At 34.3% G+C, this 72,089-nt stretch overlaps 1 protein-coding gene and 1 pseudogene across 1 annotated transcript; one reads left to right on the top strand and one right to left on the bottom strand.

Annotated features, from left to right (window-relative positions):
- Nucleotides 1-23,168: 23,168 nt before the first annotated feature.
- LOC107856929 lies at nucleotides 23,169-27,666 on the bottom strand. Its single transcript, XM_016701896.2, has 2 exons — nucleotides 27,447-27,666; nucleotides 23,169-23,896 (listed from the first exon to the last, which is right to left on the bottom strand). Exons 1-2 carry the CDS (start codon nucleotides 27,544-27,546, stop codon nucleotides 23,439-23,441), a joined length of 558 nt encoding a protein of 185 aa, XP_016557382.2. The 5' UTR covers nucleotides 27,547-27,666; the 3' UTR covers nucleotides 23,169-23,438.
- A 4,569-nt stretch (nucleotides 27,667-32,235) lies between these two features.
- Nucleotides 32,236-60,543, top strand: LOC124885222 (annotated as a pseudogene).
- The last annotated feature ends 11,546 nt before the right edge of the window (nucleotides 60,544-72,089 follow it).

Genomic DNA, 72,089 nt, shown 5'->3' with positions numbered 1-72,089 from the left:
ATCAGCTATTATGGACTGAATTGTCAATCGGAAGAACTCATCATCAGCTATATGCACAACTTTTTTAAAAATCAGAGGGTACTACCTTTCAAGACAACTGATCAGGTTCGGTTGCGTGCTTATCTTAGTGATTCAATCCAAGCTGGTGTTAAGGGTGTACATAGTTGAAAAGATGAGAGTAAATGAGAACCAGAATATAGAAGAAGAAGAACAACAAGACATCTTTAATGATAGGTTGGATGATCTAGACATGAGTATTTTAGATGATGATCAAACACTTATGCCTGTTAATGCGAACAATACGATGGGCAGTTCTTCTCGATCGACTCAGTCCAATAATCTTCAAGACAATGGGACCGGCTTTTTCAATGGAATGTCATTCAAGGACAAGAAAGAACTATCTACTACTTTGTTTATTTCTTGGTTGAAACAAGATTTTAGAATAAAGAAGGTGATTAATTCGAGCAATGTCTTTTGCTACAAATGTGCTAATCCAAACTGTAAGTGGTGGTTGAGAGTGGTGAACTACTGAAGTTCTGATAGATTCGTCACTCATAAACATGAAAAGTATCACTCGTGGTTCAGAGCATATCTTGGGCCAAAATCCTCACGCCACGTCAAAGGTCCTCAGTGAATATTTCAAGAATAGTTTCTCCGATGGTAAAGGCCCTTATACAAGTGTTATGTCCAATCAACTCCTTACGTAATTGGGTGTCCTGATCAATTTTTGGAAGATATATATGGCCATAGAGATTACCAAGGACTTTGTTAGGGGGACACACAAGCATGGGTATGCAATCCTAGATGCCCAACATTAAATACTTGAGTCCATGAATCTCGAAAGTAAGACGGCATTGCATGTTGATGAAAATGGAAGGTTCAAGTAATTTTTTGTATCCTATGGTGCTTGGATTCAAGGTTCTTGGCGTTTGAGAAAAGGAATAACCATCGATGGTACCTTCTTGAGGAGCAGGTATAATGGAGTTCTGCTAGCAGCGGTGGCGTAGGATGAGGAGAGTATAATTTTTCCTATCGCTTTTTGTGTAGCGGACAAGGAATGTGATACCTCTTATGAATTTTTTTTGAAAAACTGCGAAGCTGCATCAAAAATACCGAAGAGTTGTGTTTTTTTCGAATAGGTATCCAAGTATTCCAAAGATGGGTTTAATTTTCTTCACTTCAGCTTACTTTGGTTGTTACATCAGGCATCTTGGAGAGAACATTCGGACAACTTTTATAACGAAAGGGCCGTGACCCTTTTTTATAGAGCAGCTAATGCATATAGTAGAGAGGAGTTCGTAGAAAATTTCAATCAAATAGCGGATATGCATCCCAAGGCAGCAGAACATCTCATACATGTCGTTTTTGAGAGATGGAGTCAGGCATTCTATCCGCCAGATAGGTACATTCTTATAAATTTAATGTCGTGTTTGAGTTACAAGTTTAGTATGATGTCGTACTAAGTGATTCTTTTGTATGATATGATATTACGACATCAAACATAGATGAATCGGTGAATTTATTGTTTGGCGATAAAAGAGAATTTCCCATCAAGGCTCTATTTGAAATAATAAGCAAGAAATATGGCCAATTTTTTAACGAAAGACGTGTGCAGTTCGAGGACGCAGGAACCCTATTTTTTCTAGAATGGAAAAAATAATATCAATGAACATTAGCCTGGGAATTAGGTTATTATCTCATCAAATAGTAAATTACAAATTCAGTATCATCGGTCGTGGTGATGTTTCCACGGTCGATCTTCAAACAAGATTTGTACGTGTAGAGTTTTTGACTTAGACAAAATATCGTATCGACATGCTATGGCAGCGCTTTGAGCTCAATACAATGCAAAATATGGACCTAAACTTTATGAGCACTCCTCTCTATATTATTCAATGGAAAAATATACACTGGCATATAGTTGGCATATTACTCCGGTGCCTCTCAAAGAATCTTAGATTGTTCCTACAGAGCTTTTGGAGAGATTAATACCTCCTCCATCTATTGATCCAAGCACTATCAAATTGGAAAGAAAGCCATATCAGAGGAGGCATGTAGTTAGAGAATTATTTCCTTCAAGAAAAAACAAGTGCTCCGTATGTAAGCGCGCTGGCCACAAAAAAACTACATGCCCGAATTATAATCCACCATGATCGTTGTAATTGCAAAAAACTTGTGTTGTTGTTTGTTGTGGACTTTTATAATTTAACTCATTATTGTGGATGTAATTTTATCATTTATTATATATAAAATATCCTTTTTAATAGCTTGTACATCAATAAAAAGAGGAAAAACATGAACTAAATACAACAAACCACAATTATTTTCAACAGATTACCCATCTGTTGCAACAGATGGACATTAGCTAGAAGAACACAATACAGTTCATCAAACTGGAATATTTTTCTCCAACAGATGATGAATCTGTCATAACATGTGGATCATCTGTTGACAGAAACCCAACCGATGATCAATTTGTTCCAACACACGGTCCATCTGTTGAAAGAACTCAAAAGTCAAAATTGCTATTGCTACTGGATTCAAAATTGCTCCTTATCTCCAACCGTCGATATGTTAACATGTATTTTTAGAAAAATAAATAGACAAAATGAAAATTGAATAAGAATTAAAAAGCCAAAGTCGATTAAAAAAAATTTTCATTAAACAAAAATAAAATACATTAGGTATAGATCCGATATAGAAAAATTAAAATACATACGCTAAAAAAACACATTCTATTTATTATTATCATCATCATCATTATTATTGCCAGTTGGCCAATCAAACTACAGTAGTAGGGACCTCATCAGCCTCCGTATCTCTCTGAACATCCTTGATCTCATGGTGACCAACTCCCTCTATAGGTCATTAACCTATCTCTAAAGTTCCCGCACGATGTCGCGTAGAATAGCAATGTCCTAAACAGGATCAACCATATCTAGAACACGCATGAATTGACAAAAAACGTAAAAAAAGATTCTAAATGTAATACAACGTATACTACCAACTGGTATATTTACACAGAAAAAACTTACCTCAACGAAAAAGAAATATGCTCTTTGAATAGAAGTGGTTGAAAATATAATACGAAAAGAGAAAATACAAAAAATAAATAAAAGTGGAGTAGAATAAAGATTAAGGAGGGACCTATTTATAGAGGATTGAATCTGAATTTGTTAGCCAAAAAGGCATGACTGTTCAGCTCTATTGTATTAATTACATTCAAACTGCTGGCTTTTTGTTTTTTTGTGAAAAGTCAGGACTTTTTATTTTACATTCAAACTTCTCACCTTTTCAAAATGGTTTAAGACTTAATAACAGCCGTTATTATTGAGTTATTGCAACAGATCATCCATTTATCATAATAGATAACCCATTGTTGCAATAGATTTATCATCTGTTACAATAGATGGTCTGTATGTACAACAAATGAGACATCTATTGCAACATATGGATTATCTGTTACGACAAATAAACCATCTGTTAGAGGAGATATTTTGATTTCTTCTAATAGGTGATTCATCAGTTGCAACAAATGAGGAATTTGATTCATTAGCTATTTTAAATGATTTACCATCTGCTGCAATAGATGGTCTGTATGTGTAATAGATGAGATATCTGTTGCAACATATGGATTATCTATCGCAATAGATGGACTATCTGTTGGAGGAGATGTTTTGATTTCTTCTAATAGCCGATTCATCAGTTGAAATAGACAAGGAATTTGATTCATCAACTATTTTGAATGTGTTAGAAAAGAATTCACCACTGTTTACCTCTTTTTTAATAGCCATCACATGCGTGCAGATGAATAAACATTGTCTGACATTGATGGATAGGAAGAATAAGGTACGTGCAGATGAATGGATCCACTTTTATGCATAAGAGTTATGTATTGTTGATCAGGCTATCATGTTAGACACACATAAAGTACAATGATCTTCTAAATATAGTTTTTTATCGATTAGACATTGATCCTTCTAACAAGATCCTGTATTTTACAGTTTAGTTTGACAGGTGCAAACTGATAAAGCCAAAGGGTTCTAAGACGGTGGTATCGATACCCTGTTACAATTTAATGATGATTTTGCTCATTTTTATATGTCAAGTTTGGAGAAGGGTTTATGTTTTTAGAAGCAGTATAAATATCCAATAGTGAGTAAACCGACTTTAATAGTGCAATGGACTTTTAAAAGGCCTCCTAAGCCTCGCACAGCTGCAAACAAGAATGGAAAACCAATAGAAATTCTCCTGGTTCAAATTTATATGGATGGGTTGCTCGAGGAGACTATTATATAACAAATGGTGCTTGGGAGAATACCTGTGTGGGAAGGAGGAGGAGGAGAAGATCATATATCATCTTAGACCTTGTTTAAGAGGAAACACAGGGAAGCAAGTAAGGAACTTCTAGCAAATTTGGCCAATGAAATTGACTTGATAGATGAAAAAAATGAATGAGCTTTAAACATGGAAGTTCATCCAAATATTAAAATCCGTCAATCGTTCTTGAAAAAGAAAAATGCCCAAGAAGACTGGAGCTGGACACTTTGCTAGGGACTTTGACTAGCGAGCGTGGCCTGACTAAAGACCCACAAAGTGCAGGACCAGAACTCTAGGGAAGCAGTTTGATGAGCATAAAGAATTGGTAAGATTTTTAGTCAAGAATGAAACCTAAACCAACAACTCCAGAAGTAAAAATAAGGGAAGCCAATGCGTCTATTTCTGATGTCTAACTTGCATCCCCTTCTTTCTATTTGTGGTTTTGATAAGATCAATGGTAGTAGAAATAAAAAGGTTTGAAGTTAGGAAGAAATCCCATACCTTATTGTTTCCACTGCCTTTAACCTGAACAGAGCCATAAATAGGTAGCATGGGATGCAAGTTTAACTTCAGAAATTGCCACCTTGGATTGATCCCTTATTTTTACTTCAGGAGTTATTGGTTTAGGTTTCAATACTAACTGACAATCTTACCACTATTGGTGCTCATAAAGCTGTAAACTTAGAGTTCTGGTCCTGTATTTTGTAGGTCTTCATTCAGGCCATGCTAGCTAGCTGCAGTCCCCTAACAAAGTGCACAACTCCAGTCCACTTCAGCATTTTCTTTTCAAAATGAAGGATTTTCATTTTTGGATGCACTTCCACATTTGCAGCTCCTTCGATTTTTTCATTTTTCATGTCAATTTCATCATTCAGTTTGCTACACTTTCCTTCCTACCTTGTGTTTTTCATTAAATAACGTCTAAGTGAATATATAGTCTTCTCCACCCCCTCCTTCCCGCACAGGTATTCTTCCAATAACCTTTTGCTGTATAATAGTCTTCTCAAGCAACCCATCTATAACAATTTGGACCAGAGCAATAACTATATTCATTTCCATTCTTGTTTGCAGCAGTGCGAGGCTTTAGAGGCCTTTCAAAAGTCCATTGAACCCTTAAAATCAGTCCAATCACTATTTGAATATTTATACTGCCACCAAAAACTTGAACCCTTCCCCAAACTTGACACATAAACATTAGCAAAATCTTTATTAAATTGTAATAGGGTATCGACACCACCAACTTGGTCCCTCAGCCTTACCAGTTTGAACCTAACAATATTAAATTTAAAATGTTATGTCTTGTTTGAAAGATTAATGCCTAATAGGTAAAGAACCAATATTCACAAAATTAGTGTACTGCATGTGTGTTTTTATGATAGGTTGATCAGTAATACATACCTTCCACATATGAAGTGGTTCCATCGGTAAGTAGCTTATTACTCCAAACCCATCTTTACTCTAGCCTTTAATGCTGGTCGAGAAAATATTTATCTAGTTTCACTTCCTTTTATCTGCAAACAAGAGAAAAACATTTGAGGTCAAATAAGAGAAGAACAAAATGAACATTACAAAAGGGTAACACAAAATTGAATGATTCAATAGATGACTCATCTAATACAACAGATTCCCCATTTGTTAAATAGATGAGTCATTCATTGCAATAGGCAATGCATCTGTGGCAATATATGAATGTCATGTTGCAATATATGAGTAATCTATTGGAATAAATCAAACCAGCCTTGCTACTGGTTTGATTTTTTTCAACAGTTGTTCCGTCTGTTCCAACAGCTGATTAATTAGTTACAACAGTTGACGAAACTATTGCAACACCACCACCAACATCAATAACAACATCAACATCAAAGAAACAACACCATTTGTTCCAACACCATCAACAACACAAACACCATATGTTCCAACAACACCAACACCCATTTCTCAATAAATAGAAAACTTGTAATGGGTAAATCAATAATAACAACATATGTAAATATCAAATTTAAATAACATACAAAGAAGAAGACGAGAAGGAAAGAGCAATAATGAACCATACCTACAATGTTAAAAAAGCAAAGGGATTAGAACATCCATTTCAGTTGATCAAAGATATTGAAGGAATCAGTTGAGATCTGAATGGATCCTCATACGAAAGAGGAGAGAAAAGAGAGAAAAAATGGAGATGGTTTTGATTACACTAAACAGGAGAGAAAGAGAATTTTGAATCTGAATAAAGAAGAGAGATAAGTTGAGTTAATTTATAGATGAAGGAGAGAGAATTCTAGAGATGAGTTTTAAATATTCATTAATAAATTTTGAGGATCACGAGGAGATGGTGACATTGAAATAACAAGATAAGACTACCCAATGAAGAGATTTTTGAGTTATCCAAGTAGTATTTTTTACCGCCTTAGTATTTTATCTATTTAATCTCAAACAACAAATTAGGAAATTGCTTTAAAATTAAAAAAAGATCTTAAAACATATAAGTCATCTATTATAATATATGACAATTTATGTTTGAAAATTTCCAATGGCTCAGTCATCTGTTGCAACAGATGACAATTTATGTTTGAAAATTTCCAACGACTCAGTCATCTGTTACAATAGATGCCAACACCTATTTGATAATTTACAATAGATAGTTAATCCATTGCAACAAATAACTTAAGCTGTTTGATAAATTCCAATAGATAAGTCATCTGTCGCAACAGATGGCGACACCTATTTGATAATTTACAATAGATAGTTAATTTATTGCAACAGATGACTTAATATATTTGATAAATTTCAACAGATAAGTCATCTGTTGCAACAGGTTGAACATTTATTTTTAAATAATTTCAATTGAGTTCAATGTTCAACTACTACATCAATTGATTAAGCTACAACTAAGGATGAGTAGATAGGGTTAACTACAACTTCAATTGAGTCTTTGCAATTGCATGATATTGGTATTGCGTTCCTCCCAATCTGAGCCATTAATCGATCACACCGAATTAAAACAATTCTTATAAAATCATTATCAAAGTAATACCTAAATTTATTTAGCTAGGGGTGAGTTATGGGGTCAACTACAACTTCAATTAAGTCTTTGGAAATTGCATGATGTTGGTATTGTGCTTCTCCCTACCTGAGTCATCGATCGATCACTCTGAGTTAAAATGATTCTTATAAAATTATTATCAAGCTAATACCTAAATTGATTTAGCTAGAATTAGGGGGTGAGTTCATGGGGTCAACTACAACTTCAATTAAGTCTTTGGCAACTGCATGATGTTGGGATTGCATTCTTCCTGACCTGAGTTGTCGATCGATCACTTTAAGTTGAAACAATTCTTATAAAAGCATTATTAATCTAATACCTAAATTGATTTAGCTAGATATAGGGGTGAGTTCATGGTGTCAACTACAACTTCGATTGAGTCTTTGGCAATTGTATAATGTTGGTATTGTGTTCCTCCTGACCTGAGTCATCAATCAATCACTCTGAGTTGAAATAATTCTTATTAACTTAATTAATTATTAAGGTAATACCTAAATTAATTTAGCTAGAACTAGGGGCGAGATGATAGGGTCAACTATATCTCTAATTGAGTCTTTTTCAATTACATGATATTGGTATTGCAATCCTCCCGACCTGAGTCATCGATCGATCACTCCAAGTTAAAATGATTCTTATTAAATAATTATAAAGGTAATATCTAAATTGATTTAGCTAGAACAAGGGGTGAGATGATAGGGTCAATTACAACTTCAATTGAGTCTTTGACAATTACAGGAATTGGTATTTCGTTCCTCCCGACCTGAGTCATCGATCAATCACTCTGAGTTAAAATGATTATTATTAACTTAATTGATTATCAAGGTAATATCTAAATTGACTTAGCTAGAACTAGGGGTGCTATTATAGGGTCAGCTACATTTTCAATTGAGTCTTTGGCAATTGCATGATGTTGGTATTATGTTCCTCCCGACTTGAGTCATCGATCGTTCACTTTGAGTTGAAACAATTCTTATTAACTCATTATCAAGTTAATACCTCAAATTCATCAGTGTTCGAGTTGAATTTAATACACTTTATTATGATGAGACGGCTAAAAATTCCATATATCTTTTAACATTTTAAAAAGTAATTAAGATCAATTCGGACCAAATTAATATTTTTCAAACTTGTCATTCTTTTCCAAAATACAAATCAACCCATACAAATCATCCATTTGCGGGAAAAATATTTCATCATTTTAAATTTGAGTTCCCGCTCTATTCTTTCTCTCAATAATACAGACAACAACTACTCAACAAATTGCTTACCTTTCACAACAGATTGATTTTCTTCCCATTTCCGACCACATAGGTGTTATTTTTGACTTTATTCTTGCTCCTATCCATCATTTTATAGGTAACAGTGTTTGAGAGAGTTCCATATTTGTTCTTTTTTCTAAAAATAAGGACTTTTAAGTTAATGATGAATAAGAAGACTTTTAGTTGTATTATCTTCGAGAATGGGCTTACAATTTTGAATTTTGATGGTAAAATCATAGAAAACCCGAGAAAATCCTAGTTTTTATTGTAGAGTTTCATTGAATGTAGTGGCATTAATGATGGTGGTTGTTGGTGTTGGTGGTACTAGTGGTGTTTTTGTGTTGGCTGTTGGTAGTGGTGGTGGTGGCATTGATTGGTGGTGTTTGTGGTGGCTGTTGGTGGTGTCGGTATTGGTGGTATTTATAATGTATTTTTTAAAATTTATGCATACATCAATTGTAATGTAATTTTTGTTTTTTCTATTATTTGTAGGTAAAACATGTCTCCCGAAAGAAAAGAAAGTAAAAGTGGATCAACTTCTGACCACCTAACCAAAAAGGCTACAGTACAGAGGGATTCGAAGGAGCTTCCTAAACAATCTCATCCAGGGAATAGTAAAGTTGAGGAAATATATGAAAACAACATTAAGGGAGATGGACAAGGTTCTGTAGATGGTGATGATTAAATGAACATAAGGAGAAAGAAGAAGAAGAAAAACAAGAAGATGAGGAAGTAGAAAGTAAGAAAGAGGATAATCATCAACATGATGATAATACATCACCAATGGGGCGTGAATTAAGATCAAAATCCAGAATAAGGCTATCAAAAGTATTAGTATTGATAGGTTTCAAGTTGTGATGTGGATAGATGACCCTTTAGAAATAACTGGTGATCTTGTACTTAAATGTCAGTTGGGGAAACCTTTTGATGAATTTAGGAATATTATGAAGAATGAAAACACAGACGGACTTTGTAAGAAGAGCTGCTTTGGATACTTTCTTGAGCTTCCTGAGAACCACACTGTCTGTTTCCAAAAGAGCATGGTATATGGTCTTCTCGAGCGCAGGATCAAGTACGTGGGGGATGATAAAGATTCGAAGGAGGGTAAAAAAAAGATGGATGAAATCTAGATCAACTGCTATGGCATGGTAGTTTATTTTTGGCTTGAAAGAGTTTGACATAGTGACGGGCTTGATATGCGATCATCCAAAAGAACCTCTCATCAAGGAAACACTGCACAAAAGGTCCAAGGCAAGAAGGACAGCAAAACCAACACTATCAAATAAAGGGAAGGCATTTTCCCAGCGACCACCCACCAAAACTAATAATTGCAAGGAAAAAATAGGTTAGTTATTGGACATTACTGGATGTCGGTACGAAGCCAATAAGTTGATAGCACATCTCAAGGATAAAACCATATTAAAGAAGTCCAAGGAGCAATTGTGCTTAGTTTGGTTTGCCCATTCCGTTATATTGGCAAGAGATGTCTACAAAGTCATACAAGATGATTTGTTGAAGCTTGCTGAGGATTTTGATAAATTCAGCTATTATCCCTGGAGATATGACAACCACTACTTGACTGTCAAATATTTACTAACAAAGCTATCCCCAAAGACGATCACATTATATGACTTTCCTTGGGCTTTCATGGTAAATTTAATCACTATTTGTTTACTCATCCATTAATTTATATTGAAAAATTATTTGCTTTCTCATGTTTGCATTTTTTAGGCTTGGGCATCTAAAGCCATTCCTCACCTCTGAAAGCAGGTCAAGGATTACCCAAAGGAGGTTTCTCATCCAAGGATCCTTAGGTGGTTGGCGGAAAAGAACAACAATAAATTAAGGAGGATGATCTCTTTAACCCGTCGGATGATGCAGTATGTTTTCTTTCAAGTAAAATAATTTGATTCAAAGAAAGATATCGAAATAGATGTGCCATCTATTATGACAGATGGGTTATCTGTTACAACAGATTACCCATCCACCACAACTGGTACACTAGATGGGTAATCTGTTGCGACAAATGATTTATATTTTGCATTAGATTACCCATCTACTACTTTGGTTCTCTGAACTCGGCTCAACAGATTACCCATATATTGCAAATTATACAATAGATGGATAATCTGATGCAACATATTATTAATTTATTGTGATAGATTGATCATCTATTATGATAGAAAGATCATCTGTTGCATGAGTAATCTGATGCAACATATTGTTAATCTGTTGCAATAGACAGATCAGCTATTACAACAAAAAGATCATCTGTTGCATAATTTATCAATGTTAACATGTAACCCAATTGACTGCAAATTATTATATGATTTATATGTATCTGTCTTTTTTAATAGGTTGTGCATCTATGGATCGTGCGTACAGAGCAGGAGTTGGGAATGACTTATTTTATTACTCTAGGTCTTATTGATACAATAGCAGACCCAACAGTGGAGTTAATAAAGAAGAAATTGGCTGGAGCAACAACCATAAGAAGAGCAGTTTGGCAAGGTGAGCATAATGATGAGGCTCTTTATGGCCAACCTACTACAACAGATCCGGGTGCTTCTTCTGGAGGTGTTACTGGTGGAGTTATTAATTTTGATAGAAGTCATGTTAATGCTACTGCTAGTCGTGATGATGAGCATGTTGATTCTCAAGAAAAAATAAATATTTGAAAATACCCTTTTTACAAGTCCTTCTCACCCTTACACCGGTCCCTCTCATCCCTCTTAATCCTCATATTCTCGTTGCAAATGCAAAGAGTGCAGGGACAGCCAAGATAAACTCTTTGAACTAGTAGAGGTTATCGCTAAAGCTATTGAGGAATTGAAATCCAATAGGGTTTCATACCATCCAAGAAGGTGAGGAAGCCATAAACTCCTACAGTGGTTATTGGGAGGAATAAAATATCAATTAACCAAGTATTCTCCAATAAAAAGTCCAAAAAAAAATTGCAAATCCTCTTTCTCTAAAAGTTGTTGAAGTTTAGAGGCCATTGAAGAAGATGGACATATATGCAGAACTTGGCACCAAAGAGAAGAGGGATCTGTGATGGGCTAACAATTCCAAGCAAACCGCACAAAATTACCCCATCCATGCCTTTTCATCCCAAGACTTCAAGAATATGACAGATATACATACGCATTATGTGGATAGGGTAAGTTTACTTTTCCTAACCTAGCCTTCTAATCTACTCTATGAAGAAAAAGATACATAACAGATGTGTCATCTGTTGTAACAGCTATGTATTCTGGTGCAATTTGTGATGGTTCTATTGCAACATATTACCTATCTCTTGAATAAGTTGCATTAGATGGGTAATCTGTGAACAAATTCAAATGGACCATCTGTTGCATCTTTCTACTATGTTTTCCTTCCTTATTTATAATTACTAACCCATTTATAAATTAACTTCTTATATTACAGTATGTTGAAGAAATTCTCTACCTCATGAGGGGTAGGCAATCAGCATACCCGGAGGCGTATGATGATGCCGATAGGATAGTAGACCTTGACTTCTACAAGAATTTAAAGGATAGGTACGATGATCTCAGTATGCTAGCGTCGACTCCCGGTGTCACGGGATTTTATTCGTTACTTCTTGGAGTCATGGACATGGATGGCATACGTTATCAGGTTGTTGAGACACTACTCGAGGAGGGAAAGATCAAGGTTTATGACTATAACTTACCTGCCTTGAACAAGGCCAATTTTGTTACCCACATGCAGCAACTGGTAGAGTTGTTCCCCATCTTATTGAGGTAGACTGAGCTGATGTATTATTTTCCAGCGAAAGTGTTGATGAAGAAACCATGGGATTTTAAAGGTTGAAACAAGGACATAAACCTTCCAAAAAATAAAACCGGTGCCCCGTGTGGGGCGCCTGCACTTGTACACATCGAATATTTGCTGACCGACACAGAAATGGATAAGACAACAACCTTTCTGTGCGACATCGCCGTGGCAAACATGCAAAAGGTCAGAGCTTATGGGATACTAACTGGACGCTTGGAGCCTGTATATAAAAAAGATCCTGTAAATAATAATTTTTTATTTCGTCACTTCACTTTACATATGTAACTTTACATGTAGTGGAATTTTTTTGATATTTTACAACAATTACTCTTGAATATCCATGTGCTTAACTACACCAAACTAGTAACAAATACAAATACACCACCGTGAAAATTTTAGCAATTAGGCTTGAATATCCATGTGCCCAACAACACTAAACCAGTAGCAATAACGCCAACAATTCAGTATCTTCTTGGTCGATTTTGTTTCTCTACAAAAGCCTTGGGTTTCTTCAACAAACTCCATATTACACGATTTGCTTGTAAAGAGTGCCATTATTCATACCAATCAAAGTAATCACATTCACCCAACTTCTATAAAAACAAGATCACAATTACAAGTCAATAATTAATCAACTAATTAAATAAAAAAAATATTACCTTTGAAATCTTACAAGTAAAAACCTACGACCTGAATTTTGTTGAGTCCAAAAAGTCTTCAATAGAGTTTCATGACTACATTTACAATATCAAAAATCTTTATTAAGAAAAATAGTGGAATATGAGCTCAATAATGTCAAGCTCAATTGGAGAAAATGAAAAAAATATGCAGAAAAATCAAATACAAATAATTTAAAGAATTCAGATAGGGAAAAAAGATGAAGAAGAAGAGGATTTGGGAATTTATGGTTAAATTTTAGGAAGAAGATGAATATATAAGAAGGAAAAATAATTGTGGGGGCCAAATCAGACGCCAAGTTAGCAAAAATGGGGTTCAATAAGCCTTGGTTGCGTGAATTACACACGAGCTGCCAAAGTGAAAGATAAGTGCCTGTCAATGGATTCTGCCTTTTTTTTTATTTCAAGTCACTTCACTTTACATGTAGTGGCAATTTTTATGTCTAAAGAAACTTAAATTTTTTTATAATGCAACAGATTGTCCATATGTTGTAACAAATATTCCACCTGTTCTGACAGATAGCCTATTTGTTATAGTAGGTTGGTCATCTTTTGCATTATGTCGATGTTTCCATCTAAGTCTATCTATTGCAATAGTTGAAAGACCTATTTGATAATTTCTAACAGATTACCAACATGTTGCAATATATGTCTAAATCTATTTGATATTTTTCAATAGATACGTCGTCTGTGGCAACAAATACTTTATCTATTGCAATATTTGAATATTTTATTCCATTTCAATTAATATGTTCAAATATAAGGATAAAATAAAATAAATTGAAGCCTTCAAAAATTAAATGAAATAAATCAACAAATAAATGAAATGCAAAAAAATTGTTATGGGTACAGATTATCAACAAATAAATCAACAATGTAAGTTTTGATGCCAACAAATCCTAAGGAAGGGTGAGCTTATTAATTTTATAGACTCAAGCTATAAATATCTACTCAATATGGACAAGTTGTTCTTCATCCGGTGCTATGGACTTTGGCTTTGGTCGTCGTGGATCTTTAATGTCACTTGCGTATGACTTTTACGCTTTCTCTTCTCCATATTTTCATAAAAATAGTAGCATATTATCAATGCTGTGAAAAGCCAGAAATGGTCAATGCTAATCATAGATACAAAAAAATGGAAAAGAATAACTCAAGATCTGTTTTAGAAAATCCACTAAGTCTTCCACCTGTTTTAAATTGTCCCAAATAGGTTATATTTCTGTTGCTATAGATGGATCAACTGTTGGGATAAATTATAACATGAGGAAGACCTGTATGATAATTTCCAATGGATGAACCATCTATTGCAACATATGACTCATCTGTTTGGAAAAAACTAAAATGATAGGAAGTCTTGATTCAATTTGTACCAACAGATGAGACATATGTTGCAATAGATATTATATCTAATGCAATAGGTTAGTTAACTGTTGCAACAGATGTATATATCTGTTTGATAATTTTTATCAAATGTGTCATCTGTTGAAAAAAATATGTGTCTATTTTTTAGTTGGAACTAATGATATATATCCATATTCTTCAACTCGTGCTGCTCTCCTGTGGTCCTTGTACATCGCTCAATAGTGCAACACACGAACAGAGGAGTTGCAATTTTGCCTTTTTGGATGCTTGATAATGCCTTGGAAATTACTTTCCTTCTCTTCTTAGCCTTAATCTCTAATGGAGTGGATGGATATAAAATACTCTTTGATGGAATGACACCCCTCTTAGATGTCAATTCCTTTACAACTACAGTTAATGCATTAATAGCATTGATCACTACATCATGTTTCGCCTTATAGTCTAACACTTGCATGCAGAACATTCACTAGCAGAGGCAAAAACTGTATAACCAGCATGATCATACTTATAATGGTTTATTTTAAAAACTATAAGAGGAGTATCATTAGCACCAACAACTGCACCACTACCACCACCACCAGTTCCATCACTACTAAAACCATTAACAACAACAAGCCCACCCTCCAAAATTATTTTTCTTGTGATGGTTGTTGCTCCAAACAATTCTATTTTTATCCTGTGAATGACCTTAGGGTTCGATACAGTTTGCATAGACCGTAAAGTAAGAAAAAAATGACATCTTCAACTCGAAACAAGCGATGGTGCACAATCTAACATAAATTATTACATATTATATTAGAATGATGATTAGATCATTCAAGAAAATTATTAATTAAAATAAAAACTTAATTATAATTAGACTTACTGCTTCCTTCAGGGAGTTGAAGAGATCAAAAAATTTTGCATTTTATCAGTTTTGGCCAAAAACCATCTCAGGACTCTTGGATACGAAACTTCTTCATGGTAATTCACTTGTTGTCTCAAATAAGGAATGACTTCAAATACCCAAGCCTATAAAATAACACCAATAAATCAAAAACATTATTGAATTAAAAAAATAAATCATGTCATGATAAAAGAAATATTTACCATGGAAAGTCATATAAGTTGACTGTCCTTGGCGTTAATGGAGTCAATAAATATTTGACAGTTATTTTGAAGCTTTTATAACCCTAAGGATAGCTGTTAAATGCCTCAAGATCCTCGGAGAGCTTTATCAAACTAAGTGGTATGTTGTTGTCAACGTCTCTCGCCTAAAGAACATTATGCACAAACCAAACCAAGTACAATAATTGCTTGTATTTCTTTGAAAGTCTTTTACCTTTCAACGCTTTTATCAAATTTATGTTTTTGAAGATTGGACCAACAAGGGACACCAAGTCATCATTATCACTCGGCTTGACTTTGACTTTTTTGGGTGCGCGGGGAGCTTTTTTGGGTTAGAATATGTATGACTTGAGAAGGAGAGAGGGGATAACATTTTAATCTAATGATTATTGCAAACTAATTTCAACCAAAACAAACAGGCATGCCACAGTAATTTAATCACACCTCATCCATCTTATCTTTGTTTTCATACATGAACCTCACTTGAGAAGATCATATACTATTTTCATTTGGAAACGAGCATTGTTGTCCTCCGGCAAATCAAGATATTTTTCAAAGCAGTTGTCCCTGAAATAAGCATCCGATTTTTATTCTTGAAGTATTTTTCTGAAGGTATCGAAAGATTTTCTCATGGCCGACTTAACCACGAAATCACCCATTAAATCTGTGGCACTATCACACTGTATTCTGATAGGATAATGATCAATGTTGAAGGTTTTGACCAACTCTTTGGTGGAAGGGCTATTAGCATTTGGATCATCTCCTTTGAAACATTCCTCCTCCCCATGTTCATCATTTTCTGCTTCTGATTGAGATAACGCTTGTAAACCAAGCTCATAGAGTGGTGGATGTAGCCTAGTTGCTTCACTTGTTCCTATACTTGGACTTTATTCGGTTTATTTTCTTTTGGGAGACATATTATCTACAATAAACATGAACATAAAATAAATTATAATTGATTAATGCATCTTTAAAAATGATAACCGTTAATCAAACATGTACAATAGTAAAATAACAGTTCCAACAGACCATATATCTGTTGGACCAGGCAGTATATCTGTTGCAGTATTAACCAACCTGTTGTAGCGGATGAGCAATCTGTTGGAAACAATAAAAATAGGCCACATATCTGTTGTAGCATATAACCAACCTGTTGTAATATATGAGTAATCTATTGAAAATAATAAAAATAGATCACTCATCTGTTGCACCAGTTATGTTATCTGTTGCAGCATATAACCAACTTATTGCAGCGGATGAGTAATCCATTAAAAATAATAAAAATATATTACTTATCCGTTGCATCAGGTAGGTTATCTGTTGTGGCCTATAACCAACCTGTTACAGCGGATGAGTAATCCATTGGAAATAATAAAAATAGATCACTCATCTATTGCATCAGGTAGGTTACTTATTGCAATCTATAACCAAATTATTGCAGCGAATGAGTAAATCACTGGAAATAATAAAAATAGATCACCCATCTGTTGAAATAGATCACTTATCTATTGCCAAATGAGTTATCTATATGATCAATATTGTTTAGATTTCTTCCAAACAGAAAAGTAATATGTCGTAATAGATGAATGATGTGTTAGATTGCCCATCTGTTGCATCAGATTTTCATTGTTTGCGTTAGATTTCCATTTGTTGCATCATATGCTTAATCTGTTGCATCAGATATTTCATCTATTACATCAAATGGTTCATCTGTTGCGTCAGATGTTTAATCAGTTGTATCAGATGTTTCATCTATTATATCAAATGGTTCATTTGTTGCGTTAGATATTTAATTTGTTGCATCAGATGGTTCACCTGTTGCAACACCATTTTTACCAAGAAAAACAACAAATCAACCTAGCAACACTAATACAACACACATACACACCAAGAACATCAATGGTGATAAAAAATCACCAACAAATCAAATCAACAGTTCGACAACAAGAACTACAATAACAACAAAAAATTATATTTCACACCAAAAAGAGTAGAGAAGAAATTCTAGAAATTAGGGTTTTATTTAGTCCACATTTCAAATTTAAGCAAGAAATATTGAAATTATTAATCAATACTAGAAAAGAAGTTGACTCAAGTTTCCCTGTTTCTTCGTAACTAAAAAGAAATAATTTTTTACCTGTGAAAGAAGAAATGGAACGACGAAGAACTAAAAGTTTTTGTCGCCAGAGAGCACTGCTTGTCACGTTGATTGACGGTTGAAAGTCGAAAAGGAACTGGCCCAACTATTTTTCGCCGGAGCTTGAAGTCGCTGATGATTGATGGGAGAAATTTTGCAGATCTATTGGTTGGAAGAGAGTTGAGAGAGATTGTCTCTCTCGAGAGAAGAGAGAGACGGTTGATTTAGAAAGGAGAGGGTGTCAGTTGATTTGTATTTCTGAAAAGATTAGAAAGTTTTGAAAATATTAATTAAGTTCAATTAATTTAATCAAGTTTTCTAATTATGTTTGACCCTTTAAGTTGGTCAATGTCTCCAATCCATCATTCAACACTTAAAAGACAGCTTTCTTTCAATTTTCTCTAGAAACTCATAATCAAAACATGATATATTTTATTGCTCAAATTGAAAAAGTTACAAAATCAGCATCATAAACAATATAAATAACTTTTAAATACTTATAATTGAAAAAATCAAAAGAATGATTCAGGAATACCAATCTTGAAAATTGTAAATATACTATTATTGTTAGTAAATTTTAAAGAAGAGATGCTGTAACATGTATTTTAAAAATTCAGAACTGACATTTACGTGTATGAATAATGTAATAGATAAAGCTAATTTCAAATTCTATCATTAAGAAAATAATCAATTCATGAAGTTCTTTCATTTCATGCCTTAGACCAAAAGAAATTCATTTCTTAAAAGAAATATCAATATGAATGATTATTTAAATCGAAAAGTGCAACAAAAGTTCAAATGCACAAAACTGAAGCTATAATTTTAATTTTGTGGGTTCTGAATTTTAAAATAACATCTTTAATTATGAATAGTTTGATAGTAAATTTAATACATCTGTATAATTAGTGAATTTCTTAACCCAAATATATTATATCTGATTTTAGAAGATGCATGATATCTTTATCATTAAATATTTCTTGAAACACTCAAAACCCAAAATATCTAAAGCAAAGTTTTTTAGCATAGACTAAATTATTGACAACATCATATATTGGAGCTTTGGTTACATAAACTAAATGCAGGATCTTATTTTCAGACTTCGAGAATTAAAAAAAAAAAAAAAATGTGAATCCTACAGAATTAAAAAATGAAAAAAATTCTCAATAATCTAAAATTCATCATTCAACTTACTAAAAAACACTATCAAATTATTATAAGAAATAACCCAAAAAGAGAGAAATAAGAAACATAACGTCGAAGGAGAAAAGAGTTGAATGTGAAGATATAATATAATACATGTCTTCACATTCCACTTTTCTATCATTCTAGACATTGTGTTTCTTTTCTCTCTCTTTCTATCTAGTTCGTATGCCTACGTTTTTCAATTTTGAATCCCTTTGTGTAAATTCTGATTCCGCCACTATATATATATATATGAGAATTTACCAATAAGCACAAAAATTTATTATTCAAATTCATTTAAAAAGCACTATAAATTATTATAAGGAAATACATGAAAAGATAATAAAAGACAAGAAATTAAAGTAATGCCTAAAAGGGTAGAAGAATTGAATATGAAGAAATAAACATGCATATCTAACTTTAAAATGATAAATTTTTACATTTAGTGATAATTTATCTCTAAAATATCTATTTACTCATAAGAAAATAATTTATCGCCACACAAATATCTATATATGTCTTTTAGGCTGCATTTATTTTTTTTAAGATTCAGAGGTCTGAATCTGAATCCACATCTGAATGATTAAGATGCTATCTCTGGATCTGAAAACTGAATGATTAAGACTGTTTGTTTTTCAATATCTGAATGTGAAAAAAAATTATTTGTGTATATAATAAAATAAAAAATATAATTTAAATAAAAAACTAATTATATATCAGAAAGTATGTAATTTAATACAACAAAATTATTATTTGATTAAAAAAATATTTATGTTTGTTAGTGATAGTGTAGATGGTTTATAATGGTGGTTGCAGTGACAATGATTGATGTTAGTGATTAGTAATATTGGTGGCGGTGGTTGTTATGGTTGGTATTGTAGTGACTGTTATGATGGTGACGGTTGATAGTGGTGGTGATGATTGTGATGTGACGTTGCTTAATGTTAGTAGTTGGAGGTGTTGATTGTTATGACTGAAAAATAAATGCATGATGGTTTGACAATGTGTTGGTGCTAGTTGGAGATGTTGTTAGTTGTGATGGTGAAGATGGTTGTTAGTAGAGATAAATTGTAGCGATGGTAGTGGTTGAAGTGATGGTAGAGGTAGCGTTAATATTGACAATGGTGGTGACTGCCAAAGAATGTGTGGAGGTTGTGGTGTATTAGTGGTGGTTAGCGGTGATGTTAGTTGTGATAGATGAGTTGGTCGATAGTAGGGATTGACCGATAGTGGTTAATGATTGTGGTGCTGTTGACGGCGATGATGACGGTGAATATAATTAGAATAATAGAGATAGTAGGTGTGGTAGCGGTTGATAATAGTGGTTGGTAACGATATTTGTTGTCGATGATTGTTGTGATGGTGGAGGTGGTGGTTGACAATGGTGGCGATGACAGAGGTGGTTAGTGGTGGTGACTGATGATTATAAATAGAGTGGTGGTGAATATTATCTGACACCAGAATACCTCTTCAGACTTATTAAGACTTGATTCTAGATCTAAATGATCAAGACCTATTCAGACCTATTAAGAGCTAAAATCTTAATAAAAAACAAATGCACTTAATGGTCTGAAGTCTGAACCATTTAGATTCAGACCTCCATTAAATGCAAAGAAATGAGCCCTTAGACTATAAAATTCATAATTTTTTTTCTTTTTTAAACCCCGTTCGAATCAAACTAACTCGCATAATTTAGCTTGGGGGAGTATAACACTTGCATCTATAGTCACATTTGTCGCAATTTTGTCTTTCCAAAACTCTTTTTACTCACCCATTCCAAGAACTCCTTAAGGTTCCCTATTTACTAATCTCTAATCTTACATTTAGTCAATGTTTGTGATCAACATGTCTAGCCAATCTATTTTCTTATTATTTTGATGAGTTGAGAATTTGTCATCAAGATTTAAAGATAAATTCCATAAAGGGATAATTACACTAATTATATTATACGAGTTGGAGTGTTGATTAATTAGTAATCCTCATGCTCAAAAAATAAAGATAACAAAAATAAGAATGCTTAGATCAATGTGTAGACATACTAGGAGATATAACATTAAGATGAAGATATACAAGATAATGTGAAAATAGCTTCATGATGAACAAGATGTGAAAAGTGATATTGAAATACTTCAGAAATATGAAGAGGGGGAGCACACAAACCCCAGTGAGGAGTGTGAGTAATTGACGGTGGTAGGTCTCAGGAGAGATAGAGCTAAACCAAGGAAGAATTAGAGAGATGATTAGATATGACATGACACAACTCCAGTTCACTAAAAATATGATCCTAAATTGAAAAACGTGGAGGACGAGAATCAAAATAGAAGGTTACTGAATAATAAAGTGCTATCTCTCTTTCCAGTAGTCTTGTTAGTGTTCGAGATAACTTGATAAAAAACCATTATTCAAGGCTAAGTACACTTGATTTTAGAGTATTTAGTGGATGATTTAGCACTGCATTAGATCGTTACGACTTTAAATTAAATTGCTACTCCCCCTCCATTAAAAAATATATGAATTGTTTATTATTCAACAGACATATTGAAAATTTCTTTCAATTTTACCCTTTCATTTAATGAGGTTTAAGTACTTCACATTTTCTAAGAGAGTAATTTAAAAATGAAAAAGATAAAAATATACCCCTGAACTTTGATAAATGGTACATATATATCCTTCGTCGTACTTTCGGTACAAATATACCCCTGCCGTTAATGATTTGATTCAAATATACCCTCCTAACTAACGGCGTGCCACGTGTCACGATCCTAGTCATTTACCCATTTTTATACAGAAAAGGTTCAAATATACCACTGAACTTTGATAAATGGTACATATATACCCTCCGTCATACTTTGGGTACAAATATACCCCTACCGTTAACAATTTGGTACATATAGGCCCTCTTAACTAACGACATGCCACATGTAATAATCCTAGCCATTTATCCATTTTTATTTATTGTACCCTCAAATAATTAATCCACTATAATTAAAAATCCACTACCCGACCCATTACATTCCAACCCGACCTGATCCAAATTGAAGCTTCTGAGAGACGCGTTTATGCCAAAAGCCTCTAAGACTCAGAATTGAACGATGGATTGATGTAAATAACATCGGCGAACCAGATCTAAAGGCATTTTAACCTTACAAATGCGTCTCTTACCACTAAACTGATATCCCTAACAAATTTCGACCATCCTTTGAATAAAATCATCCGCATTTTCCTCCTGATACAACGGACATTCTACTTATTTCCATTAGAATCTTGAAGTTCAATTTCACCTGAAGTCTTTGGCGTATACTCTCACACAAAGTCAACTAATATAATCTGCAAATTGTGATGAGTTTTGAAGTATGCATCAAGAAGAATGAAAGATTAATATGCATGCGTATGAATATATTGACATACAAAATAGTTTACGGAGGAAAAAAATTGACATTCAATTTAACCTCACCAGAATCTGATTCCTTACTACGTTATAACCTCCAAGAATCATCATGAAGTAAGAATTTTCTCGCGTAAATATTTTGGCAGCATTAGTTGCCTTGTTTGCTTCTGCAGCTCTTAGAAGAATTTAGGGTACATGTGTGAAGCTTCAGTTTGGATCGGGTCAGATTGCGATGGAATGGGTCAGGTAATGAATTTTTAATTAGGATGGATTAATTATTTGGGAATAAAATAAATAAAAATGGATAAATTACTAGGATCGCGACACGTGGCACGCCATTAATGAGAAGGTATATATGTACCAAATCATTAACGGTAGGGGTATATTTGTACCTAAAGCATAACGGGGGTATATATGTACCCTTTATTAAAGTTCGAGGGTATATTTGTACCTTTTCCGTAAATAAAAATGTATAAATTGCTAGGATCGCGATACGTGGCACGCTGTTAATGAGAAGGGTATATATGTACCAAATCATTAATGGCAGAGGTATATTTGTATTTAAAGTATAACGGAGGGTATATATGTACCATTTATTAAAGTTCGAGGGTATAATTGTACCTTTTCCAATTTAAGAATAATTAAAAGGATAATAGTAAAAAATAACCTATAATTTATGTCCCAAAAGAATTATTTTAAGGGATGTGTCATACCCAACAATTCAATTATTTTGAAATGGAGGGAGTATGTTCCAAAACCCCAAACCTCCAGGCTAGTGCTCATGATTAATTGATATTATCTTTATTAGTTTTTAAAACAAAAATCAAACACTTGCCTATCTTAGATAGTGATAAATTGTTCACTAGCTTAGCCCACTGGAATTCGACCCGACTCATAGTTGAATAAATTATATTACGATGACAATGTACACTTTCTTCTTTCTTAGGAGTGGACTTGGACGTCATCAGAAGCAAAGATAACAAGAAACTATTTTGAGAAAGATAGTTCAAGAGGGTATATTGTGGAGCTAGTTTGTATCCAAAGCTAACAAAGAACCTCCATAGACTATAGATTGTTATCTAGTGTGATGGTTAGTAAGAACCAGGTTCTTACGCTTAAGAACAAGAAGGCAGGCCGAGAGTGGGTTTTATAGACAATTCCTGTTCTACTTCTCTCTTTTCGATCGGGCCCAACTTCTTCGTTGATGAAAAGAAATCTCTGAAATCCGTTCCTCAAATGGCACAATGTCAAGTCTCCCAATATCATTTCTTGCACCAAATTTAGAGACTGATATCCGCCTTTCCATCTGTGATGTTGCAATTCTTTCCTCCGAGGACCCTACACCAATCTGTTGCTTCAAGAACGGAGGCGTGGGGCAGAAACTCATTACAGGTGAAGAGAAAGGAATAAATTCTTCTACACTCTGCTGAGCTAGTTGTCTTTCCATCATGAGCTCTCTTCTGCCTTCAAACTCCAACATGCGTCTTCGACTAATCTGTTCTGCAATAATCTCCTCTCTAATAAGCTCCTTCTCAATCTCTATTCTAAGTGCCTCACGCATATTGGCGGGTTGGTGTTGGATATGATCAAGCTTGTTTTCAAATTGAGGCGCCACATAGCCAGCTGAAACGTGTGATAAACATCACAAAGAGAAATAATTTAGTCTCAAAATACAATGTACACCATAAATTGGACAATGCAGGTACCATTCAATCAAGAGATGTCAGGAACAACATAAAAGCCAAACTTGGAAATTTATCTCTGCCAAGTAACTACACTTAATAAACTTCAATTTTGTGTTTGGTTAACGCAGACATAGACAATTCGAGGCTATGTTGCTTGGACTCTTCAAAAATACCAATGGGTACGTGTCGAATACTCCAAAAGTACTCATTTTTGGAGGATCCGAAACGGTTGCGACAACATATTTGAAGAGTCCGAGCAACATAGATTCAAGGACATTCAACGAATCAAAAGTCGATCTTTCTCTTAATGAACACCATCAAGAATAAGACATACTTTGCTAAATCATACTAGTTAGAAACAAGTGGAAAAGCAACAAGATTAATGAAGGAAAAAAAGCAAATAATTCTCTTCTTAGGATACAACAAACATTTTACAAGTTATCTAAAAGTTAAAAACATAAGAAGGGTTAATCTTAAAAGGTTTTATTGTTACAAAAAAGCAAGGGAAAAGGCTCAAATATGCCACTGAATTATCATAAATGGCTTATTTATGCCATTCGTTAAAAGTTGAGCTCATTCATGTCATCGCCGTTAGAAAACCAGCTCATCCATGCCATTACTTTTTAACGGTGGTTTTCAAAAACAACTTTGCCACGTGGTCTTTTATTAGAGGTCCACGTCATTAATTAAAATAAGCAAAAAGGCTCAAATATGCCATTGAACTGTCAGAAATGACTCATTTATGTCATCAGTTAAAAGTTCGGCTCATTCATGCCATCACCATTATAAAATCAACTCACTCATGCCATTACTTTTTAATGATGGATTTTTAAAAATAACTTTGCCACATGGTCTTTTATTAGAAGTCCACGCCATTAATTAAAATAAATCAATATTAATTTCAAAATATCTAAAATTAGTTAGTATGAACATTGTTTGTTCCAGCATTTATACCATAATGATGGAAGAAGTTATCCCATATTTATGGCGGGATAATTGGAATAACAGACTTCTTTTAAGCTGTTATTTGAAAATAATTTTTCAACAATGTATGCTCCACTAATTCGTGATGAGAGAAGTTATCCCGTATGCATGGCGGGATAATTAGGATAAAAGACTTCTTTTAAGTCGTTATTTGGAAATGATTTTTTCAATAATGTATACTCCCTAATTCGTGATGGGAGAATGGAGAAGTTCTATTGGTACGCCTCTTTCTTTTTCTTGCTTGTCATAATCGTTCATTGGTTTATTTTTTTGCAAGTTCGGAATATATATTGGAGTCACTGGAATTAAAACTAATCAGTTACTGTAGGATAAAATTTTTGAGGTTTCTGTTAAGCATAGCATTTATAATGATTTAGAATCAACGAGAAATAGCCAAAAGATATACATTAATCACTATTTTTTTCTGATTAGAAAAATAGTTGTTTAAGGAAAAAAAATATTTTAAGGGGTGTGGGTCGGGTAATGTTAAATGAATTGATTGTTTTTAATGGGTCTAAGATATTTTGAAGTTAATATTAATTTATTTTAATTAATGTCGCGGACCTCTAATAAAAAGGCCACATGACAAAACTGTTTTTAAAAATCCACCGTTAAAAAGTAATGACATGGGTGATGATTTTATAACGACGATGACATGAATGAGCTGGACTTTTAACTGATGGCATAAATGAGTCATTTCTGATAGTTTAATGGCATATTTGAGCCTTTTTTCTTATTTTAATTAATGACGTGGACCTTTAATAAAAGGCCACGTGGCAAAGCTATTTTTGAAAACCACCGTTAAAAATTAATGGCATGGATGAACCGATTTTGTAACGGCGATTACATGAATGAACCAAACTTTTAACTGATGGCATAAACGAGCCATTTCAGATAGTTCAATGACATATTTGAGCCTTTTCCTCAAAAGTAATAACCTTTCCAAACAGATACCTTTTTCTACTAATAAACTATCAAAAATCAAATTTGCCGCCAAAAAAATAATTTTTTTGATGAAATGCTTAAAGATTTCCTGAATCCCGCACATTTATCAACTTTCCTGAAGAAACAAAGATCACCCTCTTTACTCAATCACTATTTACATTTCAATCTAACAAATCACACAACACTAACACTACTCTCCACCTCTTCAACTGACTATCATCTAGATTAACAAAAATGTCTCCAAAGGTATTTCTCTAGGCAAACACATAATGCTCTAACTAAACATAAAACCCTTTCTATCAATACAGAGTTGTTCATCAGACAGAGAAATAAAAAGAGCAATAATCCCAACTTCGCCTTTGATTTCTCTCATTGCATTTTTCAATCTTAGATTTCTTGAATCTCTCACATTACCAACTTCCTCTGAAAAATCACTCTTTACTTGATAACTATTGCTACTCTTCAATATGCAAACATTACTCTACGCCTCCTCAATTAACTATGTTTTTTTTTTATAACTGTGATGTCCGGACCATCTTGCACATAGCTCGACTAATTCCACAGGATATCTGTCACCTCCCACTAGCAACCGGTACTAGGTTACTCTATTCACCAAGGCTATGATGAATGAGAAGAAATCACCTAGTGTATTTTTGTCTCCATTGAAATTTGAACCTGAGACCTCACCCACTTTATTGACCATTAGACCACACGCTTGGGTAAAATTAACTACAGTCAATCAAGATTAACCATAAGCCTCCCGAATGTACTCCACATAAGGTAACAAAAAACACAAATAAAACCCAAAATCCCTTCAATCGCTAAAGAACTATCCATTGAGCTACACTACTCTCCACCTCCTCAATAAACTACATTTTTTCCCCAAAAAGTTAGTTGGAGGAAGATGGTTTGTAACTACATTAGTCTACCTAAATGGATATTCATTCTAGAGAGGCTCGAACAGCAAAGCAGCTGAGAGTTGCCAAGCTCATTACTTGGCTTGAAGAACACAACTTCTATCCTGTTTGATACAGTTTTGCTTAAGAGATAATGGTCAAAAGCACGCCTTAACTATCACTTTCTTTTTGCGAGTTTCACACCCCAACTAACAGTTGTTCCCTTTTTGCTAACTAAATTATCATATATTACTAAATTGCCCTCAATTATTAGTTGTTTACTTTTCCATTTTTCAACCTAAACGAAGGTGATAATTCAAGTAGAAAAATGGAACAACTGATAGTTGAAGTGTATTTTAATACATAGATGGTGACAATTCATGTAGAAAAAAGATAATAATTGACAGTTCAGATGTGTTTTTGATTGTTAAATTTTTTCTCAATAATAGATTTTACTTAGAATAGTACTTGATACATTTTTGTTACTTTGCGTGACATTGCTCATAGTGGTAATGAAATCGTTTAATTACCAAAAAAGAAAAAGAAAGACTACATTATCATGGAGACTAACTACAATGTCTCGAAATGCACTACATATATGACAAAACATAAACAAAAGCCCTTCCATTACTGTGGAGTGAAAGGAAAGTTAAAGGAAGAAACCTCGAATGGCTTGTTGAGTGAAGTAAGTGAGAGACTCATTCTCTGCATAATTCATGGTAGGATGATGTTCGCCCACTGATTCATACTTATAATAATCCATTAATATTCACTTCAAAGTCGATTTTTTGAAAAGGTAGGGATTTTTAGAAAAGGGAAAGGTACTTCAACAAAGCAGGAAAGTTTTGGGAAGAGTCCAACAATAGTTGTCCACTGAGTTGTCACGCATATAAAAGAAGCAATAAATAATAATAATAATTTTATTATATTATTTTTTAAATTAAAAAAATTAGCTATTTTTAGTACAGTGCACAGGGATTATTAAACAGAGAGGCAGGCAGTATCAAAGAATTGATTTTGAAATTTGTATTGAAAAATCGGAGACCTTTTTTGACTAATGTAACCCCAAGTTTATTGCAGTGGATCTTTTTATTCACTTAGATTCTAGTGTCCCTATTCAGGTTGGTAATGGAACAGGAGCTATAACTTGATTGTATTGTACAACTGGCACAAGAGTTAGTTAATATAGATTTGACTAATTGGTGATTAGTTAGTAATCTGGTTGATTAGTTAGTGATGTACAACTGTCCATAGTGTGATAATGTGGCATGTATATAAGGAAGAAGAATGTATTCATTCTAGATAGTTCAATACAGAGACGGTTATTGTTTTGCTCAACATGAGTTAGGGAATCAATTTCCTCTCTTTCTCTCTCTTACTCTCTATCTTCTCTCTTATCTGATATTACACAAATTCTATTTAGCTTCATGGTATCAAAGACTAAGTCCATTAATATGGTCTGCGTAAGATGATTTGAAGAAGATATCGAAGGAAACAATTTAGGATAGTAATGGCAGTGGAAGTCGATAATACTCTACCAAAAAAATTGAAGAACAATCATCCATTGTATCTCAATCAGTCGGATGCTTCTAGAGTGGTGTTAATTTTTATATAGTTGACAGGATATGAAAACTACTCTGTCTGGAGTCGATGATGAAGATTGCAATACTTGGAAGAAACAAGTTGGGATTCATCAATGGCACATGCAGAAGAACAAGTTTTGGTCCAAATCTTGCTGATCTATGGGAGCATTGTAATGCAATCCTCTTGTCATGGATTATGAACTGTGTTTCAAAGGAATTATTGAGTAGAATTATATACTCTTCAGATGCATCCTTTGTGTGGAATGATCTTAAAGAGTGATTCGATAAAGTTGATGGATCTCGGATTTTTCAGTTGCATCGTGAAATCGTAACTACCTCTCAAGGTACTAGTAGTATTGCTGAATATTTTACTAAATTGAGCTTACTTTGGGCCAAATTTGATTGTTTAGCCCCATTCCCTGGTTGTGTTTGTGAGAAGTCTTGAGATTTTGTCAAATTTGTAAAAAGGCATAAGTTGTTACAGTTTTTAACCCTAATTCCATCTGTCAATCAAGCGTACTCTATGATGATTGAAAGGGAAAGACAAAGGGTGATGGCTCACACTATTGGACCTCCTGAAAATGCAGAGATAACCGCTTTAATGAGAAATAAATGTGATACTTCTAATAAGTATACAAGGAATCCTCACTGGAATTCTAAGTGTGAGTACTGTAAGTTTCCTGGTCAAACCATTGATGATTGTTTCAAACTTCATGGTTATCCCCCGAATTTTAAGTTAAAAAGAAAGGATGAAGTTGGTAATTCTTCTAATATAAGAGATGGAGATCCTATAAATAAGTCATAGTATATGAGAGGAGATGATGCTAGAGGCAGAGCTTACTATGTGAAGGGAGAGGCTACTCAATTTCCAGATTATGCACATGCTAAAGGTGTGTCAATTGATGATGATAGTCGTCAAGGTTCACAGATGCCTTCCTATACTCATCCTTAGTATGAAAAAGTGATGAAGATGCTGGAGAATCCTTATTACTGCAACAAGGTGATGCAATCTCTTGAGAAAGAACCTGTAGGAGAAAGTTCAGCAAGCATGAGCAAGTTGTCTATATGAAAAGCAGAAAACATAGGAGGTAACTCTTTTGCATCTTATGTTACAAAGGTTAAAAACACAGGTATTGCTTCTACATCCTGTGTAAATAATAATAAGACAGAATAGATAATTAATACAGGTGCAACAAACCATATGTCCTCTAATATTGAGCTATTAAAGACAACACATATCTGTGCCAGTGACAAATATGTTCACTTACCTAATAGAGGAATGATCAATGTATCTCACACTAGATCTTGTGAGGTGTTGAATGATTATACCATTAAAAATATAAATATATACCTAACTTTAGGTATAATTTGATGTTAGTTTCTAGGATAACTAAAGAGTTGAATTGTTCAGTCAAATTCCTTCCTGTATATTCCAGGACCTCTCAAGTGGGAAGGTGTTGGCGACTGGTAAGGAAAAAGATGGATTATACTTGCTTGAACACAAAGTGAAAGCACAATACCATGCTAAGCCTATTAAGGGATTGATTGCTATAAAAAAATAAGGTGGATATACTGTTGTGGCATAGGAGAATGGGACATGCTTCTGTTGGAGACATGCAAAAACTTCTAGGTGTTGCTTTTGATTATTGTAAACTTGTTTTAGATACTTGTGAAATATGTCCTCTAGCTAAACATACTAGGAAGTCATTTCCCTTTAGTGAAACTAAGTATGCACCTATTTTTGATTTACTTCATTTGGATGTTTGGGGCCCTTTTTCATGTTCAAACATTTGATAGTTATAGATTGTTCCTGAAAATTGTTAATGATCATTCCCAAATGACTTGGGTTTATTTTCTTAAATTGAAAAGTGATGTTTTTTATAATTTTGAAGAACTTTATTTAATTAGTGAAAACTTGGTTTCACAAAACTATAAAGGTGGTCAGGTCCAATAATGAGACTGAATTTATGAATACACATTGTCACACCTTATTCTCCACCCATGGGATAGTGCATCAAAGAACCTATTCTTACACTCCATAAAAAAATGGAGCTGTGGAGAGAAAGCACAGATATATATTGAAGCTATCCAGAACAATCAGATTTCAAGGTTCAATACTGCTTAAGCTCTGGGGACATTGTATATTGGGAGTTGTATACATGATGAACATATTACCTTCTTCTGCTTTATAAGGAAAGACTCCTTTCCAAGTTTTCCATGGTTATCTCCCTACTTTCACTTATTTAAGAACACTAGGTTGCTTGTGCTTTACCAAGAAGCTTCCTCCAGTGGATAAGTTTGATGCGAGAGCAATTCTCGCAGTTCATATGAGGTATTCTACAGTAACTAAAGGCTATGTTTTGTATAGATTAGTTACTCATACCTTTTTCATGTCAAGAGATGTGTTGTTTAAGGAAAATGTTTTTCTTTTCCAAACTAAGACTCATTCTACTCCTATATTTTTTGACTTCTCTACTGATCCTTTTATTCCAACCTCTCAAGACTCAGTATAGGTTGATGAAATGTTGCCTCATTCTCCTATTGAGGCTGATCATAATGCTACTGTTGACCACTTGCCTACAACACCTGTGCCTATTGATACTTATGACACAACTTCTATGGCTATTGATATGCCTATTAAGGTTATTCCTAGACAGTCCACAAGGACTAAGAAGCAACCTGCTTGGATGACTGATTACATCTCTAATACTTCTTCTGCAAGCACTCCATATTCACTCTCTCAGGTATTAAGTCATGCTCATCTTTCACCTACTTATCAACACTATTTGACTGCCTTTTCTTATGTTACTGAGCCCAAGATATATAAGGAAGCTTGTTATGATCCTAAGTGGATTAAGGCAATGCAAGAAGAAATTATTGCACTTGAAGACAATCATACTTGGAAGTTAGTTCCTCTGCCTCCAGGGAAACATCCTATTGGATGTAAGGGGCTTACAAGGTAAAATTTAAAGCTAATGGTGAAGTAGAAAGATACAAAGCGAGATTGGTTGCTAAGGGTTATAACCAAAGCGAGGTCTTGACTATCAAGATACTTTTTCAGCTGTGGTAAAAATTGTTACTTTCAGAAGTGTATAATCTATTGCCATAGCTTTGGGATGGCATATCCATCAAATGGATGTATATAATGCCTTCCTTCAAGGCGATCTCTTTAATAAGGTTTACATGACTTTGCCTGAAGGATTCTCTAGCAAGGGGAAGTCTCAAGGACTAGTTTACGGCTAATTAAATCCCTGTATGGTCTTAAACAGACAAGCAGACAATGGAATGTGAAACTTACAGATGCACTGGTTACTTTAGGATTCATACAAAGCAAAATAGACCACTAATTGTTTATAAGAAGACATAATGAGAAAATTGTAGTCATTTTGGTTTATGTTGATGACACGATGATAGCAGGGAATGACTTAAAGTTAATTGAGCAGACAAAGAAGGATCTGCATGCCAAATTCAAAATTAAAGACCTAGGAACTCTAAAGTACTTTCTTGGAATAGAATTCAGCAGTCTAATAAAGGAATACTTATGAATAAACAAAAATATGCTCTAGAAATAATAGAGAAAGCCCGTCTTACTGGAGCAAAGCCCTCCCAAACACCATTGGACAACAACATGAGACTAACCACTAGAGAAATAGATTAAATATTATGGATATAAGATGATATAGCATTGGAAGATATGGGATCATATCAGAGATTGATTGGTAGATTGCTTTACCTGACTTTAACAAGACCAGACATGTTTTGTCATGCAAACACTAAGTCAGTTTTTGCAAGCACCAAAGAGATCTCACATAAAAGCAACACTAAGGGTGGTAAGATACATAAGAAGACAACCTGCAATAGGAATATTGATGAGTAGCAGAAAACAGAATAGGCTGACAGCATATTGTGATGCTGACTGGGCAGCATTCCCAAATACTAGAAGATCTGTGACAGGTTTTCTACTTAAAAATGGTGATTCTCTAATATCTTGGAAGTCCAAGAAACAAATAACCATTTCAAGAAGCTTAGCGGAGTCAGAATACATGAGTATGGCTTCTGCAATCTCAGAGATAGTGTGGATCACAGAACTGTACAAAGAACTAAGAGAAGACCTAGAGTTTCTAGTAGAACTCTATTGCGACAGTAAAAAATCTTACAATAGCAGCAATCATGGGAGGACAAAACACATCGAAATAGATTGCCACTTCATTAGGGAGAAGATTCAAATGAGATTGATTAAACCATTGTTCTTAAAAACATATGAGCAGCAATTAGATATTTTAACAAAAGGGTTGATTAGATCACAACATGAATATGCGGTTTCCAAGCTGGGTGTTTTGGATGTGTTCATACCTTCTAGCTTGAGGAGGAGTAATGGAATTGGAGTTGTAACATGATTGTATTGTACAACTGGCACAAGAGTTAGTTAATATAGATTTGACTAATTGGTGATTAGTTAGTAATCTAGTTGATTAGTTAGTGATGTACAGATGTCAATAATGTGAGAATGTGGCATGTATTTAAGGGAGAATAATGTATTCATTCTAGATAGTTCAATACAGAGACAGTTATTATTTTGCTCAGTATGAGTTAGGAAATCAATTTCCTCTCTTTCTCTCTCTTATTCTCTATCTTCTCTCTTAGCTGATAGCACACAAATTCTATTTAGCTTCAGTTGGTTATCAAAATTATGCATTGCAGAGACTTGATTCAAGAAAAAATTACTCATAGCCGTTGTTTACATCAAGTCAATATATACATTTCATTTGTTTGAAGAAAGAGTTTATTTTACTAATATACTTAATGTATATGTTTGTTATTATCATTAAATCAGTTAACTATGATAAATTATATTAGTTTAATGTAAATACCGAATGAAGGTAAGTTTTTACCATGATTCATGTCCTAATAAAGGATTCGGTAAAGCATTTTTAGGAGCTTGAACTGAAACCACCCAACAAGTTTTTTTCACTATTTTTATGATTGGTGTTTAATTTTTATCCTAACAAAATTTTTTCACTAGTTTTATGGTTGCTGTTTAACTTTTATCTCTTAAGATAAATAGTTTTTCTGTGGGGCATATAAAGTTGCATTGTTCTACTATGATTTGATCCTTTTCTAATCTTCACATAACAAAAGTTTTAATGCACTAAATTATCTTTTTTTTTATATAAAAAAAAAAGAATATTCAAAAGTTATACCACATTGCTAAATATAAGTTTGATTATTAAGAGCAAAATTAAAGAGCAACTTACTTGAAATATTATGTTGAGTCATGTTCTTGTAGATTTATAAGAAGATATGTCCTCAAGTCTAGGATTGTGATTTTGATCTAAGGGGGAGATGGTGAATAAAGGCAGTTCCAAAATTTTCTTAGTGTGGCAAGTTGTGAGGAGGAGTCATGATAAACTTGTTCCTATTCAAGACTATTCCTCCTACTTTAATTTAAGAGGTCATTGTATCAATGTCTTATGTATTCAAGTTCTGCCTATGTCTAAGGTCTGAGTTCTCTATGTAACTCATGTAATGTTCTGACCTCCAAACTAGAAACAATGATGTCTCAGTAAATCTAGTCTTTCATGTATTCAAGCTCTTTGTTATGATATTCATGATCCATAAATCCATGTCCTGAATCATGCTTGGTTCTAAGGAACTATGTTTTTATATGTTAGTAATTCATTTTATGTCGCGATTAACCAAAATGATAAAGTTGTTAGAAATCATGACTATTTTAGCTCTGAAAATGAGAAGCAATAATTGTGAGTAAAAGTTTTTGTCTCAAATCATTAACTTCATAAATCCCAAACTTATGTTATACGACTTATGATATGTGCACCCATGTTTTCTTTTTTCATGGGATATGTCCTAACAACTTATGCTATATTGTGTTTATGTCGAACGCCTCTCTACTCATGATCCAGACACTTGATATATGGAGTACTTCGTGTCTATTGTATTGTACCTTCACCTCATGTCCCTCATTGAGTAGTGTAATAAGTATAAGTTATAGTCTGATGGTGTTACTCCCATTTATGATGATTATGCTCGGGTCCCTCAATGACCCTCCGTATGTTAGTATCATGGTATTTGTAGAAGTGTAGTAGTGTGTTAGGTGAGGGATTAGATATTCTTCAAGGTGAAAATCTTGATGTGATTTCTTGAGATAAGGTTATAAGATAAGGGGGAAGAAGGATATGAACTTTCGTTAGGTGAAATAGTTAGGAGGCAAATATATGGCGAGAATCTTTGTTAGAATGATTGAATTTGCTGGTCGTAGAGGAGAGATCTATGAAGTGGGGTGCAGTAATGATAGGCTTGAATATTGTGATTGATGAAAACACAAACCAATATGCCATGCGGTTAGTATTCCTTAAATTAAGACTTGAGGTTATTTGATGATAGTGATAAGGTGAGGTAATATTCTTAATGAGATGTGGAGTATAAGATCCTATAGCTTAAGTTATCACTTTGTTACTTTAACATAAAAGCACTTTTCAGCGGGACTCAAACTCTTATGGTTAGATATGTGATGGGAGAATAGTAAGTTGGAAGGTGTGAAGTATGTTATTTATTGTTTGGGGCATAGACAATTAGTGACTCTAAGTTTAAGTCCATTCATTGTACCAATGTAAATCAGGCCTATTATCACCAAATTAACTCATGCCTTATACTGTGATGATTATGGTTCATAGAACTCATGTGCAAGATCATCCCTAGGTAAAGTTTCATTAGCTCATGTTTCATGCTTACACGTTTCACTAGGAGTTATCATAAAGCTCATTTGATGCCTTTATGTATTTTTGTAGAGGAAAAATGTTCAATGTGAGGTTTCGTTCTTTATTCTACACTTTTAGAGTTTCAAAAAGTCCCTACCCATCATTTGGGGACGAATGATCCCAAGGGGGACATAATGTAACGCCTCGCATTTTCAAACTAGAAATCTGACCGTCGTTCCTATGTGTGTAAACTCTAATCTCATGACTTATAATTAAATTCATGTGTCATGATCTTTATCCTAGTATGTTAAATGATTATGAGGTGAAAAATGTTTATGGAAATCACTTAGAGCAAAGTTGAGCTAAGAGCCTTCGAATCGTCCAAAGTTTGGTATTCGATTCTACAAGGGTCAACTTTGCACGAGTAAATCTTTTGATTTACGTAGAATTTTACAGATCAAGACCCACCAAATTGTAGATAATTGAATTAGATTTTCAATGATACCAATTTTTCCTTAATCCGATACCCGAGCAAAATGTTACGACATTTTACGTGAGAGGCAGTAAGCCGACGCGATTGGGATGCGATGCGTCGGTCATCGATGCGATGGCCACCACGTTACGGAACTGTTTCACATGCTATTTTAGTTTATAAAGGGTCTAGGGACACTTTGGTTACTTCTCCTTACCCAAATCTGCCCATAATACTTAATTTTGGCCCCCAAAAGCATAATACACACTATTATTCAATCTTTAAAAACCCTAACCACCTCCCCAAAACAAGATTTTATTCTTCTTCTTAAAGATCAAGAATTTAAGCCTTCTAATTCAAGATTCTCAAGAGAAGTTTCAAGAATAGGGTTTCATTCTTCAAATCAAGGAACTTAAATTTTGTGGGACTACTCTAAAAACCTTGGGCATAAGTTTAAATATTTTATCAAGATTAAAGATCCCCAATTATGTTTTATAATAGAGTATTCGATATTGTTTTCGAAAAGTATGCATCATGGGATAGTTTTGATAAAAATATATATTGTCTTGAATCAATTTTCATGGAATTTGAACTATAACTATATATATATATATATGATTTTGTGTGTTTTGTAAAGTTGATTGAGAGCATGAGCATGAATTCCCTCTCTTGTTGTGAACTTTATATTTTCATTGTGAATGATTTAGAATGCATGCATTAAGATTTGAAAGTGAGCTTCTCAACATCATGGTGTTTGACATGGTTTATATATGATAAGAGGGAGTTCCTTGCTATAACTATATTCTTGCTTTAAAGAGAAAGAATTGTATGTTATTGAATAAATTGACATGACCACCACATGTTTTTAATCTTGCAAAGAGAGGATAAATTCCTAAGTTTTCTTGAGATTTCAAAGTGATGACTCTATTATGATGTTTTGAATCTTAGGTGGTCATGTGTATGTTTTGAATATGATGGGTTGTGAATTTGATATGATATTGACTTACAAGTCAGGGTATGATGATACCCGATGATAGTATGACCTTAATAGAACAAGTGATGAATGTTTTGAATGTATGAAGAATGGTTATAAAGAACTAAAAGTTGGGCTTAAGTGAGTTAGATGGTTATCCGAAGGAAGCACGAGTAGAGAGACTCAATGCTGGGAATCGTGGTTTGCCGACTTGGGCTTTTTGGAACCATGCTGTGTGGTCTTGTGTGCGTTGATTTATGCCGTCCTAACTTGGAACTATGGTTAGGAGTCATGCTTTGTGGTCTTGTGCCCTACCATGACATATTATTCTGATTGAAAATTGTGACACCCTATTTTGTGGACTGGCGTGTCTCCAATACCGATACTCCAACCCTTGCGGCAAACTTAGGTTGGGCGCCAGGCCGCCGAGTCAAGGGCGGATCTAATATAGCCCGTGGAATTAGCAGAATTGTAGGGTGTACTATCTAGTTCAGGAGAAAATAGAAATTGAGTCATGATTTCCAAGAGTTGTTGAAATTCATTTCAGTATGCCCATGTGTTTTCACTTATGCATTATACTCATTGTTTTATAAAATGCTCTCATTATGTTATCTAAGAACATGTTATTTTGGGTTGTTTCACATACCAGTACATTTTGTATTGACCCCCTATATTTCAGGTTCTGAGGCCCAGTCTAGTGGTCCTGCTAAACAGTAGATTGTTGTCAGGCATTCAGATTGGTGAGCCTCCCTTACTTCGGAAGGCGTCTTGTTTACTTATATTGATTTCATTGTTTTTAGTTCATGGTCTGATTGGGGGCCTTGTCCCGGTTTCTAACAGATTTTTTTTCATATGTAGTAGAGATTTCATAGACGTTTATTAGATGGTTTGAGTTTTATTGAACTTATGTTCGCATTACTCATTTGAGATATTAAAGTGACCATGTTTCCATTTATTTTCCACATTTCCTTACAGTATATGAATTATGTATATGATTGTAAGTTAGAGAAGGGCTCTCATACCTTCATGGTTCAGGATGTCCGTCACGGCCAGGGCCTCGGTTTGGATCATGACATTTCATGACACGTGCCTTGCACATGTAAGTCGAGTTGTTAGGAGATATCGTATGATAAGTTCTTTGCCAAGGACAAGATGTTTTGGATATTGGTAAAAATCTACAAAGATAAACAATATTAATTAGATATTTATTAATTTATTTTAATTTATGAGTTGAATCGCCTAATGGAACTTATCTCATCTAATCTAATACTTTCTTATAAGAGAAAATTATCCCCTATAATATTATTAGATCTAAAATAACAAATTTTAGCAACACTTTTAGATAATTGCATTAATAGCAATTTAGTTACAAGTTATAGCAACTTATGAAAAGATATATTATTTTAATTGTATTTTTAAAATTCATTTTTAATTACATAATTTAAAACTAGTTCCATATTTATAGGGTTGTAATCAATATTCCCTTTAAATTGTGTATTGATAATTATGGTAAATATATATTCGCTTTCTCCATTCTAATACTCAATCTTTCAAAAATTTATTGAAAATTCTGATTCCATTAACTTACTCATATAATATTCATATTCTTTCCTTGAAAATACAAGATTGAAAAAAAGTTGGTTTCATATAATATTCATCTTCTTCATTGAAAAAAGTGGGTTTAAGATAATATTCATCTTCTTTCCAAAAAATATAAAATTAATATATTTTTTTTCATTCTCCAATGTGAATCATGTCTAAACCAAAATTCGATTCTACTCCTTCGCGTAGAAGTCCTAGAATATTCAACTAACTATTTGTTCCATTGTGAATCATTATTTAACCAACGATTTGTTCTCCTTCATCAGAAATTCTCTTTCTTCTATTTTTCCTTTTGTTCTTTAAAATTAATATGATATAAGGAGTAATGTCAATTTTTTTTACAAAATACTCATTGTATATAACAATAAAAAATATGTCAATGGATATTAGATAAAAAAATATTGAACAATCAGTTTTTGTTGGTAACAACATAAATAAGGATTTAAATATAGATCATAATCTTTCATAAGAATAATACAGTGAAAATTATCTTGTATATACTTATTAAACTGTTTCGTGTATGAATTCTGTATAAAATTAGTATGAAATAAGTATAATGATTGCAGAAGTTGGTATAGAAATCGACTGTCATCAAATATTATACGTTATTATTTATTTTAGTGTATGAAATAAATATACAAACTTGTATTTTTTGAATTATTTCATGTATGAAACCTGTATAATATCAATATTACATTCAAGGTTTATAAAATAGTTTCTTACATTGTAACTTTATATGGAATGAGTATAATGTGATTGTGATATTCAATTAAGAAGATACACTTAAGATTATAAATTGAATGAAATCAGTTTATAAAGTGTTTTTTTACATGTCACATTTGTATGAAATAGATATATAAATTGATATTTATGAATTGAGATATTAAATTTAAGTGATACAAATTTATGAAACAGTCTCCAAGGAAGCAATAACCATACCTCTGTGGAGGATCTTTACCAGTTGAAAGGTCTTAATTTGGCGATTGGTAGCCATTGTTGAGTGTTTGTAGTGGTTCATCGTTGCAATCAAAATTCATAAAGAAGGTAGTGTATAAATTTAGGTGATACCAATTTGTGGTTGGAACAACTAAATGGTGTATAAAAAGAAGGTAGTGTATGAAGATGAAAACTCTTAATGGAAGCACTAAAATAGAAGAAAAGAAAAATGGTTAGAGAGATTTGACGTGGATTGATATCAATAATTAAGGATAACTATATTTAAGGAAGGATTATTGCATATTAGTTGTATTAAATCTTTATTTTCCTTTTCAGTAATTACTTTTTGTATTTTTTTTAAAAAAAGAAAAAACCGTTTTTATTTTATATTTTTTTTTATAAGGTTTGTTATAACTTGAAAAAATGAAAATTATGCTATAAGTTGTAATTTCCTATCTAATAATTGTTATATATGTTTTTTTCCCTTCTTATAAATGATATATCTGGTGTATTTTTCCTTCATCCGTTTTGCTTTCATTTGATATGGCCAGGATTCTTATTATTTGATATTATTATCTCTCTAAAGTGTAACGTAAAATTTCCATGTGAGAAATATTTTAAGAATTTTTTGACCTATGCTATATTTATCATCATTGTAAAATATAAACATACAAAAAATTATCTTTCAAGAGAATTTAAAAGTATTTTCTTTATTTATAGGAGAAAAATTAAATTCTTGAGTTAAACATATATTTTATAATATATTGATTATTTGTAATATACTTGATAATATATTGATTAGATTTGATAACATTATTATCAAATCTTTTCCGAATCATGTTTGTTTTGCCATTGTCTATGCGTACAAACTCTAATGTTAATCTTATATTTGTGGATGTAGTTTAGCCATTCATTTTTGCTTTAACTAATATATAAAGTCCTTTTATAGACAATTAATTTTTTGAATATATATATTACTATATTTAAGCTTTACTTTTTCTTAGAACAAAAATAAAAGTTATCATAATTACTTTTACTTTTCCTGAAAGAAAATATATAATTATTTTTCATATTTGGCTAACCTTTTTCTTGGAGGAAAGGTTTTGGACATCTATAAATAGAAGACCCCCTTCTCACACCATAACACAATAGCATCCACAATGTAGTTATTAAAAAGTCTTTGTTTAGGGGAGATTTCTCCTAATGGGTTTAATGTTTTTCAATATTAGGTTTTATAATATGTAGGCCGATTGACCAAAACATATAATAATTTAATGCTTTTAAGTATTATGTTGTTTGTCATCTGATTTATCATCTCATGGTTTGCAAACTTTAAGCTTCCGTATGACGCCCTCTCGATTTCGAACCCAACAAGTGGTATCAGAGCTTACGGTTCAATGGTCCAATGGTATGGTGAGACGAGATTAAACAGGTTCAAAGCGGTTTCAAAATCAAGCTGCAACCAATTTGATGATAATGAAGATATATGTCCAAAAGCTACATATGGAGATAATTGTCAATCATATTTTCAAAAATCCTACTGTCACATATTTGAAAATAAAACTCACTTTTAACCCTGCAAAAGGGCTCCAATATTTTTAACCCGAAAAAGGCTAATATATTTTTTAACCCCAAAAGCTCCATTTTTAAACATGACAAACAACAGTGATAAATGAAGAATATATATGAAGAACAAAGATCATGCACATGAAGAAGGATGATCAAGAATGTTTTGAAGAAAATCAAGCCAAAAATGGGAGATTTGTTAGGGTTTTTGTCCTGATTTTCTTACTATATTTAAGTTTTACTTTTTAAAATAAAAGTTACCATAATTACTTTTACTTTTCCTGAAAGAAAAAATATAATTCTTTTCCATATTTGGCTAACCTCTTTCTTGGAGAAAAGGTTTTGGACATCTATAAATAGAAGACTCCCTTCTCCTACCATAACACAATAGCATCAACAATGTAGTCCTTAAAGAGTTTGTTTAAGGGAAGATTTCTCGTAATAGATTTAATGTTTTTCAATATTAGGTTTTATATAGATTGGCCAAAACATATAATAATTTAATGCTTTTAAGTATTGTGTTCTTTGTCGTCTGATTTATCATCTCATAGTTTGCAAACTTTAAGCTTGCGCATGACGCTCTCTCGATTTCGAACCCAACAGTGTTGCCATTGTCTATGCGTACGAACTCTAATGTTAATCTTATATTTGTGGATGTAGTTTAGCCATTCTTTTTTGCTTTGACTAATATATAAAGTCCTTTTATAGACAAAATTAATTTTTTTGAATATATATATATATATATTATTCCTGGACAATCACATGATATCACAAAGCAATTCTTGTTTTTTATAAAAATAAAAACTAAAGTAGAATCCGCTATTTATAACTTTCTTCTTCTATCATTATTCACCCGTGATCTGCTATTTGATTCGTAAGGTTTGCTCCATTTGTAGAACCAAACGTAGGACACAAATTATTTTTTTAGTTTGTTGTTCAAGATATTTAATTTGATGATGACACTAAATATTGGTGTAGTAAAGTGTAGAATTTGTGATTAAAACAACATACTGGGGTAAAACTTACTTGAAAGTTGAAAAGCCACAAAACCAAATACAAAGGATAACAGCAAGAAAATACTATTGACTTCTACTGTTTGCCACTTTCTATTAAATTTCGCATAACTTTACAGTTTACACCAACTTGTGGTTTCTTTAAATTGTTGTAATGACGATCGTATTAAAATTTAAAATTTTTCATATTTTGATAATTTTATCCTTTTCCATAGTTGTTTTATCTTGTTTATGAGTTGTGGGGATGGTTGAAACGATCTCCGATGCATTTGGGAGTGTTCTAGATGAATTTGTGCTTTTAAACATCCTCAAAAAGGGTTAGTTTGATTTCGATCAATATTTTATGATTCGAGCCTCGGATAATGATTCTAACAGTTTCATTAGCTTTGGAATGTTGATTTTGGAGTAGTAACATGGTTAGTTAGGGTCCCGAGCCCTTATTTTGTATTTCGACCCTCCATTTGAAAATTAGTTCCAAAGTTAATTTGTTGACAACGATCCTTTTCGAAAATATGATGTCGCCATTGAGTCCGGAAAGTCAAAATTAGCCTATAGCATTATTGATTTATTTCTGTGGGTTCCCAACGAATCCCGAAGGTTCATTTGGAGAGTTTGACTTGTGTCTTTGTTGGTTTTCAGCTGTTATTTGGTGCATTCTCCCTTCCTCTTTGCGTTTGCGGCCTTAGGCTCACGTTCGCGAAGCTCTACTGTCCCTAACTTCGCATTCACGGCCAGAGGCTAGCGTTTGCAAAGGATTGTGTCATTTCTTCTTTGTGTTTACAGTGTTAAGGTCACGTTCATGAAGATCTGGGTTAGGAAAACCTCACTATCGCGATTTAGGGCCCTGTGTTCGTGAAGGCCTTTAGACCCGGACAAATTTTAATTTTACTCTTCGGCCCCAAATTGTACTTTCTCCATTTAACTTGCTAAAAATAAAAGGATATTTACAATTTTCAGGATTGGTATTCTTGAAACATTCTTTTGATTTTTTCAATTATAAGTATTTAAAGTCATTTACTTTGTTTATAGTGCTGAGTTTGTAACAATTTCAATTTCAGAAACAAAATATATCTTGTTTAGATTACGAGTTCCTATGATTATTTCAAAGTTTGTTAGTTCGATATATGTACTTTTAACTATATGCTGCATATGTTGTACCTAATTTTACACTAGTAAAAACACATGTATAAGTCTTAAAAAGATATTCGTAAAATTATTTTCTTCCTTTATATTATTAAAGTCTCTTTTTCATGTCTCTACTTTTAATGTGATAATAAGCATGTAAGTTTTCATTATTCGGTTCTTAACAAGTTCTAAAGTCATGATATATTTTCATTTAATATGTAAAGTCATCATTTCACCTCTAAACTGGCTTTCTCAACTTATTTTAGCACTTAAACTAAATTTTCGTTTATTTACCCCCTTAATAACATTATAAGGAATTAATTTCAATCTCTAAAATCTACGTGACATTAAAAAAATATATAAAAATGTATGAGTTCCATTTTTTTAAAAGCCCCCCCCCCACCCCCCACCCCCCACCCCACATATATATATATGAAAAAAAAAACTCCCCTTTCCTCTACCCTCGTTCCAATTTTTCCAAATCCCCATCCCTTTCTCCTCTCTCAACCTCCCAGCCCACCTCGTTTTTATTTATAGCAAACCCGAACCCCTCAATCTCAAAGAAACTGAAGCTTGTATAGTGTTTTTTTTTGTTTAAGAATTTTTTTTTTTTTGATATTTTCATATGGGGTATTTGTGAATTTGGAGTTTGTTAGGGCGTGGGGGTTGGGAGGTTCGAAAATTTGAAATTTTTATGTGACTTTTGCTGATGGGTTGTGTGAAATCTTGATGTTAGTGAAGAATTGTTGAGTGAGTTGTTGAAATCTTAGAGTTTTATTGTTGAATTCCTTTGAGGGTCTGCTGAAAATTGTGTATTTTAGAAAAAAAAGATTAAAACTTTGGAGTTTAATTGTTGAATTACTTTGTGTGTGTAATACCCCGTACTAAACCTAGATCGATTCAGCTCTTAATTGCATGCTTAAGGAGCTCAAGGCTTGAAATTTGCACTAATTGTTGGGGACTTAGTCATTTTAAGGCCTCTTAACTTTGAGAATTTTTAACTTGATCTTTCCGACCCCGAGATATTGGTTTTGAGTTAATTCATGTTCAGGAATGTAAGAAGTATGTCTCAGGGGAGTTTCAGATTTTTCGGACAAGGTTTGTGTCACATTTGGATCACGAATCCAGCAAGTCACCGCGATAGGGCCGCGTCGCAGTGACATTCCCTTTGGCACGTACATCCCGTCGCGATGAAGGTTTTTCATCTAGTTTTTGATTAATAATTGAATGCATGTGTTATGATATTTATCCTAGTGTGTGAAGTGCTTGTGAGGTGAAGAATGTTCATAGGAATTACTTAGAACAAAGTTAAGCTAAGAGCCTTTGATTCGTCAAAAATTTGGTATTCGATTCTACAAGGGTCAACTTTGAACATGTATAACTTTTTATATACGTGGAACATTTTAGCTCAAGACCCATGAAATTATAAATAATTGAATTAGCTCTCCAACGATACCAATTTCTCCTTAATTCGATACTCGAGCGAAAAGTTATGATCATTTTCGTCAGAACCAGTAAGCCACCGCGATAAGACTGTGTCGCGGTGACCCTGTAAACCGCATTCCATTTGCGAAATTAATTGCCTGAAGGGTAATTATGTTTTTTACCCTTAACCCAATCATCCATAACATGATTTGAGGCATATTTTAGGTCGTAGTTGGCCCCTCTTCTCCAATGCTCCTCTCAAAGAAACCCTAATCATCTCTCCAAAACATCAATCTCATTACTTTCTCCACAAGGAAACAAAGAATTCAAGCTCCTAAATTCAAGAAAGCTTTAAGAATAGTGTTTCTTTCCCCAAGTTAAGAAGTTTAAGGTATGTGGGAGTTCATCCATGGATCCCCTTTCACCCATGGAGCCAAAAAACCATTTTCTTTCTATTAAAGAATGATTTTTCTATCATTAAAGTATTTTGGATGTTCAAGAAAGACTGAATTTCATGTTTTCGTGGTGATTTAAATGTTATTCAGCCCATGTATGATCCCATGCAAGATTTGACCTTTTCATGTTATAAATTTCAGTTTCTCATGTCCTATTTCAAATGAATTCCCTATTAAATCCCCAATTATTGATTTAGTCATGTAATCATGCTATGCTCCCATGTTTAAAACATTCCCATGTTCAAGTTCATGATTCCCAAGTATTTTTTGATGAATGAGGCCTTACACATTTGAATGATGAAATTTTCATATTAAATCCCTAATTCATGATTTTTATATTGTAATTATGCTTCAATCACATGCTTTACCCATTTCTATGCTTAAGTTTATGACTCCCGTGTGTTTGATGAAATGTCTAAATGTTGGGTTTTGAGTAATGATCCTTTGATATGGGTTTTAAAGCTCCAAATGTCCTTATTGTGATTTTCATTTAATGCTGGAGGGTTATAAACAACCGTTACTTAGCTGTTTACATAGTTTCAGTATCTTCAGAATGATTTCAGATAAACGATGAGCATTATCATTGAGTCAAGTTAATTATGATCAGTTGTCTGTTCAACTAAGCATAGTTCAGTCCCGTAATCAGTGTCAGTTCAGTTGGGAGTAGGATTTAGCACTGAGCGAACCTAGGGATGGGGGCTGACTTGCTAGTAGAGGGTGTGACCTTTAGTAGCAGTCCCTTAGTTCCAGAACTACGTAGCCAACATAGGTTAGAGATATCAACCTGCCAGTTGAGGGTTGATAAAGTGTTCACCTGCCAGTTGAAGGTAACACATATCTCATTAGAGTACCTATCAGTTGAGGGTGACTCTTTAGTGGATCTACACAGCCATTGTTAGTACCCGTGGCACGGTACTGAGAACCTTCCAACTAGGGTTACAGGTTGAACTTCAATTAGCTCATACTGGGACATGTTGGTTAGATGATACCTCCCACAGTCTCAGTATAGTATTCAGTGTCTCTTTAGTTCAAGTTTGCTTGACTAAGTGTACAAAATTTCAGATATTCAGTTTAATAGCTTTCAGTCTTTCAGATTACAGATTATCTCAGTAACATAACAGATATACACTTAGTCTTTCATTCCCAGATTTTATAGTTTTCATGCATTTATGCTCAACTATCTCCTGATTTTCCAGCCGTCCGTATTCATATATCAGCTACTCAGTATATCGACACTAGTTATCCATTTTCCTAGTTTTCAATCATTTCGTCACCTAGACATCAGTTAATCAAATCAACTTAGTACATGTATGTTTGATTTTGGTGTGTTCGTGTTTTCATGCTTAATCGTATCCCAGCTCTAGTTTTACTTGTTCTGCAAAATCAAGGTTTTAAGAAACTAAGTATAACGATTCACCAGCTTATTAGATTATGTTTGTTACTTATGATTTAAGCTACTTTAGATTTTAGTTGATTCCAGTCTCTTGGTGAGTCTACTTACACTTAGCATGCATGATTTAATATTACGTATGAAATCATTTTTACTTATTGTATTCACCCCCGCTTACTCAGTATATTCCAGAAGTACTGATCTACATGTACATATATATGGCTACATTGCTTCATAATATAGGTATCAGTTGTAGTCCACACATTTTGATCAGATAGTTGCAATTCCAGCCAGCAGGTGATGAGTTCTCCTATTTTGAGGACTTCGGTTAGATGTTGTTCATGTACTTTACTTTATTACTCATATGTATTGATTAATGGCAGCTGGGGTCATGCCCTAGCTATCTATAGTCAGTATAGTAGAGGCTTCATAGAAGTTAGTCAGAGTCAGTCATGTAATTTCAGTTCTGTCCTCAGTTTTTATCAGATTGTAAATTGTATCAGTACTATAATTTCTCTCAGATTTTGTCATGATTATATTTTCGTATAGCAGAACAACTATTTAATATATTATAATTCATTTGCTAATCATGGGTTAGATTGGGATTACTTGTGGTTCCAAGCACCGTGTTACGACTAGAGGTAGTCTCGGGTCGTGACAGTGTGTCTGCTGAAAATTATGGTTTTTGGTGGAAAAGATTGAATCTTTGGGGTCTTGTTGAGGAAGTGCTTTATAGGTATGCTGGAATTTGTGTTTTGTGGAGGAAAAAAAATTACAAATTTGGAGTTCCAATGCTGAATTTCTTTGTGGGTATGTTGAAAATTGTGTTTTTTTGGGGAAAAAATTAAAATTTGGAATTCAATCGCTGAATTTGTTTAGGAGGGATATATGTGTGTGTGTGTGTGTGTGTGAAATTACTTTTTAAAAATATTTTTTTGCGTGCCTCCAACATGTCATTGACATAACACTGATGTGTGGGCGTGTGTAATGCACTCTCCATTGTAAGAGTGGTATTATATATTTAGGTGGTATTTAATTCATTTGAAAGTTATTTAGGGGGTAAACAATTGACCATAAAGTTAAAGTTTCAAAGTGAGTTTTGATGATAAGTTTAGGGGTGTTTTGATGTGCTCACTCTAATATGTATATATAATTTCAAAAATTTAAAGTGAACTAGGTTGTATTTCGAATAAAATTTATATTTTTGTTGGTATGGTTAAGACTAATTGTTGAATCTTGAATAAAATAAATAAAATTTGTTAAATCTAGACTATGCTTTATTTCGTCTTGAAAAATATTTACTTCCTCTTTAATTGAGTTATATTCTCATACAATGTGTTTGGTATGAAGGAAAACATTGTTTGGAAAATGTCTTTTAATTTTCTTATTTTTGGTTGGCTTGAATGTTTTGAAAAATATTTTCCAGATTAACTTATTTAATTTTCTCAAATTTAAGAAAAAATGAATTTCCTTCAAATCGTAAGGAAAACATTTTTCAAAACTTTCTTTCAACCTCACTATCAAGTTGAAATATTCATACAACTCCCAAAATTATCCACTCCTACCCCGACCCCAATCCCTTACCCTCCATCCCAAAAAATATTTAATTTTTTTTTAAAATATTTCAAATTTTTTCTTGTTCCATCCCATACCTCGATCCCCACCCCCTACTAGGCCCCCCTCCAAAACAATATTTATTTTTTAGAAAATAATTCAAACTTTTTTCTTACCCCACTCTCCTACCCGACCACCACCCCAACCATTTTTTTTTATTTTTAAAATTTATTTTTTAAAAAATTTAATTATTTTCTTACCCCATCCTCACTCCCCTACCCCGTCCCTCACTCCTTACTAGCCCCTCGCCCTCCAAAAAAATATTTTTTAATTTGATTTTCAAAGAAAAAAAGAAAAAATTCAAAACTTTTTTCTTACCCCACTCCTACCACCTATCCCTGACCCCTCTCCCACCTACCAACCCCCTCCTGAAAAAAGATTTAATTAATTAATTTATTTTTAAAAAAAAATTAATTTTTTTTTCTTATCCCACCCTTCTTACCATATTCATTATGTTTGTTTTTTGTTAAATATATACAAATACTTTTAAAAAGTATTTTTGGACTTGCATAACGAATCCAAGAATATAAGTAAGAAACAACTTATTTTTCTAGAAATGTTTTCCTCTATACCAAAACACCCTAAAAAATGTATTTTTCGTGGTCAAAAATGATTTTTCTAAAAAGTGTTTACTCTTTAGCTAAACACTAAATTAAATTTTTTGAAAAATATTTTTTCATTCACCAACCAAACACTAGAAAATATTTTTCGAAAAATATTTTTCACTCACCAACCAAATATAAGAAAATAAGTAAGAAACCAACTTGTTTTCCATGAAAATATTTTCTAGGAAAACATTGTCCATGGAAAACATTTTCCTTCATACCAAACACACTCAGTCATTTACTGTTTTCATATTGATACTGAGGACGGATCACAAAGTCAACAATTGGAGTCCTTGTAATCCTAGTCTGTATATTGAATACATAGATTAAACAATGAAGACAATACTAAATATTATAACTTTGCTTTAGGTTCTTAAGTTGTTGAAAGAAAATAGCTTACATTGGTGAAAATTGGGAAGATCGTAAATATGAAGGCAGATGTGACAATTGACATAAAAGTAAAAACTATGGATTTTCAAACACACAACTTGCTCATTAGCAATCAAATACTTGCTTGTGTGTATTAAGTTCCTCGCAGCTCTTGTACGAAAAGAGTTGCGAGGAACTTACAATAAACAAACAGTTACCTGGTTGTCAATTCGCAAGTAGTGTGTTTGAGAATCTACAGATTTCACTTTTATTTCGATTGTGATATCACTGTCTTTATATCCACGATCCTCAAAAGTTTCATTAATGTGATTCATTTTTTTAAACAATTTAAGCATCTAAAGTAGGTTCAGTTATAATACTTAATGTTTCTCAATTGTTTAATATGTGTTTATTATGAAGATTAGAAAAACATGGACTATCAACTATTGACTATGAGATCCATCCTTAATATTTATGTGAGTACAAAAATTTTCATAGACAGGGAACAAGAGTTGAAGTCTACAATACCTCTGGTATGAAGGGAGTTCAGAGCTTGAACGTGAATAGAAGGAAAATAACTTTTCAGCGCTGGTTGGTTAGTGAAAATGGAGGAAACCCCTGCCTTATAAAATTTTAACAAGGCATTCTAAAACTTAGGAATAAAATCATAGTTTGATGTCAGAGTTAGAAACTAAACCCTAATATTTAAGCTAAACTAAAGACGTTTTGGGTTGTTCTGCTTATGGCTTTTGAGCCTTATCTGGGCTTTGATTTGGCTGCAGATTTTAGCTTCATTTAAGGACTAAAATTGATTTTCTTTTGGGCTCTTTTGAGGGCCACTTTGAAGCTCTTCAAAACTAAATTTTGGATCTCGATATTCCTCCTCTTAATCTATTTGGGCCACCAAATAGTTGTAGTATTTAAACAACTATTTTCATTGCACGTGCCTTAAACGTGTATGTCGAGTGTGTGTCAATTGAAAAGATCAAAGTAACAATATATAAATTTATGCAAAGAAATGAAACACCATTACTTTAGAAAACAAATCAAAATATTAGATTTGAATCAACAAAATCTCAGTGACAAGGCATTAGATTTATGAGAAAAAATCTAACGCTTTTGCTTGAGAAAGCGAATCAAAATGATAGATTCAAATTGACAAGATTCAAATAACAAAGCATAGATTTATGAGAAAAACTTAACCACTTTTTAAAGAATACAAAAAACAGATCAAAGTTATCAAAAGAAGAATTACATTATATACTAAACTCTGAAACTAGTAAAAGTTGAAAGACAAATTTCTAAAGTATAAGCCACATATGTTTAAAAAATTAAAACAATAGATTTGGATCAACAAGATCCAAATATTTAGTTTTGTTCTTGATTATTTCTTCTAATTTGTGTGAGCCTTGTATTTCCTGCTGCTGCTTTGTTACTACCATTATTTAGGTTTTCTTATATTTGCTTGTAGTAGTAGCTGTGGGCGTTGATGGTTGGATAGGGTCATATTCGAGGGGTTTGGGGCGGGGGGCCGTTGTGGGGGTGGGGGAAGAGGAAAGGGCGGGGATGGGAGGGTGGCCAAGGTTTGGCCTCAGGGGCGGTAGAGGAAGACGTGTGGATAGAGATGGTAGACTGAGGGTTGGGTCTTGGAATATAGGGACTCTTCAGGGTAAGTCCATAGAGCTTGTGAAGATTCTTAGAAAGAGGAGGATTAAGTGGGGCAGCTCTTGGTTATGGATCTAGGTATAAAGAAGGATAGGAAGAGAAGGGGTGAGGAGTGTAGACCTAGAATTAAGTGGGGTGGCTTGACGCCAGTGAATGTGTGGGAGATAGGGGAGAAGTTGGTGGGAATGGGGGTGTGGGAGTGTATGGGGGACGATGATAGTATGTGGGATAGGGTGGCTAGGTGCATCAGGGAGAATACTAGTGAGGTGTTGTGTATTTCTAGGGGCCAGGCCGGGCATCATCGAGGGAGGGGGGATTGGTGGTGGAATGAAGAGGTTAAGAAGAAAGTGGAGACCAAGAAAAGGGCGTATGCTAAGTTGGTTGAGAGTAAGGAAGAAGAAGGAAAGTGGGTAAATAGGAAAGAGTACTAGTTAGCTAGGAAGGAGGCTAAGTTAGCAGTTACGGCGGCTAAGACGGCAGCTTTTGAGAGCTTGTATGCAGGGCTACAGAAGAAAATAGGGGGAAAAAGTTGTTTAGACTCACTAAGTCTAGGGAGAGCAAGGGTCGTGACCTCAACAAGAGGAAGAAACTTACAATATCGTAGCCGCTCATGGTTATTTTGGCCGATTGATCTTCCAATATGCTAGTTTCAACAACTCTCATTCGTTACACTTCTTCCTAGCTGCTTGGCCTGTAGTAGGTATCTGGTTTACCGCTTATAGAAAAGAGAAATAAATAAATGACTATAAGGAACCAACGACTCTCTCTTTGAAGTGAATTAAGGGGGAGGACGGTACAGTGTTGGTGGAAGATGGCCACATTAAGAATAGATGGCAGTCATATTTTCATAGGCTCTTGAATGACAAAGGGGATAGAGCTATTGTGTTAGGGGAGCTGGAGCACTCAAAGGAGTATCGGGATTTTAGTTATTGTAGACGTTTTAAGGTAGAGGAGGTTAGAGAGGCTGTTCGCAGGATGTGAAGGGGTAGGGCGACGGGGCCTGATGAGATACCGGTGGATTTGGGGAAGTTTTCTGGAGAGGATGGTTTAAGGTGGTTGACTGGATTGTTTAATAAATTTTTCAAGACGGCGAAAATGCCCGAGGCTTGGAGGTGGAGTACTATAATCCCTCTTTATAAGAATAAGGGTGACATTTAGAGTTGCAATAACTATAGGGGTGTTAAGTTATTGAGTCACTCTATGAAGATTTGGGAGAGAGTGGTCGAGGTGATGCTGAGACGGATAGTGTCTATTTCGGAGAACCAGTTTGGATTTATGCCTGGCCGCTCGACGACGGCGGCAATTCACCTGGTACGGAGGCTGGTGGAACAATATAGGGAAAGGTAGAAGGACCTACACATGGTGTTTATCGACTTGAAGAAGGCATACGACAAAGTCTCCAGGGAGGTGCTTTGGAGATGCTTAGAGGTGAGTGGAGTCCCGGTGGCATATATCAGAGCAATTAAGGACATGTATAATGGAGCTAAAACTCAAGTGAGGACGGCGGGAGGAGACTTAGAGCATTGCACTGTCTTGACAGGATTGCATCAGGGATTTACTCTTAGTCCCTTTTTGTTTGCTTTGGTGATGGATGTGTTGACGCAGTGTATTCAAGGAGAGGTGCCTTGGTGTATACTTTTTGCAGATGATGTAGTTTTGACTGATGAGACGCGGGAGGAGGGGGGGTGTGAATGATAAATTAGAGGTATGGAGACAAACTCTTTAGTCTAAAGGGTTCAGGTTGAGTAGGAGAAAGACAGAGTATTTGAAATGCAAGTTTAATGACGTGAGGCTGGAGAATGAGGTGGTAGTGAAGTTGGAATCACATGTGGTATGTAAGAGGGATAATTTCAAGTATCTCGGGGCTGTGATTCAGGGTACCGGTGAGATTGACGAGGATGTCTCGCACCGTATTGGGGTGGGATGGATGAAGTGGAAGCTCGCTTCAGGGGTGTTGTGTGATAAGAAGGTGCCGCCCAAGCTTAAAGGCAAATTCTACAGGGTGGCAGTCCGTCCGGCCATGTTGTATGGAGCGGAGTGTTGGCCAGTTAAGAACTCCCACATTCAAAAAATGAAAATGGCAGAAATGCAGATGTTGTGTTGGATGTGTGGGCTGACTAGGAGGGATAGAGTTCGGAATGAGACTATCAGGGAGAAGGTTGGTGTGACTCCAGTGGAGAATAAGATGCGGGAAGTCCAATTGAGATGGTTCGGACACGTGATGAGGAGGGGCATGGATGCCCCAGTTCATAGGTGTGAGAGGCTAGCTTTGGATGGTTTTAGGCGGGGTAGGGGTTGGCCAAAGAAGTACTAGGGAGTGGTGATTAGGCGGGACATGGAGCAGTTACAGCTCACTGAGGAAATGACCCTAGATAGGAAGATCTGGAGGACGCGAATTAGGACAGAAGGCTAGGGTCAGTTTGGGTCGCTAGTGTAGGGAATTACTTGGTGGGGGTATTATTCTTGTTATGATACCTTGTTTCATGCTTTATTACGAATCTGTTTACTTTTCTCTGTTTTCTATTACTTGTGGGTGTCGTATTTATGTTATGCCATCTTGTTCCATGCTTTACTATGTATTTGTGTAGTATTTCTTGTCTTGAGCCGGGGGTCTATCGGAAACAACCTTCTACTTCTTTAGAGGTAGAGGTATGGACTGCGTACATCTTACCCTCCCCAGACCTCACTATCTGGGAATACACTGGATTTGTTGTTGTTGTAAGATCCGAAGATTTATAAAAAAAAATCTAACTTCTTTACTTGACAAGACAAATCAAAATTATAGATTCCAATCTTGATCTCTTTATGACTAACATAAGACAAGAATCAGTAAGGAGAAACTAATTATTGTCTAAAGAATACCAAAAAGGAATCAAAACTATCAATAGAAGAATTAATTAGTTTATACCTTGAACTATGAAAATAATAAAGATTGAAAGAGAAATTTCCCAAAGTACAAGTACAAATGTGTAAAAGAATTCTCAAAGTAATATTAGTCGCAATATAATCTGTCCATACTAAATGAAAAGGTGTTCCGATTTATAGAAAAAAAAAATGATATCCGCCACCATATAATACCCTAAAAGGACAATCTAGAACTTGGAATAAAACCCTAGTTTAGCGGCCGAGTTAGAAACTAAAATTCTAATATTTGTGGTTCAATTAAAGAATTTTTGGGCTCTTTATATCGTGTCTTTTGATTCTCATTTGAGTTTGATTGGACTGATGATATTAGCTCCACTTAAGGGCTGAAATTAGCCTTTTTTTTGGATTTTTTTGGGCCTTATTTTGAAACTCTTTAAGAATAAATTTTGGATTTCGATATTCCTCCTCTTAGATTACTTTGGCCACCAAATAGTTGTAGTATTCAAACAACTAGTTTCATGACACGTGCCTTGCATGCGTATATCGAGTTGTTAGGAGATATTATATGATATGTTCTTTTTCAAGGACAAGATGTTTTGGATATTGTTAAAAAACTACAAAGATAAACAATATTGATTAGATATTTATTTATTATTTTAATTTATGAGTTGAAACACCTAATAGAGCTTATATCATTTAATCTAATACTTTCTTATAAATGATATATCTAGTGTATTTTTCCTTCATCCGTTTTGCTTTCTTTTGATATGGCGAGGGTTCTTAATGTTTGACATTGTTATCTCTCTTGAAAGTGCAACATAAAATTGCCATGTGAGAAATATTTTAAGAATTGTTGGACCTATGCTATATTTACCATCATTGTAAAATATAAATGTATAAAAGATATCTCTCAAGAGAATTTAAAAGTATTTTCTTTATTTATAGGAAAAAAAAATTAAATTCTTGAGTTAAACATATATTTGATACTACATTGATTATTTGTAATATACTTGATAGGAGATCTACCAGAAGGAAGAGAAAATGCAGTCTATACTCTTATGTTAACCATCATGGAATATTTTGAAGGTTTTATGAGACCCTTTTCTTAAAGATTATCAATCTCCTTTTTGCAGAATTCTACTAACTCTGTATTCATTTGGCAGGGTCGAAATTTTGTTGGAATATTAGTTTCGCTGAAATCATTTTCATAAGGAAGGGAAACAACATGTTCTTTTCTTTTCCAAAAAGCATTTGGGTGATCCGCACAAATATCAGCAATCAATTGACTAGAAATTATTTTTATTTTTCTTGTATTTTCACAGAACTCAGTGTATTTTGAACATTCATACTCATAATTTTAAATTGTAAGAAATTTAACTGTATTTATTTCATGTCAATCAAAGCATTGATATCTCTTGTTACTGGATCTGTAATAAAAGAATATGAGATTTTCTGATTTTTATAAGTAGCTTGAAAATCATTTGCATCAAGATGCGTAAAAGGGTAGATGACATTTATACAGGTATTCCTAAAATAATAGGGGGATATAATTAATTTTTTACTAGAAAGAAAAAATGTGGAATGCAATACTTATTTCTACAGACATGTGCATTAGACAATTTGTAATTAATATCAAGAGTATGTCTAGATGAAGATCTAATGATATGAGTAGTTTTTTGAAAATATCTAGTAGGGATTAATCCTTCTTAAATGCAACTAACATCTGCACCACTATCAATCATAGCAATATTAGTAATAGAAATATCATTATTAATCAATATAGTGAATTAATATACCATTTATGAGCGGTAACAATTTGCATCATTCCTAAAAATAAATTATTTTTTATATCCAGATTTTGAATATTAATATCATCGTTATTTTCAGTAATTTCTGGACCTTTGGACGTAGAAGACACGCCATAAGGAGAAACATGATGAGATGTATTTCTTCAATTTTTGAAATCCTATGATCACAAATCATTTGATTTTGTTTTAAAGAAATAATTTCTTTTCTCAGATTTTCAACCTCGATTTTTAAATCATCAAAACAAGTATCTCTACTAGGGGTTTTGCTTAAAGCGAGGCGTCGATTAACCTCGGCCAAATAATAAGGCATATCATAGTCATGAGTTTAGTAACTGCTTTAGAATTAATAGGAATGCTATTAGCAGATTTTCTTGCAGCAAGATTAATAATTTTTTTTTGCAATTTTTCACCAGAAATTTGTTTTAATAATTCAAGGACATTTTCAGCAGTTAAAGTTTGCATATTTAAATCTAAGTCTTCAAACTGAGATTGCAATTTATAAAATATGTCATCACAAGTACAAGTATTATCAGGACAATCAGGGCAAGCTTTTTCATTTTCATGTTACTATCAGAAGATTTAGGCAATTCAATCTCATTTTCTGATTCAGATTCATAGTTGTAATCAGACTCGGAACCAGAAATATATAGCAAGCCATAAATTTGATCATGGAGTTCATCAGTAAGGCCTAGAGACTTGATTTTTTGGAGCTTACAATTTGGAGTTATATGTCCATACTGATTGCAGTTGTAACACTAGATTTTTGCTAAGTCTCTCTTAGACCTATTTTTTGTAAATCTTGTAGATTTATGATGGGCTTTTCGAGTCTCTCTTTATTCTTTAGACCTTCATCGGTAAATTTTTTTATAAGGCTTAGAATGCCTATGAGTTTTCTGTTGAGAGGTCGAAGCCTGTTGGTTCATACCAAATTGTTCACAGAAGTCTCCTAATTGAGACTTTTTTCTAAACTTATCCATCTTAATCTGTCTATTCAATTTCAATTCATTACATAAAACGAAACCCTCATCAGTGGTAATTGCTATAAGCTGACCATAAGTATAATCTTTCCGGGGTATATCAATAGATGATCCCCTAAGTTTCTTTCTAACCCTTTCACCAAACAAAGGAGGAGTCCATCTATGAATTTGTCCTTCCAGTATTGAAGGTTATTTTCAGGTAGGTCCATAACTTGACTTAGAAAGGTATTTTTATACCACATAAATTCTCCTAATTGTCTACATCTAAGACCATTAAGAAGAGTACGAGTATTTTCATACTGATTGGTAAAACCTTCTCCAAAATGTTCCATGATGGTTAACATAAGAGTATAGATAACATCTTATCTTCCTGCTGGTAGATCTGTTCCTAGATTGTCTTTTCTCGCAGTGGCAACTTTGGAGTTAAAGATTTTTAATCTATCTTCTTTCTTTAAATAATTGTCCCACCAACCTCAAAGTTGGCCAGTAAAGCCAGCAACAATCATCTTACAAGCTTCAGAATCAGTGCATTTGTCTTTATTTTTAACAGATACTGTGGCTTTTCCTATAGTAGAATACATAAGCATATGATGAACTTGGATCAAGATTTGTTTCTCACTTAATCCATCAATATTTCATTAATAAATTAATTCTCCACAATATGACGTATTAGTCATATTCCATTCTATTTCTTCTATTAAAACATCTGGAGGAGTAGGACGTGGATTATGAAGATCAACATATCATTTGGGTTATTTTTTAATTGTGCCTCTGAGCTTGTTAAGCTCTGAGTAATTGGTATCTGTAATAGGAGAAGAGTCACTCTGAAAAGTATTTTCAATTTGCTGTAGATCAGAAAATTTGTTAGAAAAATTCATAGGATTGATGTTTAATTTTGAAAACTTTTCGTCAAGTAATTTTTCTAATTTTTCCATATGAGAGAATTTTGCAAAACCTTCAATATTAGGAGGTCGTTGAACACAAGGTTTAATAGTCAATTATTCATTTATTTTCTGAAGTAGAAGTAATATTAGAAGTTTTTGGACCATCATTAAGAATTTTCACTATTTTGATCAATTCATCAAGTTTTATGTCAAGCGAGAAAATGTGTTTCCCAAGAAATTTCACATATAGACTTAAATAATTATTTTAGGCAATTAACTTATTAAATTTTGCAATAGTGATTCGACCAACATCATTATCAATAAATTTTTGAAATGCAGAATAAGTAATATATGTATTATTAGGAAGTATAAAAGGTGACTGGGGGGATAAACACATTCAATAATATTGCCACTAGTATCTTGGTAATATCTTTCTATTACATTAATATATTTAGGTAAATATGCAGATATAAACCATGGTACAAAATTAATAATCTGATTATGCAATGCACACATTTCATAAAATTCTTCTGAAATTTTTTTCATATCGTCAAGACTATAAGTTTTGAAAAACCATGTTCTATGATTTTCCAGTTTTCATTAAGAATACTTTTTTAACATAATTTCTTGCCTGTGAGCCAGGACTAAAATCTATCTGATGTGGAATCATTTAAACCATTTTTAGAAAACAATATAAGGATTTTTAAATACTGTTGACATCAAATTCCATCTCTGATTTTAAAATGAGCATAACTTTCTACTCTGATATCGTATTAAGGTGAAATTAGAGGAGTTAGAAATAAGACTCGAAGACCTTTCATTTGATATATAGTAGGCCACCTAACTCGTGATATTCTAGAAGTAATGATTGCTGAAATTTGACCCAAGTTGAAAAGTCCAATAAAACTCAATCGGTAGAAACATTCTCGACTCATCTTTGAGTTAGGAGATTTTTATGATCTCGATTCATCTCCAAAGATGTTCCGACAATATAGAATTGATCATCACACTTATATTGACATAGAATCATTTGGTTTTGGTCTATAAACACAGGAATACAGTTCGAATTCTATCCCAAAAATCTGGGATGTTACAATAGTGAAACTAACAACTTATTTGAATGATTGTTATCTGTTGTATTTTATGGTGTTGTTAGTTTAAATGGAATATTTATTTTAATTTTACTGTATCGTATCTTGTAATTATAAAAAGTCTCATTTTGTGTAATGAACGATTCAGTGTGATGATGTTTCTTTACATTTATTGTTCTTATTTTGTCTTTACTATTATTTAATAACTTTATTTTATTCTTTTATCCTACTTTTTTTATTTGTCCAGTAGTCTACCCACCTTACTTTTCTTGTAGGTGTGTCCAACTTATTGACGTGATTTTATGTAAGTATGAAAATCCTTATCAATCACTATCAATCCTGCTGATCTCTTGCTTGATCTTGCCAATGGTAATTCAAACATTCTAACTTAAATTTCATTCCTAGGAAATCAACTTACTCTTAAAGGTGCACAGTTTCATCATTGAGTTTGGTCTGATAAAAATCAAATGAGTCACCGAGTTTGGTGATAAGCAATATAATTATTCAATACCTTTATGTAAGTAGGGTAAAAAGAGAATTCACTCATTAGTTTTCCCTAATTTAATCAACGAATCTCAATCTAAGTTCTTTTATGTTCCTTTTTGACCAATTATTATATATAAAGGGGAAAAAGATAATCAGAAAATAAGGTTGAAAATTGAGAGATTTAAAAATAATGTGTATGGTTTCAAATGAAGGAGAGCCTTGCCGTAGCAAGAAATGTTACTGCCATGTGACCAAGAGGTCATGGTTCAAGCAGTGGAAATAGCCTCTTGCAAAACTGCAGGGTAAAGCTTTGTACAGAGACTCTTGAGGTCTGGCCCTTCCCCGGACCTCACACATAGCGGGAGTTTTGGTGCACCCGACTGCCATTAGCCTTTGGTGTCAACATCTCTTTAAAATCTATCTTTAAATTTTCAAGAATTTGACCTGATTCCAAGCATGCAATTGAGCAAGGTGACAATACAGAACAGGAGAAGAAATCTGCGAGAGAAGCTCTCATCTCTGCTTATGTCAAGAACATTTCTACAAGGTTAAAAACTGAGCTATGCAGTTCAGATGCCAATAATTACAGTTACACAAAGGATGTTTCAACAAGTAGGTTTCCAATTCACAGTGAAGAAAGGATGATTTTAATTGACATCACATTGTTCATCTACCTCTAATTAGTGACTAATTCCAGCTCTATCGCGCTCTACTCATGCAGGAAATGGTGTGAAGTCAGAGCAAAGGTGCACAAGTTGGGGTTATCAATTTAAGGTGCTGCTACTACGGGGGCTGAAGGAGTCAAGGAGCGAAGATACGAGACGTTCAACAAGCTTCGAATCTTCCAAGTTAGTGTAGCAGTTCTTGCCGGACTATTATGGTGGCACACTCCCAACATCTCACATTGAAGACAGAGTAAGAACTTCTATATGTTATCTGTGTTGGGAAGAAACAAGTTTCAAGATTTACACTAGGCAGCTCCAATAATAGCAAAGCAGGCTCGTATTTACAGCCAACATGACAATCTCTTCTAATATAAAGCCATTTCTAAGTTGTTACATTAATATTGACAATCTGATCTTATCACATTTCACATCAACATAGAATAGAAAAACCCAATTGCTAATGAAATTTATGAGTTGACTTTCTCGTGCAGATTGCAATGGTCTTCTTTGCGGTATTCTGGGGCTCTATCATCTCTACAATGGAGTTTTCACTTTTCACCAAGAAAGAAGGATGCTCATCAAAGAGCGATCATCAGGAATGTACCGACTCTCATCATATTTTCTAGCTAAAACTGTGGGGGATCTGCCCTTGGAACTGGCACTACCAACAGCATTTACCTTCATCCTATATTGGATGGGTGGTCTCAAAGTCAACCCTGCCACCTTCATCCTCTCTCTTCTAGTAGTCCTTTACAGCGTAGTCATTTCTCAGAGTCTCGGTCTAGCTTATGGCGCCTTGATCATGGATGTGAAACAGGCCACTACCTTAGCATCAGTCACCACTTTAGTATTCATAATTGATGGAGGATATTACATTCAGCAAATTCCCCCTTTCATAGTTTGGTTAAAGTATCTGAGCTACAGATACTACTGCTACAAGTTACTTCTAGGGGTACAATACAATGATAACGACTACTATGAGTGTTCCAAAGGTGTCTAGTGCAAGGTTGCAGAATTTCCAGCCATAAAATCAGTAGGCCTGAACAATATGTGGATGGATGTATTTATCATGGCTCTAATGCTAGTGTGATACCGGCTTGTTGCTTATCTAGCACTCAATCGCGTAAGATGAACACGTGCAGAGCACACCATTTCAAGAGAAAAATCGAAGGGCTTTTCCGCCAACAAGATATAGTAATAATGTTAGATTTAGACTAAGATTCCATCGCCAGATTTTGATCATATACAACAGAAATTCCAATGTAGTACCACTCTGGCAATGTTTTTACCAAACTGACTTAGGAAACTTCAGATGCTTGGAAGAATAAAATCTGTAATATTTGGAACAGAATAAATATGCTTAATGTACAATGAAGCAAACAACAGATTCATTACTTATCCGAGCTAAAAGGAAAACAGAAAGCAATAACTGGTGCACACAACAAGATTTAGGAATATCTTTGTGGGGTCTTTGAAACAAGAAGATTGCAATAAATTAATGAGTTCTGAAAGTGCATTGACCATATAAAGACAGCACCTGTTTAGATCACTAAATGAGCTTCTTCTTTTTTTTTTTTTCATATGGTAAATCAACAACAGACCTAGTATACGTCCGGGGAGAATAGTGTGTATGCAGCCTTATCCTACCTTATGAAATCATAATAATAATGTACATGTACTCAGTAAGATAACTAGTGTGTTGCGTCTGTCTGGTATAACAAAAGTCATTTTCCATAAAAACTGTCTTTTGGAAAACCTGCTTTTCATAGAAAATAATAGTCTAAGACAATCGATATTGCGTTGATGAAATTTTGGGTGTTAAAAGATAATAATAATATACAAAACGTTAGTTGGAGCAATCGATATTATAAATTAAAAGTTAGGATTGTTGTAAGTAAAACTAGGTCCGTCCACAAGTGATGGAAGTCATGTTCTCTCTTTTGAATGAGAACATCTTATAATAACTAAACACCAGAACACAACTGTAGTTGAAGAAAGAATCTTAAAAATGACTTACGTGATATCACTATTGGGATCAAACAGCCGAAAGAATCTGAGATTGTCTATTTGGGGCCAAGCTTACACAGATTTCCCAAAAGGTCTCACACAATTAAGCTTGACGAGGGGCAAAAGTCAGTTGTTGGGCTGAAACAACCCAAAAGTACTTTTAACATGGTATAATATTGTACATTTTGAACAAAATCGCGGCCCGCGCACGGTTTTTCCAAAATGACCTCAGTCTGTCAAGAGTATTCTTTCGTCTTGTATATTAGTATATCTTCTTCTTTTCAGCTCTCAACGTGGAACTTAATTGGCGACACGCCCAACAATCAAACACATGCAATATTTGTTACTTGTAACTCAATTATCATATTGTTTTGTTGTAGTTTTTGTTATGTTACTACCTATTGTTATTATCTCTTGTTTGTTGTACTTCCTTCACTTGTTTTTGGGACTGCATTGGACTGTTTTTCCTTGAGCCGAGGCTCTATCTGAAACAGCCTCAGCCGCATTGGATTGTTTTTCCTTGAGCCGAGGGTCTATCTGAAACATCCTCAGCCTCTCCACTTCTGAGATAGAGGTAAGGTCTGCGTACATTTCTATGTGTTACTTTGTTGTTACACGCTGTTTTTTGTACTTCCCTTGCTTGTTTTTTGGGACTGTTCTGGACTGTTTTTCCTTAGCCGGTCTATCGAAATCCGTCTCTACCTTTGAGGTAGGGGTAAAGTCAAATATACATTCTACCCTCCCCAGACCTCATAACTCCACTTTGTCAGAGTACACCCGGTATGTCGTTGTAATGAAAGCACAGGTAATAATCACGTACGAAGATAATTCTCTAGGACATAAGCAGTATATACAAGTAAAATCAAATAGTAATGGCATATATATATATATATATATATATATATATATATATATATATATAGTAGCAGCAGCCAGATGAAGATTTACTTAGCATACACTGGTTAAAAGGTTAAATGGTTCATTTTTCTTAACTTCAGATGAGTTAGGTTCTTTACGCAAAGAAGCTAGGCGAAAAGCGCACAAGAAGATTATAAATAATATGTGAAAATCGAATCATCGACAAGATGTTTATCAGAGAGATTTTATTATGGGATCAATCGAAGGGCTAATAAAATTCAAAACTTGAGAAGTAAGGGAATATTGATGGCCTTTGTTGAAATTCTTTAAACAGCGTCTGAACAGGGAAAACACTAAATCTCCCCCTTGGAATCATTCCTCCTCGAATGAGACTGATTAAACTGAGAGGCACTGAGGTACTGAGATTATACTGACATGCATAACTGAAACATGACTGAATCTTGAGGCATGACACTTGACTGAACTGATCCATGAATGCATGAATGATATAAGAATGATATGCAGCTGAAACTAAGCATGGAATAGAGTAAATCTAAGAAATACTGTTACCTTAGGCTGAGTCTGAGTTTGCGGAGAAGATATGGGGGTACTTGGTTCGCATGTCTACTTCTGCTTCCTAAGTGGCTCCCTCAATGGATTGGTTTCGCCAAAGAACTTTGACCGAGGGAACTTCTTGGCTCCTTAGTCTGTGAGTCTGACGATCGAGGATTTCGACTGGGAATTTTTCGTAAGAGAGACTATTCTGAACATCTACACTCTCTACAGGAACTACTACTGCTGGGCCACCTATGCACTTCTTTAGAAAGGAGACATGAAACACTGGGTGCACTGATGCTAAGTCTGCAGGCAACTCAAGCTCATAGGCTACCTTTTCGAAATGACTTAAAATCCTATAAGGACCAACATATCGTGGACTAAGCTTCCACTTCTTACCAAACCTCTTCACTCCCTTCATAGGAGAGATTTTCAAATACACAAAGTGGCCAATCTCAAATTCAAGATCTTTCCTTCTCACATCTTTATATGATTTCTGTAGGCTTTGGGCTGTTTTAAGCCTCTCCCTGACAAACTATACTTTCTCTAAGGCATCAAACAGCAAGTCAGGCCTTATCAAAGTGGTTTCACCTACCTCAAACCAACCAATTAGAGACCTACATATCCTTCCATAAAGAGCCTAAAACAGAGCAATCTGAATACTGGAATGATAGTTGTTATTATATGCGAACTCAATCAAAGGTAAGTGGTCATCCCAACTGCCTTTAAAGTCAAGGACACACGCTCTCAACATATCTTCTAGAGTCTGAATGGTCCTTTTTGCTTGACCATATGTCTGAGGGTGGAAGGCTGTACTGAGATGGACTTGGGTACCAAGACCTTTTTGGAAGGCTTTCCAAAAGTGAGAGGTGAACTACGTACCTTTATCTAAAATAATGGACAATGGGACACCGTGTAACCTAACCAACTCTCTGATATAGAGCCTGGCATAGTCCTTGGCTGAATAGGAAGTATGGACTGGCAAAAAATGGGCGGACTTGGTCATCCTGTCTACAATGACCAAAATTGAATCATGCTGACGACGAGTATGAGGCAAACCCATTACGAAGTCCATGTTCACTTCTTCCCACTTCTATATGGGAATACTAAACTCCTACATGGAACCACTAGGCTTTTAGTGCTCAATCTTTACCTGCTGAGAAGTAGACCACTTAGCCACAAATTCTGCAATGTCTCTCTTTATCCCACTTCACCAATAGACTTCCTACAAATCGCAGTACATCTTAGTGGCCCTTGGATGAATAGAGTAACGCACACAATATGCTTCAGCAAGAATCCGTTGTCTCACGCCATCTACACATGACACGCATAGCCTACCCTGGCAACTCAACACACCATCTCCCCCTTGGGAGAAAATCTCTACTTTCTGGTCACTGATTAACTCATTCAGCTTAACTAAACTAGGATCCCTATCCTGCTTTTCTTTTACCTTGGAAACTAAAGAAGACTCCAAACTATTTTGCACCCAAACACTACCCTCAGCTGAATCAACCAAATGGAAACCTAGCCTGGCAAGCTGATGAACTTCCTGAACTAACTTCTTCTTACCATCCTCAACATGAGTAACACTACGCATGTACAACCTACTGAGGAAATATGCCACTACATTGGCCTTGCCGGGATGATAAAGAAGACTCATGTTATATCTTTCAATGACTCTAACCACCTCCTCTGACGCAAGTTTAGGTCTTTCTGTGAAAACACATACTGCAGACTTTTGTGGTCTGTGAATACATCAATATGCTCCCCATACAAATAGTGCCTCCAAATCTTTAAGGGAAATACTACAACTGCTAACTTCAGATCATGGGTGGGATAATTCTTCTCATGGGGCTTAAGCTGTCTAGAGACATAGGACACCACCTTACCCCTCTGCATCAAAACACATCTCAAGCCAACTCTGGAAGCATCACAATATACAACAAATCCATTTAAACTATCTGGTACCGTCAAAACTGAGGCCGTGGTGAGTCGAGTCTTCAACTTCTGAAAACTCTTCTCACAAGAATCTGACTACTAAAATTTAACTTTTTTCTGAGTTAATCTAGACATAGGGGATAAAATAGACGAAAACCCTTCAATAAACCGTCGGTAATAGCCAGCCAAGCCCAAGAAATTCCTAATATCTGATGGAGAGATAGGTCTAGGCTAGTTTCTCACTGCTTCAGTCATTTGAGGATCAACTCCAATGGCATCACCAGAAATAATATGGCCAAGAAAAGCTACTTATCTTAGCCAAAATTCTCACTTACTGAATTTAGCGAACAACTGATGGGCTCTGAGAGTTTGTAATACTATTCTGAGATGGTCTGCATGTTCATTTTCATTGTTGGAGTAGATAAAAATGTCATCGATAAAGACTATGATGAACTTGTCCAAGTACTACTTGAACACGCGGTTCATCAAGTCCATGAAGGCTGCAGGGGCATTAGTAAGACCAAATGACATGACCATACACTTAAACTCTAAACTCTCCCTGATGAACTATACTCTGAAGACCTTACTTTCCATAAATGCTACTCTTAACTTTTGCAAGCCTCTATAGCCATCACCCTACAACTCCCACTCTCATGAGAGTATGCATCCACACTCCTTATCACAAAGGGGGTATCAATATAAACATGATCACAAACTCCTCTTGATAATTTTTTTTATAAGGACACTAAATTCTTTCTCGGACATTCCCCTCCAGGGACACTAATTTTAATTTTCTCTAACCCCAAACTCACCAACTTACGACTACCATTATCATGGGCATAGATACCCACACTTCTAAACAGTTAACACTCCTTCTTTAATTCCTTAGAATACTAGTTTTACACCTCTAATTACACAACTTATAACTTAACAAAATCTGTAAAACTATACCAAAGGGGCACATTGCCTACCCATATCTCCTTAGTTCAAACCTAAAGAACACCATACAACAACTTTCCAGACATCTCCATACTATAATATTTAAGAACGAAATCTAGCTACGCGTGACACTCGTACCCATGACTCCTTATCTAACAATAAGATACCTCCGGGTTTGACTTATTCTTATATACTCACGCACTTATACACTTAATGACTTAACCATAATCCATCATTTTAACACTAGTCCTCATGTACATAAATATCACAATTATCCACTTCTTTTTCCATAAGTTGCCAACCTAAGCTACTTCACACCTCACGTCAAGCCTACTAATTCATTCCCACAAAACATATATCACTAATATTAAGCTACTATCCCTTTTACCACTGCCCACATCTCAAGTTCAAGCCTATAGTCTACAATCAATCATGTACCACCGATAAAGCATGCCACATACTATACTAGTCCATCAAATTGGGGAATTTCACTTAACTACTACCTATAATGACGTCCTCTCCATGACATTACTACTACACCTCAAAATTCACTATATACCTTTGCATATTAAGTCTACTTACCCATGCATACATTTTGACTACCTTTAAATTCGACTTACGCCAATGAGTCTCTATCTATAACCTATTGACTAAACTTCCCCTTTCCATTCACAACCTATAAATAATTTCTACAACCACCATAACTATCCACTTTGGGCTCCTTCCCTATTTTGAATAAACAACAATCATAGCCAATCATTTCCTTCACAGACTACCATACAATCTATAAATCTTGCTACAACATTAGCCAACTACCACAATCTATAAGTATGGTGCACAACATACCCATAAGCAAGACTCTACTAGAAAGGATTTCATAGATACCCTGGGACCTTGAACCATGCTATGATACCAAGTTTGTCACGACCTGAACCAAGGCCTAAGACGCAACGAGCATCCTGAACCATGAAAGCTCGAGAGGTCTTCTCTACTGGCAATCATCTACACAATTCATAAACTATAAGGAAATGCAGAAAATAAAATAGAATCATGGTCATCTAACTTCAACAAAACCATACGGTTATAATTTCAACAAGACCCAAATCCATCTAACACCTGCTGTAAAATCTCTACTAACTGAAAGAAAACAACATCTATTTGAAGATCGAGACAAGGACTCCGGTCAGACCATGAACTAAAAATAATGAAATCATGAGATAAGGCCTTCCAAAATAAGGGAGGATCACCAACTCCAATCGTCTGACAATGGTCTAAACCTTAGCGGAACCCCAGGAATGATCCTTAGATCCTGAAATATAGGGGGTCAATACAAATATACTGGTACACAAAGCAATCCAAAATAATGTATTTATACATAACATAAGTGAGAGCAATTCATGAAACATTTTATATACGATATATGAAAACACATGGGCATTATTTAAAGACTTTGAAACATTTCTTTGAACCATGAACCACTCTTTATTTTACTTCTGAGCTAGATGGTATACCCTACAATCTATAATTCCACAGGCTTTATGGAATCCACCCTTGACTTGGCGGCCAAGCCCCCAATCCAAGTTTGCCGCAAGGATTGGAGTATCTATATGGGGAACATGCAAGATCACACAGCAGGGTGCGAAAATCTCCAATCAAATCAACAAGTCATGGTATTACACAAGATCAAAAAATAGGGCTCTTAAACATAGACCCAATTTGTGACGACATGAATCAAGGTACATAAGGTTACAAAGCAGGTTAACATAATCCCGTATCGAGAAATCATGGTTTCTAGCATTTAGTCTTTTAACTCGTACTTTCTTTGGGTAACCATCTAACTCTCTTTAAGCCCATTTTTAACCTTTTCTAAACATGTATCTTTTTGAATTCAAAATCTAAGTAAAATCTGTATTTTAGTCTGTTCTGAATCTGCTATGGCATTCATCTACTTTGTATTGTCATACCAAGACTTGCAAGTCATATCTCTAAGCCATAAAATATCATGTTACAGTACTTTCATTCAAAACAAGATCTTCAGGCCACCAAATCATCCAAACAATATAAGAGAGTTTGTATTTTAATAAACATGAAAACTTATGCAATGATTTTCACTTTTAATCCTTAAACATGGGGTGGTCACTTACTTTGTAGTAAATCATGCAATTCTTTCAGTAGACATCTTTAACATTTATCAACAAGTAAAAACACCCTTTCTTCAATTCACAACCATTCTCAAATCATTTAACAATGGCCAAGAACATTTATACCAGGCTTTTAAATGTGAAGTTTTATCAATCCGCAATATGTGAATATCAAGAAGTATCATAAAACGAGAGGGAGTGAAAATATTCATGCTCTCAATTCACTTTCAAACTTAAAAAGCATACATACATATATATGAACAAAAAATCAAATTTAGGGGAAGCCCTCAAGACCTCTGGGTCTTGTTGATACAAAAGAAGACCCAACGGTGGAGTTAATAAAGAAGGAATTAGCTGGAGAAACATCTATAAGAAGAGCAGTTAGGCAAGGTCGGCCTAATGTTGAAGCTCTTCATGACCAACCTCAAACTACAACAAATCCAGGTGCTTTTTCTGGGGGTGTTGCTGGTGAGTTGTTTGTGATGGTGGAAGCCATCCTGCTGCTACTACTGTTGCCAGTCATGATTATGAGCATGTTGGTACTCAGCAAAAAATAAATATGTTTGAAAACACCCCTTGCGCAGGTCCTCTCTCTCACCCCTACACCGGTCACTCCCACTCTTACAGTGGTCTCTCTTACCTCTCCTTACCCTCATGTTCTTATTACAAATATAATGTATGCAAGGACAGAGAGGATAAGCTCCTTGAAAAACTAAAGGCTATTGCTGAAGCTGCCAAGGAGTTAAAATCTAGGAGAGGTGTCATACCATCCAATGAGGTGAGGAAGCCATGCACTCCTACAGTCGAGGTTAGGAGGAAGAGAAGAAAAATTAGACAAATTCTTTCTATTCAGAAATCAGCAAAAATTGTAACTCCTTCCGCTACAAAAGTTGTTGAAGTTCAGGGGTTGTCGAATAAGGTGGACATATTCACGGCGCTTGGCAAGGAGAAGAAGGAAGTGTAAGACTTCATCAAGATGAAGTTTCAAAAAGAATGCACCCTGCATTCATTTGCTGCCAAAGACTTCTCGAATATGACAAATATGCGCGTGTGGTATGAGGACAAGGTAAGTTTACTTTTGCTAACCTAGCCTTCTAATCTACTCCATGAAGAAGAATCTATGCAGCAGATGTGTAATTTATTGCAACAACTTGGTATTCTGTTGCAACATAATACACATCTATTGCATAAGTTGTGTTGGCTGGGTAATCTGTGAACTAATTCAGAGAACCCTCTGCATTGGATTCTTTCTACTGTGTTTTCATTCTTTACAATTACTAACCTATTTAAAAACTATCTCCTTATACCACAGTATGTTGACAAAATTCTCTGCCTCATGAGGGGCAGACAATTAACATACTCGGATGCTTATGATGCTGCCGATAGGATAATGGACCTTAATTTCTACAATAATTTCAAGGATAGGTACGCTAAACTCTGTAAGATAGTTGATTCTGGTGGCCTGAGAATTGATCAATTAGTTTCTATGTTCCAATAGAATGAAGAAGCGATTAAATATGTAGAGGGAAGAGGTCATATCCACACGACAAGAGCTGGACCAAGGAAAAGAGAATCCTTGCAGTCATAAACGTGGATGTCACACATTTTCTCACTATTGAGATACTACTATACGATGGAAAGATTAAGGTTTATGACTGCAACTTACCTATCTTCAGCAAGGAGATTTTTTAACCCACATGCAGCCACTCTTGAAGTTGTTGCCCAAGTTGTTGACGCAGAGTAAGATGATGGATTACTTGTCGGCTGAAGTCTTGGCGAAGGAATCATGGGATTTTGAAGGTCAAAATAAGAACATCCAACTCCCAAGAAATACAACCAGTGCAATGTGGGGGTCGTACTCGCTTGCATACATCGAGTATTTGCTGACCGGTACACAAATAACAGATGTGTGTGACACCATTATGGGAAAGATGCAATGGGTCTGGCCATATGGGGTACTAACTAAATGGTTAGAGCCTGCGTATAAAAAAGAATATGTACAAAGATAGAGACGAACACGATAACAAATTTTTATTTCAAGCCAATTCACTTTACATGTAGTGGCAATAATTTTTATGTCTGGCCAAGTTGAATTTTTATAATGCAACAGATTTTATATGTGTCATAACAGATATAGTACCTGTTGTGACAGATTGGTTATCTTTTGGAATAGGTTGGCTATCTGTTGCGTTATGCATATGTTCTCAGTCTTTCTGTCGCAACAGATATACGATCTGTTGCAACATATAATCTATCTATTGCAACTGATCGATAATCTGTTAGAACAAATCAAAAAGGTAGGAAGACCTGTTATATAATTTCCAGCAGATGACCTACGTGTTCCATCTCATGTTGCAACATATGTCTAAATCTGTCTGATAAGATATGTCGTCTGTTGCAGAAGATATATTATCTATTATGATATTTGAATCTAGTACTCCATTTCAATTAACATGTTCAAAACTAAGGATTAAATTCTATTCAAACACAGAATAAAATAAATTGAAGCCTTCGAAAATTACATGAAATAACTCAACAAATAAATGAAATGTAAAAAAATCATTATGGGTACAAACGATCTACTCTATAAATAAATCAACAAGTTAAACCAAGGAGGATAGGTTGTCACATTGATGGACTCAAGCTATAAAGATCTAATCAATATGGACAAGCTATTCTTCATCCGGTTCTACAGAATTCGGATTTGGTCATCGTGGATCTTTAATGTCGATTGTGTACAGCTTCTGAGCTTTCACTTCTTTGTATTTCCATAAAAGAGCAGCATCTCTTTTTCAGAGTAATTCGACATCAAGTCTATTATTTGGTACTTGTAATCCATCGCTCAAATACTCGGTATAGGCGGCAACAAAAGGACCGCAATCCCTGCATTATAAAAAAATAGATAATTCATATCTTGTAGTTTATGCAAGCGCTGTGAAATTTGTGAAATAAAACTAAATCATGACACTTAAACTTATAGGCTACCAATGGTTTGTTGAGCAATTCCTTCAACATATTGTATATCAAATGAATTAGCCATTTTATCCCGGTATGCTTCAATCATTAACCTATTAGTACGAACCTTTTGGTCCAAAAAGTCACTTATATCAAGGTAAGTAGGCAATATTTTGGCCAGCTTTTGTATCTCACACGACAGCCTAGAACGTCTCCTTTGCGACATCGAGTCATAAACGCAGATGTGCCTCTCTTTTAGAATGATGACAGCTAACACCCAATAGAATTCATCACCACAATTGATTAGGATGTACACTTCGTTGAACAAATGCCAAGGTAAGCTAGCTAGAATGCTAAAACCTTTGATGATGTTGATTAAGCATTCTTCATATCGGGAAACTTTCGATTGTTGTTGATAATATCTATCATAGGTATTATTGATGTAAACTTTGTACAAACAATTGTCAGTCGTGTATTTGTATTATTCCTGTGTTTGCAACTTGACCTTCATTCGGAGGTAGTAAAAAATGACATCGATGTGTTGCACATATTATCAAACATTTAGGATTACGTGATGAAAAAATAAATACGCATATTCAATTAAATAAAGTATTAATTAATAGTAATATATATGAAATTTAAACCTCATCATTCCAACAAGTTTGGCCTTTTTCAACTCATGCTGCTGTCCTGTGGCCCTTGCACACTGAACATCGGTGCAAGACAAAGATAGAGGCATTGCAATCTTGCTTTTTTTTTTATTCTTGATGATGCCTTGGAAGTGTCTTTCGTTCTTCTCTTAGCTACCTTGATCTCTAGTGGAGTGTCAGGATATGAAATCCTCTTTGATGGAATGACACCCCTCTTAGATATCATTTTCTTTACAGAAGCAGTTAGTGCATTAATAGAATTAATCACTCCATCGTGTTTCGCCTTTCAGTCTTGACATTTGCATATAGAACATTAGCTAGATATGGCAAAATCAGAAGAAAAATCTGTACAACCATTATGATCATAATCATAATGGCTTGTTATTTCAAAAATTGTAAGAGGAGCATCATTAGCCCCACCCTCCAAAATTATTTTTCTTGTGATGGTTGTTGCTCCAAAAAATTTCATTTTTATTCCATCAATGACCTTAGGGTCCAATAAAGTTTGCACAGACCATAAATTAAGAAAAAATGGCATCGTCAACTCTCGGTTGATTGGAATAAGCCACGGATAGACAATCTAAAATAAATCGGTACATATATTAAGAATGATAATAAAATAATTTAATCATTAATTAAAACAAAAACTTGATTAGAATTGGACTTACTGCTTTCTTGGGGGGATTGAAAAGATCAAGAAATTTTGCATATTTATTGGTTTTGGCCGACAACTATCTCAGAATTCTTGGATAGGAAATTTCTTCCTGGTAGTTCACTTGTTGACTCAAATAAGGAATGGCTTCAAATGCCCAAGCCTATAACATAACTCCAATAAATCAAAAGCATTATTGAATAAAAAATGATGAATCATATCATGATAAAAGAAATATTTACCATGAAGGCCCATGGAAAGCCATATAAGTTTATTTTTGGCATTAACGGAGTCAACAAATATTCGATAGTCATTTTGAAGCTTTC

The sequence above is a fragment of the Capsicum annuum genome, chromosome 1, assembly GCF_002878395.1.
Source record: "Capsicum annuum cultivar UCD-10X-F1 chromosome 1, UCD10Xv1.1, whole genome shotgun sequence".
NCBI classification, from domain to species: Eukaryota; Viridiplantae; Streptophyta; class Magnoliopsida; order Solanales; family Solanaceae; genus Capsicum; species Capsicum annuum.
Note: the sequence above shows the minus strand (reverse complement) of the source record. Positions and strands in the feature narration are given on the sequence as shown.

Bases quoted from the DNA above. Each gene is read 5' to 3' on its own strand.
- LOC107856929 (XM_016701896.2), bottom strand. From the start codon at position 27,546: ATGGATTATTATAAGTATGAATCAGTGGGCGAACATCATCCTACCATG. The intron at 23,897-27,446 runs GTTTCTTCCTTT...CACACGTTTCAG, and splicing joins CACTCAACAAGCCATTCGAG to CTGGCTATGTGGCGCCTCAA.